At 48.9% G+C, this 71,235-nt stretch overlaps 1 protein-coding gene across 1 annotated transcript; it reads right to left on the bottom strand.

Annotated features, from left to right (window-relative positions):
- Positions 1–16,319: 16,319 nt before the first annotated feature.
- Positions 16,320–39,623, bottom strand: LOC144486427 (SWI/SNF-related matrix-associated actin-dependent regulator of chromatin subfamily A member 5-like). The gene is made up of 11 exons (XM_078204463.1): positions 39,564–39,623; positions 38,327–38,482; positions 36,114–36,245; positions 35,126–35,192; positions 30,882–30,993; positions 29,507–29,733; positions 27,612–27,765; positions 27,220–27,364; positions 25,996–26,131; positions 23,575–23,719; positions 16,320–16,452 (listed from the first exon to the last, which is right to left on the bottom strand). The coding sequence occupies exons 1-11, from the start codon at positions 39,621–39,623 to the stop codon at positions 16,320–16,322; spliced, it is 1,467 nt and encodes a 488-aa protein (XP_078060589.1).
- Between the last annotated feature and the right edge of the window lie 31,612 nt (positions 39,624–71,235).

Genomic DNA, 71,235 nt, shown 5'->3' with positions numbered 1-71,235 from the left:
CCAATGACCTAGAAATCTGAAAACCTGCCCCCTACACCAGTTCCTCAGCCACGTGTGCATCCGCCCGAGCATCCTACTCTTACCCTCACTGGCACGTGGCACAGGTAGCAATCATGTGGCTCTGTCCATGTGGCTATCTAGATAAGTCATAAATGATCCTAGCGTGTCTGCCTCAACCAGCTTGCTTGGTCGAACATTCCAGGCCCCCACCACCCTCTGTGCAAAATACATCCCCCGCATATCTGTCTTGAGCATTGCCCCCCTTACCTGAACTTGAGACCCCTTGTGTTTGTCATTTCTGACCTGGAAAATGCTTCCAACTGTTCACCCTATCTATGCCCTTCATAATTTTGAAAACTTCTATTAGGTCGCCCCTCAACCTCCGTCTTTCCAGTGAGAACAACCCAAGTTTACTCAATCTCTCCTCATAGCTAATACCCTCCATCCCAGGCAACATCCTGTTTAACCTCCTCTGTACTCTGTCCAAACCCTCCACGTCCTTCTGGTAGTGTGGCGACCAGAACTGGATGCAGTATTCCAAATGTGGCCGAGCCAACGTTCTATATAACCGCAACGTCAGACCCCAACGTTTATACGCTATGCCACGTCCAATAAAGGCAAGCATGCCATATGCCTTCTTCACCACCTTTTCCACCTGTGCTGCCACCTTTAAGGACCTGTGGACTTATGGACTCAGTCCCCAGCTCCCTGTCTCTGGAGAAAAGACTCAGTCACAGCCCTCTGGGATTCCTGATTTACAGAATTAAACAACTAAATAAACAAATAAATAAATATTGGGAGGCTGATTTTAAAAAGTCTCCCCAAGGAATGGACACAGCTTGTTCCCAGTTTAAAGAGGGGAGTTTATCTCTTTCTGTGACTGACATGTTATCCATTCAGACTCGGAATATACATGGCGTTCAGTGGCTGGGTGGGAGGATTACACCAGGCATGAGGCTGGGAAAATTAAATTTCTCCCCTTTGTCCCCTCCGGATGTTGTCAAATTGTTGCCCATGGGATCTGGCTGTGCATCAATAACCAGCTGCCTTTCCTGAACTCCAAATTGTAAACATGCCAATTTAAAATGGAACTGGCTCAGTGACTGTAAAACACTTGGGAAGGAGGAGGGAGGGATGCAATTAAAATTCCCCGGCCTTGGAAATGACTTATTCCCAATTACAGAGTCCGGATTGTGTTTTTAGAAGGGGTGGTGTGAATTGGAAAATTGCCAGGGGCAGGTGGTCGGGACAGGGGTTTAATATCACTGCCTCTGTCACTCCAGCTTTCAGGATTGTTGTGTTTCACTGGAGTGGAGCGATTCCTGCTCTTTGCCCCAAGGTTTAATGCAGCCTATATGACTAGTCCTCAATTCAAGCCCTAATCTCACAGGGCCCTCAGGAAGCCTCCTCCATTTGCTTCATCCCCAAACAGTGTCTGTGCTAAATTGGATGGGATGAATTATTCAATAAAAACTGTAGCAGCCTCTTCAATTCTTCTTTTGGGATGTTATTGAGGGTTTTACTCGCTCTCTCCCTCTCTCTGCGTCCCTTTATGTATCTTTGTGATTGAAGGAAATGAAGGAAAGGTGACAGAGAGAGAGAGTGTGAAAACAGTGGTGGAAATGTGGTTCCTTCACAGATTCCAACATGATATAAAATGCAGCAGAAACAGGTGGAGAGAGAGAGAGAGAGAAGAGAACGAGGCGGATGTGGAAACAGCTGGATGTGGTGGGTTAAACTGAGGCTGTTAGTGGGAGGGGGGCTTCAATGAGGGACACACCCTCCATTTTACTTCTGAGGGTCGTGTCGGGATCGTGTCTCAGTCTCTTTTTCCCACGCGCTCTCTCAGTCTGATTCTCTGTCAGTCTCAATCTCTCTCAGTCTGATTCTCTGTCAGTCTCAATCTCTCTCAGTCTGATTCTCTGTCAGTCTCAATCTCTCTCTCAGTCTGATTCTCTGTCAGTCTCAGTCTCTCTCTCAGTCTGATTCTCTGTCAGTCTCAGTCTCTCTCTCAGTCTGATTCTCTGTCAGTCTCAATCTCTCTCAGTCTGATTCTCTGTCAGTCTCAATCTCTCTCTCAGTCTGATTCTCTGTCAGTCTCAATCTCTCTCTCAGTCTGATTCTCTGTCAGTCTCAATCTCTCTCTCAGTCTGATTCTCTGTCAGTCTCAATCTCTCTCTCAGTCTGATTCTCTGTCAGTCTCAATCTCTCCCTCAGTCTGATTCTCTGTCAGTCTCAATCTCTCCCTCAGTCTGATTCTCTGTCAGTTTCAATCTCTCTCTCAGTCTTATTCGATCTCTGTCTATCGCATTCTCTTTCTCTCTGCCTCATTCTCTCTATGTGTCGATACCTGTAAACATTTCCTCAATTGTAAAATATTTGCAACCTATATGCCTGCTGTCAGTTTCGACATTACAGCAATCCTGCAGGAACTGAGAGAGAGAAAGATCCACTGTGAGAAAGCTGAATTTTAAAATGCCCACTATTTTGGTGATCTTTGTGTACACAGGGTGATTGCAGAATTCCAAAATTACAATGCTGAGGTCATATTATACGCTGCACCCGGAGGAAACCCCTGCAGACACGGAGAGAACGTGAAAACTCCACACAGACAGTGATCAAAGCCGATAATCGAACGCAATTCACTGGCGCTGTGAGGCAGCAGTGTTAACCCACTGTGCCACCGTGTCACTGTGAGACAGCAGTGTTAACCCACTGTGTCACCGTGTCGCTGTGAGGCAGCAGTGTTAACCCACTGTGTCACCGTGTCACTGTGAGGCAGCAGTGTTAACCCACTGTGTCACCGTGTCACTGTGAGGCAGCAGTGTTAACCCACTGTGTCACCGTGTCGCTGTGAGGCAGCAGTGTTAACCCACTGTGTCACCGTGTCGCTGTGAGGCAGCAGTGTTAACCCACTGCGTCACCGTGTCACTGTGAGACACCATTGTTAACCCACTGTGTCACCGTGTCACTGTGAGGCAGCAGTATTAACCCACTGCGTCACCGTGTCGCTGTGAGACAGCAGTGTTAACCCACTGTGCCACCGTGTCACTGTGAGGCAGCAGTGTTAACCACTGTGCCACCGTGTCACTGTGAGGCAGCAGTGTTAACCACTGCGTCACCGTGTCGCTGTGAGGCAGCAGTGTTAACCACTGTGTCACCGTGTCACTGTGAGGCAGCAGTGTTAACCCACTGTGTTACCGTGTCCCTGTGAGGCAGCAGTGTTAACCATTGTGTCACCGTGTCACTGTGAGGCAGCAGTGTTAACCCACTGTGTCACCGTGTCACTATTAGGGAGCAGTGTTAACCACTGTGCCACCGTGTCACTGTGAGACAGCAGTGTTAACCCACTGTGCCACCGTGTCACTGTGAGGCAGCAGTGTTAACCCACTGTGTCACCGTGTCACTGTGAGGCAGCAGTGTTAACCCACTGTGTCACCGTGTCGCTGTGAGGCAGCAGTGTTAACCCACTGTGTCACCGTGTCACTGTGAGGCAGCAGTGTTAACCCACTGTGCCACCGTGTCACTGTGAGGCAGCAGTGTTAACCCACTGTGCCCTTGAACAAAATGGCTTGCTATGCAATTTTGGAGGACAGTTAAGCGTCAGACATGTTGCTGTGGCTCTGGAATGGCATGTAGACCAGACCAGGTGAGGACGGCAGATTTCCGTCTCTGAAGGGCATGAGTGAAGCAGGGGGAGGATGAAGGTTTGGAGAGAGAAATTGAGAGTGCGAGGGAGTATAGTGAAGAGAGTGATGGGTACAGGAAAGAGTGCGAGGGAACACAAGAAATTGATAGCATCGAAAAGCAAAGGGCGTTGGGGGGGAGGGGGGGGGCGGGGGGCTGGGTGGTGCAGTGAAAAAAGACACAGAGTCTCCAGTGTGAGCTCTTTTCTCAGCTCCCACTCTTTGGAAAAAAGCCTCAGCCACAACCCACTGGGATTCCTGAATCAGAGAAACAAATAAACAAATGAATGGTGGGAGGCTGATTTCCAGACCAGACAGCATCCTGGTAAATCTTTTCTGTTCCCTCTCCAAAGCCTCCACATCCTTTTGGTAGTTTGGTGACCAGAATTGAACACTATATTCCAAGTGCGGTCAAAATAAGGTTCTGTAAAGCTGCAACACTACTTGCCAATTTTTAAACTCAATACCCCGGCCGATGAAGGCAAGCATGCCGTATGCCTTCTTGACTACCTTCTCCACCTGCATTGCCACTTTCAGTGACCTGTGTACCTGTACACCCAGATCGCTCTGCCTATCAATACTCCGAAGGGTTCTGCCATTTGGGTGCGGCACGGTAGCACAGTGGTTAGCACTGCTGCTTCACAGCTCCAGGGTCCCGGGTTCGATTCCCGGCTCGGGTCACTGTCTGTGTGGAGTTTGCACATTCTCCTCGTGTTTGCGTGGGTTTCCTCCGGGTGCTCCGGTTTCCTCCCACAGTCCAAAGATGTGCGGGTTAGGTTGATTGGCCAGGTTAAAAATTGCCCCTTAGAGTCCTGAGATGCGTAGGTAAGAGGGATTAGCGGGTAAATATGTGGGGGTAGGACCTGGGTGGGATTGTGGTCGGTGCAGACTCGATGGGCCGAATGGCCTCCTTCTGCACTGTAGGGTTTCTATGATTTCTATGATTTACTGTAATATTTCCTATCTGTATTAGACCTTCCAAAATGCATTACTTCACATTTGTCCTGATTAAACTCCATCTGCCATCTCTCTGCCCAAGTCTTGGACTGATCTCTATCCTGCTGTATCCTCTGACGGTCCTCATCGCTATCCGCAAATCCACCAACCTATGTGTCATCAGCAAACTTACCTTCCCCCGCCACCCCTCATCTCCTGCCCCCCCGCAACCCCTCACGCCATCCCTACAGCCTCTCGCACCCTTCAACACCCCCCACAACCCCTCACCCCTCCCCACAACCTCTCGCACCCTTCAACGCCCCCCCCCCACAACCTCTCACCCCCTCCCCACAACCTCTCGCCCCCGTTCAACCCCCCCCAACAACCCCTCACCCCCTCCCCACAACCTCTCGCACCCTTCAACCCCCCCCCCAACCCCTCACCACAGCCTCTCGCACCCTTCAACCCCTCCCCGCGACCCCTTGCCCCACTTCCCCCCACAACTCGTCCCCTCAATACCAATTGACTCTAATCGATGGACTTGGACTATCAGCGACTATACCTTGTGTATTGATGTGTTTGTCCAGAAGCTTCTTCAATCAGAGAGTTCCTGCCGCCAGCAGCCACTCAGCCAGCGAGTTCCAGATTTCCAACACAGTCTGCTCAACATTCTGTACCCACATCCCCTCTGAAACACTCTCACCTTTAACCTCTGCCCTTTGTTCAAACCCACACATCTATGGCACTGGGCATGCGCTCTCCCCACATTGCCGCTCACAAAGATGGCACTGGGCATGCGCTCACCTCACATTGCCCCTCACAAAGATGGCACTGCGCATGCGCTCATCTCACATTGCCCCTCACAAAGATGGCGGCGGCGCAGGCGCACAGCCCCGCTGTAAACATGGCGGCCGTGAACTCGGGCCCGAAACGGGGAACAATACTGGGCTCCTGTTGGGTACAAACGGGGAATAGGGGATTCCATTCTCTGTGTTTCCGCTTTACAGAAACCTGGTTATGAATCCGCTCCGCCCACCCACTGGATCCATCGCTCCCCCCGAACCGCCATTCCACTCACTGAGTGACTGGTCATCAGATCACACATCGCCATCAGCACACTGCGCATGCTCCACTCTCAGCCCCGCCCCTCATTCACTCCGATTGGTTGGAGGACCAGCCGCTCCCGCTCGGTCCGCCAGTCCCGCCCCCTTCTCCTCCTATTGGTCCGGAGCTGCCGTCAATCAGACGGGTATTGTGACGGTGTGTGATGGTGGGCGGGGCCACAGCACCAGGTTAAAGGCCAACAGGTCTCTTTGGCAGCACAAGACACGATATTCCGAGTCTGAATAGACAACATCTCGGTCACAGAAAGAGATAAACTCCCCTCTTTCAACTGGGAAAAAGCTGTGTCCTTTCCTTGGGGAGACTTTTTAAAATCAGCCTCCCAACATTTATTTATTTGTTTATTTAGTTGTTTATTTCTGTAAATCAGGAATCTCAGAGGGCTGTGACTGAGACTTTTCTCCAGAGACAGGGAGCTGGGCATTGAGTCCATAAGTCCACAGGTCCTTAAAGGTGGCAGCACAGGTGGAAAAGGTGGTGAAGAAGGCATATGGCATGCTTGCCTTTATTGGACGGAGCAGAGAGTATAAAAGTTGAGGTCTGATGTTGCGCTTATATAGAACGTTGGCGAGGGCACATTTGGAATACTGCGTCCAGTTCTGGTCGCCACACTGCCAGAAGGAGGTGGAGGCTTTGGAGAGAGTACAGAAAAGGTTTCACAGGATGTTGCCTGGGATGGAGTGTATTAGTTATGAGGAGAGATTGAGTAAACTTGGGTTGTTCTCACTGGAAAGACGGAGGTTGAGGGGCGACCTAATAGAAGTTTTCAAAACTATGAAGGGCATAGATAGGGTGAACAGTTGGAAGCATTTTCCCAGGTCAGTAATGACAAACACAAGGGGTCACAAGTTCAGGTAAGGGGGGCAATGTTCAAGACAGATATGCGGGGGATGTATTTTGCACAGAGGGTGGTGGGGGCCTGGAATGTTCTACCAAGCAAGGTGGTTGAGGCAGACACGCTAGGATCATTTAAGGCTTATCTCGATAGCCACATGAAGAGAGCCACATGATTGCTACCTGTGCCACGTGCCAGTGAGGGTAAGAGTAGGATGCTCGGGCGGATGAACACGTGGCTGACGGACTGGTGTAGGGGGCAGGGTTTCAGATTTCTATGTTATTGGGACCTCTTCTGAGGCAGGTGGGATGTGTTTCAGAGAGATGGGTTACACCTGAACTACAAGGGAACCAATATACTTGCAGGGAGATTTGCTCGTGTTATTGGGGAGCGTTTGAACTAGATTTGCAGGCGGATGGGAACCAGAGTGCCAGAGCAGATAGTGAGCAGTGGTCAAAAGACAGGTTAGTTCAAGCAAAATCACAAATGGAAGGGTAGAGTGTGGTGGAAATAACCTTTTGAGGTGTGTCTATTTCAATGCCAGGAGTATTGTGGGGAAGGCAGATAAGCTGAAGGCGTGGATCGACACATGGGGAAATATGACATTATAGCCATTAGTGAAAATTGGACACAGGAGGCGCAGGACTGGCAGGTCAATGTTCCAGGGTTCCAATGTTTCAGGCGGGATAGAGGCAGAGGGATAAAAGGTGAGGGGGGTGGCATTGTTGGTCAGGGAAAATGTTACAGCTGTACTCAGGCAGGATAGATTGAGGAGCTTGTCGACAGAGGCCCTATGGGTGGAGCTGAGAAACAGGAAAGGTAAGACCACATTAATGGTGTTGTGTCATAGACCACCCAATAGTCAGCGAGAATTGGAGGAGCAAATCAGCAGAGAGATAGCTGACAACTGCAAGAAACACAAAGTTGTGATAGGAGGGGATTTTAATTTTCCACATATAGATTGGGACTCATATACTGTTAAAGGTTTAGACGGGGTAGAATTTGTAAAATGTGTTCAGGAGAAGTTTCTGCATCAGTATACAGAGGAGCCAACGAGAGAGGGTGCGATTTTGGATCTCCTATTGGGAAATGAGTTAGGGCAGGTGATGGATGTGAGAGTGAAGGAACACTCTGGATCCAGTGATCATAATGCCATTAGTTTCAACCTGATCATGGATAAGGATAGATCAGGTCCTCGGGTTGAAGTTCTGAAGTGGAAAAAAGGCCAAATTTGATGAAATGAGAAGGGATCTGGGAAGTGTGGATTGGCACAGGCTGTTCTCTGGTAGGGATTTAAATGGAAAGTGGGAGGCCTTCAAAGGAGAAATTTTGAGAGTGCAGAGTTTGTATGTTCCTGTCAGGATTAAAGGCAAAGTAAATAGGAATAAGGAACCTTGGTTCTCGAGGGAGATTGTAACACTGATTAAGAGGAAGAGAGAGTTATATCAAATGTACAGGCAGCAAGGAACAGATCTGATGCTCGAGGAGTATAAAAAGGGCAAGAAGCTACTTAAGAGGGAAATCAGGAGTGCAAAACGAAGACATGAGGTTGCTTTGGCAGCCAGTGTGAAGGAAAATCCAAAGAGCTTCTATATGTTAGGAGCAAAAGGATAGTGAGGGACAAAATTGGTCCTCTTGAAGACCAGAGTGGTAGACTGTGTATGGAACCAAAAGAGATGGGGGAGATACTAAATGTTTTTTTGTCATCCGTATTTACTGAAGAAACGGGTATGGAGTCTCCGGAAATAGAGAAAACAGGTAGGGAGGTCATGGAACCTTTACAGATTAAAGGGGAGGAGGTGCTTGCTGTCTTGAGGCAAATCAGAGTGGGAAAATCCCCAGGACCGGACAGGGTATTCCCACTGACCTTGAGGGAAGCTAGTGTTGAACATGAAGGAGCTCTGACAGACATATTTAAAATGTCAGTATTCACGGGGGAGGTGCCGGATGATTGGAGGCTGGCTCGTGTTGTTCCTTTGTTTATAAAAGGTTCCAGAATAAATCCGGGAAATGAAAGGCCAGTAAGTTTGACGTCGATGGTGGGCAAGGTCTTGGAAGGTGTGATAAGGGATAGCATCTATACGTAATTTGCATAGACAGGGACTTATTAGGGAGAATCAACATGGCTTTGTGCGTGGTAGGTCATGTTTGACCAATCTATTAGAGTTTTTAGAGGAGGTTACCAGGAAAATGGATGAAGGGAAGGCGGCAGATGTTGTCTACCTGGATTTCAGCAAGGCCTTTGACAAGGTCCCTCTTGGGAGGTTAGTTAGGAAGGTTCAGTCGCTGGGTATACATGGGGAGGTAGTAAATTGGATTAGACACTGGCTCAATGGAAGAAGCCAGAGAGTGGTTATGGAGGATTGCTTCTCTGAGTGGAGGCCTGTGACTAGTGGTGTGCCGCAGGGATCGGTGTTGTGTCCATTGTTGTTTGTCATCTATATCAATGATCTGGATGATAATGTGGTAAATTGGATCAGCAAATTTGCTGATGATACAAAGATTGGAGGTGTAGTGGACAGTGAGGAAGGTTTTCAAAGCTTGCAGAGGGACCAACAAGAAAAATGGGCTGAAAAATGGCAAATGGAATTTAACGCAGACAAGTGCGAGATATTGCACTTTGGAAGGACAAACCAACGTAGAACGTACAGGGTAAATGGTAGGACTCTGAAGAGTGCAGTTGAACAGAGGGATCTGGGAATACAGGTACACAATTCCCTAAAAGAGACGTCACAGGTGGATAAGGTTGTAAAGAGTGCCTTGGATACATTGGCCTTTATAAATCGGAGTATCGAGTATAAAAGTTGGAGTGTTATGGTAATGTTATATTAGGCATTGCTGAGGCCGAATTTAGAGTATTGTGTACAGTTTTGGTCACCGTGTTACAGGAAGGATGTAAATAAGGTTGAAAGAGTGCAGAGAAGGTTTTTAAGGATGTTGCCGGGACTTGTGAAGCTGAGTTACTGAGAGAGATTGAATAGGTTGGGTCTTTATTCCCTGGAGTGTAAAAGAATGAGGGGAGATTTGAGAGAGGTGTATAAGATTTTGATGGGTATAGATAGAGTCAATGCAAGCAGGCTTTTTCCACTGAGGCGAGGGGAGAAAAAAACCAGAGGCCATGGGTTTAAGGGTGAAAGGAGAAAAGATTAAAGGGAATATTAGGGGCGGCTTCTTCACGCAGAGAGTGGTGGGTGTGTGGAATGAGCTGCCGGATGAAGTGGTAAATGCTTTTAACATTTCAGAAAAACTTGGACGGGTTGATGGATGAGAGGGTTGTGGAGGGATATGGTCCAAGTGCAGGTCAGTGGGACGAGGCAAAAAATGGTTCGGCACAGACAAGAAGAGCCAAAAGGCCTGTTTCTGAGCTGTAATTTTCTATGGTTTTCTATGCCAAATTTCCATTGTCTTCTGAGAAAGTAGAGGCATCTTAACCATCGCATCGGCATGGAAGGACCAGGACAGGTTGTTGGTGATCTGCACACCTGGAAACTTGAAGCTCTCGACCATCTTCACTTCATCCCCATTGATGTAGACAGGGGCATGTCCTCCACGACGTTCCCTGAAGTCGATGACTATCACCTTCATTTTGTTGACATTGAAAGATACATAATTGTCATCGCACCAGTTCACCAGATTCTCTATCTCTGGACCAGAGAGAGGAGGGGACAAGAGGGATGGGGATTTGGGGAATGAGGGGAATGGGGAATGGGGGATGTAGGGAATGAGGGGGTTCTGGGGGTGAGGGTGATATGGAAGTCAGGGGATCAAGGGGTCAGGGTGATATGGGATGGGGGATATGGAGAATGAAGGAAATGGGGATTTGAGGAATGAGGAGGTGGGGATATGGGGAATAAGGGAAATATGGGGGTGAGGGTGATATGGAGGCCGGGAAAAGGGGTGAGGGTGATGTGGGGGTGAGTGGGACATGGGAAATTAGGGGGATGTGGGAATCAGGGATATGTGAATGAAGGAGGTATGGGTATGAGAGGATTGGGGTTATGGGGAATGGGGGCATTATAGGGATGAGGGCGATGGGAATGTACGGGAGATATGGAGAAATGAAAATAATGGTTAGAGAGGGAGGTGGGGATATGAGGGGGTGGGGATATGGGGGTTGAGGGTATGGGAGTTATATGGGTGAAGGGATGGGAGGATGGGGTGGCGATATGCTGGGGATATAGGGTGAGGATATGTGGAATATGTAGTGAGGGGGATATGAGGATGAGGGGAATTGTGGAATATGGAGGCGGGATATGGGGGTGAAGCGCAGAGGGGATATGGGGAATAAAGGAATAGGATGAAATGGGGGTGAGAGTGATTGGGACACGGGGAATGAGAGGGCGGGGAGATATGGGACAACGGGAATGAGGATGAAGCGGGGATACGGGGTGAGCAGGATGGGGAATTAGATTAGAGGGACAATGTATAGAGAAAGGGAAATAGTGGCGATGGGGGTTAATGGAGGGAACAGTGAGGGGGAACAGAGAAGGGAATGGAGGGATCAGGATGGAATAGAGGGGATAGTTGTGGTGCAGAAGGGGTGAATAATGGTGACACAGTGCGGAGCAGAGCAAAAGAATAGAGGGGATGGGGAAATAGTGGGGATACTGGGTCGGGGGACTGGAGGGGACACAGGTCGGTGAAAGGAAGAGAGTGAGATGGAAAGAGTCGGAGACCGGGAAGAAACAAATAAAGGGAGAGTGAGCAATAAACGAAAATTAGATGAGCTTCAGTGTCAGCAACGAAATCCATTTGTCTGCCTCAGAGTGTTCCTCGACTCTCATCTTCTTTCTCAGAAGAAAGAATATGGTCCCCTGATATGATGGTGGTTCTTGCACTATCAGACTTGCCCTGCCATAGAATATGGTGTTAAACCCCTGGGCGCATAATTAATGAGTTGGGAGCTGGAAGAAATGGTGTGGTTTCCCGCCAGCTCGAGAGCGGGAAACACACCAAGTTCCTCTCCTCTCACCATGGGACATAGACCTGGGTGGGAGATTTCCGTCCAGGGAGTCACAGCCTACAGTTTCCTGCTGGTTCACTCCCTCCTTCATGGAGTAGAGCTGTTACATTTTGCAGTTTCCAGTCCACTTGGGCCTGTCATGAACCTCGGGAATGTTAGCAGATTACAACCAATGCAGTGCCATAGCAGAGGCCTGGGCATCCAGGTGTGTGATGGCGGGAATTGGATTGTGGGGCAGAGGAGTAGATTTGGCAGCAAGGACAGATGGGTGGCTCTCAGTTGGCTCCCCTTTCCTAATGTCTGGTTCTTTGATAAAACACTTCAGAGCCTTTAAATAAGCCACCTCCGCCCTCCCCCCTCCCCATCCAGGAACCCACAAGCAACCTGACAGTGTGAGAGTGATCAATGCTTACTTTTCAGGCTCCCCGCATGACAAGTTCCCCCATCCACCATTGGGTGAATACCGGCAGTGACAGGATGAGGCCCTTAGGTGATCATTAAATGCCCACCTAACGGCCTCAATTGTTGGCAGGCAGGAAGGCCATTCATGAGGCAGGAAAGTGGCAGGGTCCGCATCAATCACTCTCCCACCTGATTAAATGCCTTCCCCACCAGCTCCAAACTTACCACGGGAAAACGCATTGAGTTCCACCCAGTATTTTAGTGAGGGCATGGAAAGAAAGGACAATTCATTTTTTTAAAAGGATCAAAGAAATTAAAGGAAAACATCCACATTGTAAAATTGCCCCTCTTTTTTCTGAAATCACAAATGACCAGTTTCTTTTGTTGTTCGAACTTTGGAGTTGATAGGAACTGTAGGAGGAGGAATTTATTTGATTTGATTTATTCTTGTCACATATATTAGTGTACAGTGAAAAGTATTGCATCTTGCACGCTATACAGACAAAGCACATTGTACATAGAAAAGGAAAGGAGAAGTATGTAGTGTTACAGTCATAGCTAGGGTGTTGAGAAAGATCAGTGTGATGCGAGGGGGGCCATTCATAAGTCTGATGGCAGCAGGGAAGAAGCTGTTCTTGAGTCAGTTGGTAATTTCCACATGTGGCAAATACAATGGGACAGTCCTGGTTTCCATAATGCCTGTGCTTATGGTTTTATCAACTGGGAACAGCAGAAGTCTCTCTTTCTGCCTTCTATTAACCTGATCTGATAAATGAAACACATGGAACGAAATGTGTGCTTGGTTTTGGTCAACTTGCGGTTTGGACGCACTGAACGAGTAACTTAGCTGCGGAAATTATTACAATTCACAGGAGGTCGAAACTCCAGTGAATACAAAGGCATCACAAGCTTGATTTATGTGCGCAACTGAAATAAAAGCTGATCAGCAAAGACCTTGTCTGGAGAACACCAAATATTATGACATGCTGTCGTCTCTGCTTGTTAATTTTCTAATGGAGATTGTTGGTGCTACAAATCTTATTGCTTTTGCCAGCAGCATGGTTCACCGCGCAATGGGGAGTGTACAGAAGAAGGAATGGAAAATGTATAGTTTTATTCACCATAAAAGGATCAACAAAAGGACCTTGTGTATGTATAAGGAGACTGTCACTTTCCATCCCTGGAATACTCGCTGCGTGACTGGTGTGCAACCTAATTGTTTGTGAACAGAATTCCCACTCACCTGAAGAAGGATCTTGGAGCTCCGAAACCTTGTGTGGCTTTTGCTACCAAATAAACCTGTTGGACTTTAACCTGGTGTTGTTAAACTTCTTACTGTGTTTACCCCAGTCCAACGCCGGCATCTCCACATTATGACCTAATTGAGAAGCAGAGGTGAATGGCAAAAGTGCACAAAGCATTTATCACAGACATATTCATCTACTCTGGAAAAAGGGACACTTTGAAATGGATAATGTGGTCCACTTGATCAGAAGTGGGCAATGCTATCATCTACATCATTACATAGGGAATTTTTGGGGTTTGGAGGAGGTGTGACAGATTCACTCTTGCATTCAAAAACATACCAACGAAAGTCACATTGTACAGGATTTTGTAATGCAGCCATCGATTGTCATGTGGGTAATATTTATCTCTGTTGTTCAAAGCTGTTCTGCACACAAGTGATGAGGTTATTATTAACATCTGTTCTAAATGCCTGATGCAATCGTGATATCCATCTCTGTCCCTTGGTTAGGTTGCACACAGTTGGTATTCCAGTGATGCAGAGCCATGGTCTCCCTCAGACTCACACAAACTCCTTGCCGACTGCCTCATTTTCACCAAAACACATGAATTGGGAAATTGTGACTTTGTTTTTGTTTCACCTGTTTCAACTCCATTAAGGATGTTATATAAATGCAGTTGTTGTTTAATTCCTTCTTTTCACAAGCCCATGCTTGTTCTCTTCGGAGTGAGGTGAGCTGTGCCCAGCTTCTAATTTTATATTTTACTCTTGTTCTGTGCTTCTAAAACTTCATTCTAACTCTTTCAAACTCTCTAACAACGCTCTCATGCAATTTCTCATAGATTTGGCCACACCCTAGCTGTGACTGTAACATTACATTCTGCACTCTCTCCTTTCCTTCTCTATGACAGTATGTTTTGTCTGTATAGCGCGCAAGAAAAAATACTTTTCACTGCATGTTAATACATGTGACAATAATAAATCAAAACAAATCAAATCTTTTGTTTTACAATTCACTGCCTCCATTTTAATTATATTTTCTTTCTTCCCAACTCTGTCTCACATTTCGTAAAAAGTTTAATGTCATTTGGTCCCTTTGCCTTTTGCACGGTCTCTCGCTCTTTCTCTCTGCCTCTGTTTGTGTATTTTCCTGTGGATCTGACTTGCTCCCTCTTTCTGCTTGTCCCTGCTTGTCGGTACATCTGCCTTTTTTTCATAATCTCTATCTTCTATCATTGTTTCCCTTTCTCTATTAATTCCTTGGTCACCTTTGCTGTCAAAATGTATCTTTCTCTCTATCCACTCCCCTTTGTCATTCCACTTCTTTCCCTTTCTCCCTTACTTGTCCCCGACCTCAGCCTTTCCCACTGTAGGTGGTCTCTCACCTGCCTTGATGTGGATCTGGGTGACAGATCATCTGGTGCCATTCATGACAAACTGGGATATTTCCACTCATGAACGGGGCAAGGATATAGCCAGAAGATTCTTCCTTTTGCTTTTCAATTGGCAACTTTGCTCAGCATACAATCCCTACAGTGCAGAAGGAGGTCATTTGGTCCATCGAGTCTGCACTGACTCTCCAACCGAGCATGTTACCCAGACCCAGAAACTGCCCTATCCCCGTTGCCCCAAGCATTTACCTTGCGAATCCCCCTAACCTACAGATCTTGGGACACATCTCATTTTTTGCACATAAAACAACATTAGTCCTCTTTAACTCGATACAATCATAGAATCCCCACAGTGCGGAAGGGGGCCAATCGGCCAATTGAGCTTTAACCAACAACAATCCCAGCCAGGCCTTGTTCTCATGTATTTACCCTTCTCGTCCCCCTGACACCAAGGGGCAATTTAGCACGGCCAATCCATCTAACCCGCACATCTTTGGACTGTGGAAGGAAATCGGAGCACCTGGAGGAAACTCAGGCAGACCATGGGAGAACGTGCAAACTCCACACAGACTGCCACCCGAGGCCGGAATCAAACCCGGGCAGCAGTGTAAACCACTGTGCCACCCACTTCAGTGGAACCGTTCAGCCACTCCTGTAGGCAAGTGGTGAATGCCATCCATAGTATTCCAGAGTCCTTGATTCCTGTGAGGTTTCTGTTTAATCGCAGTCCCAGGCCTTTCAACAAAATCCCCAATGACAACAGATCCGGAAGGCCAGAAGCAGCAAACCTGAGGTCCAAAATACTGATACAACATTCCAAAGAAAGTGCTGCAATACTTCTCACATCATCATAGTTCACACCAAGTCTGTCACCACTGGCCAACATTCAACCAGACCTGAATTTGAAATGTTCAAATTCCTCCATTGTCTCAGCCCTCACAATCTGTGTGACCTCCTCAGCCTCGACAACCCTTTGATATTTCTGTGCCGTATCTTTTGTGCTTTCCTGATTTTGATTTCTCTGCCACACCTTTGGCTCTGATATGGAGATGCCGGCATTGGACTGGACCGGGCGCAGTAAGAAGTCTCACAACACCAGGTTAAAGTCCAACAAGTTTATTTGGTATCACTGAGCTTTGCGAGCGCTGCCCCTTCATCAGGTGAGACTCAGCTGATGAAACGGCAGCGTTCTGAGACCCTTTGGCCACCTCGGCCGTAAGGTCAGGATCTGGGAGAGAAATCCTGGGCCCTGATGAGTCTCCTTTGGATCAGTCCATGAAACCATATTTGCAAGACACTCTTTTTTCAGGAGGATGGTCCCTTTAAATGCCACAATGGTGTCCAAATCTTTTTCTTTTCAAAGAGACTCCCATACCCAACCAAAACGTCTGAGTGGTGTAAGGCCTGGAGTTCACTCCTTAAACTTCTCTGCCTCTCCAACTGTCTCCTTCAAGTCACGCCAAAAAAACCTATTTATTTGATCAAGATTATGGTCATCTGTCCTACTAGGTGACTCTGTCACGTCTTCCTTGCTAACCCTCCTTTGAAGCATTTTAAGATGTTTGACTATGTTGTAGATGCTATGTAAATGCAGCTCATTGTAACAGGCATTGTGATTGCGACAGCATTATGTAGCTGTTATTTCAGTAAAGGCCAGCGGAGGGTGTGCTTGGTCAGTGTAAAGATACAGTAAGAAGTCTCACCCCACCAGGTTGAAGGCCAACAGGTTTATTTGGAATCATGCGCTTTCGGACCGCTGTTCCTTCATCAGGTGAGTGTAAAGGTAGAGGGACAGGAGGGTTTTGAGGATCTTGGTTGAGAACACAGGTATCTCATGAGGTTTCATTGTGATAATGGAAGCTGGAAAATGCCTGTAAAACATTAACAATGTTGTATTTCAGAAATTGCAATGCAATGCCTCACATTCGCCAAATTTGTCACTGATGCAGAGCATTTACCTGTTCAACCACCTTATGCAGTGTGCAATGGCTCAATCTGACTGAAGGGGAAAAATGTGGCTTCTCCAGGAATAGCTTAGGGAGGGAATTCCAGAGCGTAAGGTCCAGGATCCTCAGTGCCTCTGAGGAAGGAACAACCCCAGTAAAATTTGGGAGGCCCTATGATGCGGAATATCTTTGGATAATGTTCTACATAGAAGCCTAGTCATTACGACGGCTTGGTGGCACAGTGGTTAGCACTGCTGCCTCACAGCGCCAGGGACCCGGGTTTGATTCCAGTCTTGGGTCACTGTCTCTGTGGAGTTTGCACATTCTCCCCGTGTCTGTGTGAGTTTCCTCCAGGTGCTCTGATTGCCTCCCACAGTCCAAAGATGTACGGGTTAGGTGGATTGGCCGTTCTAAATTGCTCCTAGTGCCAGGGGATTAACAGTGAATATATGGGGTTATGGGAACAGGGCCTGGGTGGGATTGTGGTTGGTGCAGACTAGATGGGCCGAACGGCCTTCTTCTGCACTTTAGGGATTCTATGATTAAACTCAAAACTGCAAGGATTCAAGGGCAACCCAGCAAATAGGTAAGAAACTGGTTGAAGGCCAGGAAACAAGGAGTAATGGTGAGAGGATATATGTCATGGTGGGGAGAAATGCTGAGTGCTGCACCTCAAGGGTCAGTGCGAGGACCTGGGGCAGAATTCTCCATTTTTGAATCCAAGGGTGGAATTCTCCCAAGTCGCCTGTGGCAGGATTGATGGTGGGCTGTGCGGAGAATGTGGCAAAAGCCAAAGGTCTGGATTCTCCAACCTCCACCGTGGCTCGGATTCTCCAGTCCTGCTGCTGTGAATGGAGAATTTGGCTGAGTGTCAAATTCCCCATTCTCACTGGCAGTGGGAGCGGGACGTGAACAGCCAGAGAAATTTGGCCAAAAGGTTGGAAACCCATTTGAAATATGGTGCCACCTATGGGATGGATGTTGGGACTGGTACCTAATGGAATTCCCATTTGACAGGCACTCCATGCACATTGGGCCTGGCACTTAGTAGCTACAGGACTGAAAGTAACACTGAATGTGAAAAGGGGCAGAGATGATGTTGAGTTGCCGGCGTTGGACTGGGGTAGGCACAGTAAGTTGTCTCACAACACCAGGTTAATGTCGAACAGGTTTATTTGGTAGCACGAGCTTTCGGAGCACTGCCCCTTCATCAGGTGAGTGCAGGATGTGTTTCACAAACAGGGCACATATCGACACAAACTCAGTTACAAGATAATAGTTGGAATGCGAGTCTTAACAGGTAATCAAGTCTTTACAGGTGCAGACAATGTGAGTGGAGAGAAGGTTAAGCAAAGGTTAAAGAGGTGTGAATTTTCTCCAGCTGGGACAGTAGTGAGATTTTGCAAACCCAGGCAAGTCGTGGGGGCAGAGACAGATACTCGAGTTGATTTCTTTTTAAGGTCGAATGGAAGTACCAATAACCAGGTGTATCACTGGAAAACAGTCAACTCCTCCACAGAGCAGTAAATTTAACAAGGTGTCAAAATCCCAGCTCTATCCAATGTTGCTCAATTGCCTCATCAATTGCTTATTCACTGACATTAACAACTGCAGACAGTCCACCGAGTACGGTCTAATGAGGTGTGAAATGGTCTTCAAACACTTTAGCTGCGAAACAGCTAAAAACGTTTGGCTCCTTTCTGTCCGGTTAACTCAGGTGGTGAGAGGGTGGCACTAATAACACCAAGGTCGCAGGTTCGATCCCCATGTGGGCCAAAGTGTTGATGTATGTATGGCTCCTGTTGCATCCAGGTCCAATACCTTTGCTCGGTAAGAAGTCTCACAACACCAGGTTAAAGTCCAACAGGTTTATTTGGAATCACCAGCTTTCGGAGCACTGCCACAGAGAGCCGATCCACGCCACAGTGAGCGACGGGCAGCCCTCCTCGAGGTCAGTGGCGATGACATTTTCTGCATAATCCGATCAGGTGTGGTGCTGGCATCAGATAATGACCATGAAAAGTTGTCATTTTGCTGTAAAAACCCAACCTAATGCCCTTCAGAGTAAGGAAGCAATGCCCTTACACAGTCCCGAATCCAAAGCGTTGGAGTTGACACCTAATGCTCGGGACACGCAATGCTGGGGCATAAATTCTGCCCTGTCACTGCTACCCACATCCCTGGCAAAGAAAAGGTGTTATCAGTACATGGTCATTAATGCACCCTGTCCAATAGCTTTAGGGTGGCACGGTGTGACACAGTGGTTCGCAGTGCTGCCTCACAGCGCCAAGGACTTGGATTTGATTCCCGGCTTGGGTGACTGTCTGTGCGGAGTCTGCGCATTCTCCCAATGTCTGCGGGTTTCCTTCCAGTTTCTTCCCACAGTCTGAAAGACACGCTGCTTTGGTGCATCGGTCATGCTAAATTCTCCCTCATTGTACCCGATCAGGCGCTGGAGTGTGGCCGCGAGGGCATTTTCACAGTAACTTCATTGCAGTGTTAATATAAGCTTAGTTGTGACACGAATTGAAAAACTTTAAATTCTTCACCTCGCCTCCTTGTTTACCTGAAGTTGAAGGCAAGCAAATCTATCCAAGGTTGCAATTTGTTCTGCTGGCGTCACCAATGTGAAGTCTATTAAAATATATCCCACAAAATGGAAGTGATGTTGACAGTAGTTTTCTCTTCATCTCAATTTGCTTTATTTATCTGATAATTTAATCTTTTAAACAGTTGATTCTATTCTTCGTTGATTTATTTTCTTTACTCAGTTCCAATTATTAGTTAATTTATCTGGGAATAATGTCGGGGGAGCTCTGCGACTGACTTGCTCTTCCACTTCAAAGAGTACAAAGAAGGTTGTTTGTATTTTGTATAGAGATAAATAACAAATAATACTGTAGATAATTTTCCAATTGGTCTGAATAGTGATGATGATGTAGAGAAAGTGAAAATAGAAACAAGGAAGAGATGCAGCAGTGTGACTCTTATTAGGCCTCAGTGTAAATGGGATCAAAGACAATGGCCCAGGTGATCGGAGGAAGGAAGTTAGGTAAATTATGTTTGCTTCAGTCATTGTTTTTATTCTGATGTTTGATGTAGGGATGATCTGTTTCCTCTCATTGAGGAGTGACTGATAAGGAGGTCTTCAATTGAAAGTTTGCATGATAGTGAAAAGAGAGAGGGGGCGGTGGTGAGAAAAAATATCTTTACTCAGATCCATTGGCCGGAGTTTCACCGGCACGCCCGTCCCAATTCGGGGGCGGGCGCCGCTGGAGAACGGCATTCTCTGTTGGCCTCGGGCAGGATCGTATGAACATTGTGCAGATAAAATTCCACCCAATGAATCTACAGTACAGAAAGAGGCCATTCGGCCCATTGAACCTGCACCGATAACAATCCCACCCAGGGCCCGTAACCCCACGTATTTACAGTCCTAATCCCCCTGACACTGAGGGACAACTTAGCACAGCCAATCAACCCAACACACACATTTTTGGACAAGCGCCCGGAGGAAACCCATGCAGACACGGGGAGAATGCGCAAACTCCACACAGACAGTGACCCGAGGCCGGAATTGAACCGAGGTCCCTTGCGCTATCAGGCAGCAGCGCTAACCACTGCGCCACCGTGATGCTCAAGGTTTTTGGAATGTTTTGATGCACAGAACCGTTCAGGTAGAGATCGCTGCATTGTTTGAAGGAAAATGAGATAAATATGTGAAGCAGAGGAAGGTGCAGGCTTAATGGAGAATGCAGGGGAAGTGGAATTAGCTTTAGCAAAGAGGTAGCATGGCTACAATTGGACGAATGGCCTCTCCCTGTGCTGTGAGTTATGGTCCTGGAATATAATTTGTTATCGGAGAGCCTGGAACTCATATTCATGGTCCTGAACATATACCTTCAATTTTTCATCATCTAGAAGTAAGTTGTTGAAAATGCTCTTTGATATTTCAGCTCAAGATTTCATTCTCTCATCAGATACTGCTCTGGTTTGGGAATGGGTGCAGTTAGAGAGGAAAGGAGATTGTGCGATCCCATTTGTTAATACATTGACCTTTAATTTCTGAAGCCCAGATTATGGGATGAAAATCTATCACCGTTGATGGGCGTTGAGAATCCTAAATTAACTGATTGAGTTTCCAATCAACTTTCAATGGATGCGACACCAAGAATACTGTCTCTAAATGCATTCATCAAATTGTAATCTTATTTGGGAAGTCCACAATAATAGATTATTTGAAAGTGGAAACTAATCACAACACTGAACATGGGATGAGAATGGAAGGATGATATTAATTTAAGGCAATTTGGAGAGAGCTTTGCTGTACATATGCCTTATTATAATATTGAAAAGGAAGTTCTGGACACAGCAACAACTGCCCAGCTTATTTCCCAAGTACTAACATCCCTCCTCTTGTACATATAAGTTTAAAATAAAAGAAAACTTGCTTATATATTATCCTTTTGTATGACTTTGGAATTGAGTCTATAGGAGCAGAACGGTGGCACAGTGGTTAGCAATGCTGTCTCACACTTCCAGTGATCCGGGTTTGATTCCCGGCTTGGGTGGCCGTCTGTGTGGAATTTGCACGTTCTCCCCGTATCTGCATGGGTTTCCTCCGGGTTCTCCGGTTTCCTCCCACACTCCAAAGATGTGGGGGTCAGGTTGATGGGCTATGCTAAATTGCCCAAAGTGTCCAGGGATGTGTAGGGTCGAGGGATTAGCGGGGTAAATGTGTGGGGTTGTGGGGATAGGGCCTGGGGTGGGATTGCTGTCAGTGCAGACTCGATGGGCTGAATGGCCTCCTTCTGCACTGTCGAGTTTCTATGATAATCATCGAACCTCGAGCCAAGAATGTTGCAGCTGACTGGAAGAAAATGCATTACTCAGAGTTGGCCATGATCTCCCATTCGAAAGAAATAAAATTAATCAGCAGTTTTAAAAAATAGTTAATCAGAGTTTGAGTAAAACGTTAGCGTTCACTTTTTGTCAAGTTTTAAAGTTTATTTATTAGTATCATCAGTAGGCTCACATTAACACTGCAATGAAGTTACTGTGAAAATCCCTCGTTGCCACACTCCGGCACCTGTTCGGGTTACACTGAGGGAGAATTTAGCACGGCCAATGCATCCTAACCAGCACATCTTTCAGACTGTAGGAGGAAACCAGAGCACCTGGAGGAAACTCACACAGACACAGGGAGACTCCGTACAGACAGTAACCCAAGCCGGGAATCGAACCTGGGTCCCTGGCGCTGTGAGGCAGCAGTGCTAACCACTGTGCCACCGTGTGGTGGCAGGTTATATTTTAGAACTGAACTTTCTGGTGCCACACACCTAGTGCCACTTTGGCAACTTCAAAATTCAACTAAAACGGCAACTGATTTCTTTAAGAGGTGACACTATACTATCCAGTAAGAAGTCTCACAGCACCAGGTTAAAGTCCAACAGGTTTATTTGGAATCATGAGCTTTCGGAGCACTGCTCCTTCATCACCTGATTAATATTAACCTGGCGTTGTGAGACTTCTTACCATTCCCGCCCCGGTCCAACGCCGGCATCTCCACATCATGGCTATCATGCTCCTTAATCAGGTGACTCACCTGAGGAAGGAGCAGCGCTCCGAAAGCTCGTGATACCAAATAAACCTGTTGGACTTTAACCTGGTGTTGTGGGACTTCTCACTGAGATCAAAGCTTAGTGCAGTGGGTAAAATGGACTGACGTATGAGGAGAGATTGACCAGGTTAGGATTGTTTTCACTGGAGGTCAGATGAATGAGGGGGGGATCTCATAGAGACTTATAAAATTCGAACAGGACTAGACAGGGCGGATGCAGGGAGGATGTTCCTGATGGTGGGAGTGTCCAGAACTAGGGGTCACAGTCTGAGGATTTGGGGTAGACCATTTAGGACGAAACCAGGAGACATTTCTTCAGCCAAAGCATGGTGAGCCCTGTGGAATTCATTACCGCGGGAAGGTGTTGATGCCAAAACATTGAATGCATTCAAGAGGTGACTCGATCTAGCACTTGGGACGAATGGGATAAAAAGGTTATGGGGAGAAAGCAGGATTAAGGCTATGGAGTTGGACAATCAGCCATAATCACAATGAATGGCGGAGCAGGCTCGAAGGGCCAAATGGACTCCTCCTGTCTTACCTTCCATGCTTCTATGACAAAGTTTTGTCTCGACTTGTGTTCCGCACAAATACTAGACAGTTCCATGGGTACGATGGGTTTAGAGGGATATGGGCCAAATGCGGGCAATTGGGATTAGCTTAGGGGTTTTAAAAAAGAAAGGGCAGCATGGACAAGTTGGGCCGAAGGGCCTGTTGCCATGCTGTAAACATCTATGACTCCAAGTAATTGTTCATATTCCACAGGCCTTCAGAAGTTGCAATAGCATCGTATTTAAAACCAAGGAGATTTCAAATAATGGGACTTTAGTTTAGCTTTTAGATAGTGTAATTCCTATTGCATCGAAAACTAGTTCCAGTGATGCAATGTATTTAAACACCAACATTATTTGTTTAGCACCAAAGATATTGATGTGTGAAGCCGATGACAACCATTTCAGAATATACATTTGTACTTGGGTATTAGCTGCCAGCTAAACACTTTACATGAGCATAGCAAGATTGAGTCAATGGCGCTAACTTCACCAAGACAGATGAACGCATTTCAATCGTTTTGTCAAAACCCACAATAAAGGCTTTAAACAAAAACATTTTGCTGGAAACACAAACAATTCCAAAGCTGAAATTAAGGGTTGAATCCAATTGTTTAATCATCTCCTCTTGGCACAATGACAATGGTATGAAGTAAAAGAGACTGAACAAAACCATGACAGTACAATGCATTTAATGCAATTATCTTTTGATACTCAGTTTGCAGAACTTTCTGAGATGCAGATTAAGTGAGGCTTATTGTGCCGATGAAAATATTGCAGCAGCATTGTAAGAAGAGTATTGAACAGGGGAGCCATGAAGTTGCAGGATTGGAATCGCAGAGCAAGGGGCACTCCCGTTCCTGATGTTAGTTTTACCTTTTTTCACCCCTCTCTAATATAGCATCAATATCTTCGTCTGTAATGTCACTCTCTTTAGAAGCAAAGACGTGGGAAGCACCGTGACGAATCATCTGCAGCATTTCATCTTTCCCCAGCTCATTGAGATTCTGATCGACTGAACCTTCCTGAAAGAATTCAGTCTCGATGTTAAGAAATTGTAAAGAACAAAGAAAATTACAGCACAGGAACAGGCCCTTCGGCCCCTCCAAGCCTGCACTGACCATGCTGCCCCGACTGAACTAAAACCCCCTACCCTTCCGGGGATCATATCCCTCTATTCCCATCCTATTCATGGATTTGTCTAGATGCCCCTTAAAACTCACGACCATATCTGCTTCCACTACCTTCCCTGGCAGCGAGTTCCAGGCACCCACCACCCTCTGTGTAAAAAACTTGCCTCATACATCTCCTTTAAACCTTGTCCCTCACACCTTAAACCTATGCCCCCTAATAATTGATTCTTCCACCCTGGGAAAAAGCTTCTGACTATCCCTTCTGTCCATGCCCCTCATAATATTGTAGACTTCTATCAGGTCGCTCTCAACCTCCGTCGTTCCAGTGAGAACAAACCAAGTTTCTCTAACCTTTCCTCATAGCTAATGCCCTCCATACCAGGCAAAATCCTGGTATGGAGGGCATTAAACTTGTAGTAATGCAAGAGACGGGTTCACATGTTAATAAATAGACACACAAGGGCGATAGTGGAAACTATTGAGCCCACTTTGTTGCACAGCATACTTTAACTGGCTGTTCACACTCTGTGGAAGATTGCAGAGGGTTTAATGTTCATTTTTTAGGAACATTTCATCAAAAGTCAGGAATACATATGCCAGATTGCATAGTTCCAGGTGGTAGGTCCTAATGTATTGTAATGATAATTCATTTTAAAATCATTGACGATTAGAGAAGTTACCTGTGAAAATATTGAAGTTTCATTTTAAAATGTTCTGCGGTATTTGAAAAAGAACAGGTTACTGAGGGAGGATCCAATGCATTCACAATCCCCAACACAAAGCTTTAACATCCGTGCCATAACTCAGTCAGAGAAAAGAATGCAAGATAAAATTCTCGAGTGAAGGCTGGGAATGATTGACACTGCTCATGGTACCCAAAGTTTCACCGATGCCATTTAAAGTTGATACCTCAAAGCACCGAAATATACTGAGGAAATATACTGGGAAAACTTTAAGAAACAACAAAGAACGACTAAGAAAGCGATAAAGAAAGGAAAGATAGGTTATGAAGCGAGGCTAGCTCTAAATATAAAAAATGATAGTAAAAGTTTTTACAAATATATAAAAAGGAATAGAGTGGCTAGAATGAATGTTGGACCCTTGGAGGACGAGAGGGGGGATTTAATAGTGGGAAATGAGGAAATAGCTGAAACTTTAAATAAGTTTTTTGTGTCGGTCTTCACAGTGGAAGACACAAATAGTTTACCGAATATGAACGATAGAGGGTTGGTAGGAGGAGAGTTACTCAACACAATTAATGTTACCAGGGAGGCAGTGCTTGGTAGACGAACGGGACTGAAGGTGGACAAATGCAAGGTTATTCACTTTGGATGAAATAATAGCAAATTGGATTATTATCCAGATGGAAAAAAATTACAACATGCTACTGTGCAAAGGGACCTCGGGGTCCTTGTGCATGAGACGCAAAAACCCAGTCTGCAGGTGCAACAGGTGATCAAGAAGGCAACTGGGATGGTGGCCTATATCGCAAGGGGGATAGAATATAAAAGCAGAGATGTCTTGCTGCAGCTGTACAGGGCATTGGTGAGGCCGGAGCTAGAATACTGTGTGCAGTATTGGTCCCCTTATTTGCAGAAGGATATATTGGCCTTGGAGGGAGTGCAGAGAAGGTTCACCAGGTTGATACCAGAGATGGGGGGTGTTGATTATGAGGAGAGACTGAGCAGTTTGGGTTTGTATTCGTTGCAATTTAGAAGGCTGTGGGGGGGATCTTATAGAGACCTATAAGATAATGAAGGGGCTGGATAGGGTAGAGGTGGAGAGATTCTTTCCACTTAGAAAGGAAGCTAAACTAGAGAGCACAGCCTCAAAATAAAGGGTGGTCAGTTTAGGACAGAGTTGAGGAGGAACCTCTTCTCTCAGAGGGTGGTGAATCTCTGGAATTCTCTGCCCACTGAAGTGGTGGAGGCTACGTCGTTGGATATGTTTAAATCACGGATGGATGGATTCCTGATCGGTAGGGGAATTAGGGGTTATAGGGATCAGGCGGGTAAGTGGAACTGATCCACTTCAGATCAGCCATGATCTTATTGAATGACAGGGCACACTCGAGGGGCTTGATGGCCTACTCCTGCTCCTATTTCTTATGTTCTTATGTTCTCCCCATGCAGTTCCCACCCAAAAAACAACCAACTTCAACAGCCACCTTGCTGAATTACAATAGAGTCCAGTCTAAGTTTCATTTCAGCATGTTCCACTATCCTTTCCTCCACAGCGTTGTCAGTTATAAATCGGAATACTCTGACTACTTTTGTTTGACCAATTCTGTGGGCGCGATCCTAAAAAAAGAACACAATTAAAGTTACATGGCACATCCACACAATCATGTAACAATTTCAATTAACATTCCTCTACATTCAGCTGTAAAAACACCACATTCATATATTTTCCAGCAAACATTGTTTCTATAATCAGAAATGCAAGAATTTCAAACAAAAACTCTGATGATCAAAACCTTAACATGGGGATCGGGAATAAATAAACTTCCGAGAAATCTCCAAGCTGATCATAAGCTCGCAAAGATATGATGTCAGGATGGCTATCTCCTGCATGTTTTAACCCTCTCTAATTACTCAGTCAACATCAACAATTGTTGCAGCAGGGGAAAACCAAGGAAGCACCTGGACCTATTTAATTATATCTCAGATGCATTGATTGCAATCCAGTAACTGGCTGGTGGATCAATGAAGCAATTGAGAAACTGACCACTTCACACTGGAGGGGAATTAGAATCTCCACTGTGTTTGTGGATTGGAGTCAAGTACTGACAGATGCTCTTCCCTGAAGCATATTAGTGAACCAGCTGAACAATTGGGGAGCCCTGCTCCCTTTTGCTGCTCACTATAAACTTTAATTCAAACTTCACAAATGAGTGAGATTTGAAGTCATAAGCCCTTGACACACGAGGCAATCACGAAGCACTTATTAAAATCCGTGCATCAGTTGTTTTGTGTAAAACTGAATCACGGAAGGCAGATCCTTATAGTGACACCTCAGCATTACTGAAACTTGAAATGGATTTCATTTCCAAACTCTCAATTGGATTTGGAAGTTAATTGGTGAGGAACAAGATGCCCAGTCAGCTGGAATCATACCACGCCAATTCTGAAAACAACCGCACGCTCCATTCACATTAAAGAGAAGCAAACTGAAGGCCTCTGCTGAAATATTTCCACCAGTTCATTCGAGCGGAGTTTTAAAGAAACCATGGGAGCAACACACGGAAGATTTGAGGGGTTATCAGTGGCAGTAAAATACCAAATGTCGCTTGATCAGTGCACTTGGATGTTAAAACCAGCAACAATAGTTATATATTCAACAGTACGTGGCTTTCAGAACACAAATAACTAATCGCTCAGTAACTTACCACAGCTTGGAGGTCTACCTGAGGGTTCCAGTCTGAGTCGTATAGGATTACTACATCTTCTGTGGTTAGATTTATACCAAGACCACCAGCGCATGTGCTTAACATGAAAATAAACGTTGAGCTCCCAGGACTATTGAAAGCAGAACTAGAATCGTGGAGGGATGAGAGAGAAAAGTTATGCCAGAATTGAACAAGCGATTGGGACCAATCTTTTTAATAATTGTTGGAAAGTTTCATTTTTAAAAATACAAATAGATGCTAGATTCAAATTGAATGTTCATATTTCTTGTTTGAAAACCTTGAGTCAGTTTTGTAACCTTAAGTCTAGAATTCTTACTTAGATAATAGAGCCTCAGATCAATTTAAGAGGTTGGAACTTTCCTCAAACAAACTCAGTTTTGAAAGCACAGGGCAAGAAACATACTTGTCTCTCCTCATGCGGTGTCTGTCCATCCAGTCTACAATCCTCGTAGTTTCTCCACATACAATAATCTTCCAAGATATCCAGCACCCTGGTCATTTGGCTGAAGATCAACACCGGAGAACCTGTGGAAAAGAAGATCATTCATCAGGGTGATCGGTTGATCGGTAGCCAAGAACACAGCGCAGATACGCAAATGCTTCAAAAACCTACATCTACTGATGTGGATAATGGAAACCAAATTCCAGTGGTAACATGCAGGATGTAGAGTAATCGAGTAAACTAGTTATAGTACAGGAGGCATAAATGAACACACATAACCAACTCCAATTTTATAATTCATACAATGTGAACTGTCCATGTGACCCAGCTGCCTTGATTGATGGGAATGATTTCAAAGGTTTTATATTCCAGGTGGATTCGAGACGGTGCTGCAGATTGGGCAGCAAAAATTAAACCCTAATCAAAAAATAGCTGCAATCCCAAACCATGTAATTATTCCATTCACCTTCTGCTAAAACACGTTAGCCCGTAATTTCAAAATATTTGGCTCCTGTAACTATTCCTTCGGAAGGAGGATGGGGCGCATCAAGCATTACAGAGGCCTGTGATCCAACTCTCTTCATGAAGAATATTTGATGGTAAATCGGCCAGTTTTTGGGAGCCCCCAGCCCCAGTGGATGGCGTGTGGCAGGCCAGAATGACTAAAACAGGATGCGATTTCAGATCAAGACACACTATTGTTTTAAACAGTCACTAAAACTTGTGAAATAAAAGCTAAATAGATGGAAGCAAAGTTCTGGAAATACTCAGCAGGTCAGGCAGCATCTGTGGAGAGGGGAGTTCTGAAGAGTCAGAGTTGACCCTTCGCTGATGCTACCAGATTAGTTGAGTATTTTCAGCAGTTTTTAACTCATTAAAACCTGTGCTGATTTGTAACCCAAAACATCACAGCATGCAATCTGCTGTACCTTGCTGCACAGGTCAAATGCTGCCATGGTGTCATCAGTCATCATTTTCAAATTCTTTTGCAGACATTTTCGTGGAAATCCTTGCATGCTTACGAAGGATAAACATCACAAACCCCTTTCATTTATTAAAAATCCTGTTCTACTTTTGATCAGTCTGCAGCACAGGTACAGTACTGCTCCAGAGCATGACAAAGTCTGACATCGGACTCGGAAATGCACAAATAACCATGCAGGCGGTTGTTTACAGCCAATCTATACACCAGGATGTTTGATTTTCCACTCCACCAGATGTCCTTATATATGGATCGGACTACACAGTAGTTTTTGTTCAATTCCTCCTGGTCTCCAGAGTCTCAACTAATTTGGTCATGGATTCGAGTTCGAGTGACTGGCGTGCTCTTTGAATTTCCAATCGAATCTGAATCCAAACCTACATCCTCCCAAAATAGGAACTTTAACATTAAGCTAATTCTTAATCCATTGAGACAATGTCATCTATTTCACAAAGCGTGAACTTTATTACTATATTTACTCTCTAATCACAGATTTGTTGAACATATTCTAAAAACCTAATTTACATTGTGTTTTAGTTTGGTTATCTCCTCAAGGATATCTCAGTAAGCTTATTTGCCTGTCCTACTATAACTAAAACCATTGCTGATTCCAGAGTTTATTGCATATTAATTTATAACACATTTTGGAATATTTTCAATTAATTTCCCTTTACGGCCTGGCAATCGTTAATTTGGGCCTTATGCCTTATGTTGGCCACCCCCCACCCCGTCCGAGCTACTCAAGTATCCACGAAACTATCAAATCACTCCATGTCTCCTTCCTATAGAAAGATTGAAAGACAGAAAGGGAAACAAAAGCCTTGACCAGGCCTGCGGCTGACCTTGCTCCTTCACTTTCGGCAGCAGTTTGTCCAGTACCACCATTTTGCCACTGTTAACTACCAGGTGAGTGTCAGTGGTGTAAGGTGGGCCAGGTTCAGCTCCGTCAAACAGATAGGGGTGGTTGCAGCACTTGCGCAGTTGCATCAGTCTATTCAATAGACGCATTTTGTCCATTTTCCCTGAGGAGTTCAGGATGTCAATATCCTTCATTAATATCCTGGTGTACCTGTCAGCAAGGCCAGAATTAAAGCTCATCACACCAACTTGGAGATAAATTCATTTTTTTAATGGAGCTCAACAGAAAGCAATTACAACCTAAAATGAATGCTTTGTTCTCTAGGTGCCTCGGACAAAGTCTAGGATCCACATTCCAACCCCTCTCACCTACCAGGGAACAGGGTGCTCCATCTAAGCCTCACATATAGAAACCCATATCATACGACAAATACACACTCAACATTTTGTTCTTTGATATAAAGCACAATTCATCCCAGGTGGCCAGGGTTTGAAGGGATGGGAATATTCCTTTCCATGTCATTTGGATGCGAGCAATATGAAGTACTCTGGGATTAAGTATTTGTAACGCAGAAACAGGCCACTTAGATCAACAATTCCAGATCAGTGTTCATGATAAGAGTCTCCTCACACCTTCGATTTCTTTTTCCATTCTATGTTTAACAAACTTCTCTAAAATGCATCAATGTCATGCCTCTCCTTGTGGTAGTGAGTTCCACACTAACCACTCTGCCACTTTCTTTTTTGAATCTTCTCCTAAATTCCTGTTTGATTTATGAGTGACTATTTTATATTTATGGCAGCGATCCTGGCATCACCGTGAGGCAATGACATTGTGTTACATCGGGTGCAGTCTCATTTTGAAGGGCTTTGCAGCGTTCTACTTGACCAACCATGATAGACATGGTTAATAAGTTTGGAGGGGACACCTCACTAGTACCTGATCAGGTGGGTATCAATAATGGGCTGCATTGGGGTTTGAAAGAAGAAAGCCCAAAGCTGAGAGCAAAGTAGTTTGAAAGCACTGTAATAATCAGACTTGAATGGCAATCGTCCAGTCTGAATTCAATGATGATCTTCTGTTTCGGGCAAAAATAATGGAAATGATTGAGGGAAGTTAGAATTCCAAACACAAAAATCTTACAGATCAGACGGAAGCAAGATGGTCAATAGTAGGGAGTCAGCCTATTATTGATGCATTGGGTAAAATCACACTCGCTTACACTGGTGAATCTATTCCCTTCGTTCTACAAATGCTCTAATTGTTGATTGAAGTGCAGCACAATTTCAATGAGTTGTTGCAAGATGATGCCGTACTTCACAATGCAACACATTAAGATTCACAAGTTGTGCACTCACCATTCCCGTTGCATTTTGCTCAGGCCCACATACATTTTGACTTCCTTTTTTGGCGGCAGGCTCTTTTCTACCTCAGCTTTAATATGTGGGAGGAGGAAGGGTCTCAATACCTAATTCAGGTGAGAATACATGCTTTTTACACACTGATGATGCCCAAGAAGGTCAAGCAAAATAATGCAATGTTACAAAAGCTGCACTGAACAGTTCTGTGGACTGAAGCACAGGTTCAACAAAAACAGCTGAACAAGCCATGGGTTGAAGCACATCTACAGGTGTGGGCTGAATGTTCACTTGATGAAAACACCTACAACTTCAGATTAGATTGTCAACAGCTTTATTCTGCAACATAACAGATCAGACCTTGGAATCCAGCCCTTTATGAGAAAGAAATACAGTAACCTTAAATTCACTTCCCTCATTCCCCAACAATGTACATTTCTACAATACCTTTAACATAGGTGGCATGGTGGCACAGTGGTTGGCACTCCTGTCTCACAGCACCAGGAACCCAGGTTCAATTCTGGCCTCGGGTCACTCTCTGTGTGGAGTTTGTGCATTCTCCTCGTGTCTGCTCCAGTTTCCTCCCACATTCCAAAGATGTGCGGGTTAGGTTGATTGGCTATGCTAAATAAACCTTTGGTGTCAGTGGGATTGGCAGGGTAAATATGTGGGGTTGGTGCAGACTTGATGGGCCAAATGGCCTCCTTCTGCACTGTCGGGATTCTATGATAATAAGATGTCTACAGGATCATCACAGGGACAATTATCAGACAAATTTGACACCGAGCTACCAAAAAACCATTGAGAGGTGACCAAGGAGTTTTTAAAGCAGTGTCTTAAATAAGGATGAGCTGGAGAGGCAGAGAGATTTAGGGAAAGAATTCCAGTGCTTTGGGCTAAACAGCTGGAGGTTGACCATCAGCGATGCACAAATGGAGCAGTGGACAGAACTTGGTTCATGTCAGCAGCAGTTCTGATGAATTGAATCTTCCACGTGGTGCAAGGTGGGAGGCTGTTTAGGAAAACCTCGTGCTAATTAAGGGATTGAACAAGGGCGGGCGATATTATGGTGCTGGTATTGGTAATATTGAGAATATGGGGTTGGAAATGTAGTTCAGGCTCAATTAGGAGATCACAATTGCAAAGAGTTTGGTGAAGCCTCAGACAGACAGGAAGCAGACAGAGGTTTGGAGTGAATGGTTATGAAATGGAGCTTGTAGTGTGAACAGAAGAGGAGATAAATCCGAGTAATTGTAACCTACCATTCCACCTCTCCCCCAACCCATTTCAGCTTCTCAAATAGTGGATAGACATTTCAGCAAATAAAAATTATTCTATTTCCCTTACCCTGCACCTCCCAAAATGTGATAAAAACACTTTAATTTAGCAAGTCTTCCTGATCAGGAAGCAGTTCGACTGGAGATCCAGCATCAATTGAAATGCTCTTATCAAGGTCGGGATCAGCAATTGGAACAGCCCGTGGGGATGCTTAATGGGCCTTGTTACCAAGGTCAACTGAGGAGTTCAATATATGGCCACAGAAAAAATAATTGAGAGGAAATGAAGCGGAAGAAATCTCTCCCCCTTCACCATATTATGTAATATCTGAAGCGATTCAAATTATTCAGATCTGGCTAAAATGTCCACCCTAATTAAAAACAGCTGTGGTAGTTGCCTACATCGAGTGAAAGGCAATAATTATCTATTCGTCTCATCAATTTCTAAGTTGCCTATTACAGCACCTTAAATGCCATGTTTACTTCAGGCACTATTTACTGAATGCAAGAACACCTGGTAAATGTTCATTTAGCTTTGTGCCCTTTAACAGTTCTAACCCATTCTAAGTGGGATGCAGCTGGACTGGGCAGAAACCATTCTCGTTACACGAATAGAGCCACCACTTAATTCCAGTGGATCGCAGGTAAGTCATGTCTGCAAGAAGTGGTGGAACTAGAAAATGCTGGAATCCATCATTAAAGAAGAAATAGCAGGCCATCTGGATAAGAATGGTTCGATTAAGCAGACGCAGCATGGATTCATGAGGGGAAAGTCGAGCTTGACGAACTTGTTGGATTTTTATGAAGATGTGACTGGTGCGGTTGACGGAGGGGAACCGGTGGATGCGGTGTTTTTGGATTTCCAAAAGGTGTCTAATAAGGTGCCTCACAAAAGGTTGCTGAAGAAGATTGGGTCACACGGAGTTGTGGGTAGGGTGTTCACGTGGATTGGGGATTGGATATCCGACAGGAAGCAGAGCGTCAGAATAAATGGGTACTTTTCTGGTTGGCGGATGGTAACTAGTGGCGTGCCGCAGGGATCGGTACTGGGGCCTCAACTATTTACCATTTATATAGACGATCTGGAGGAGGGGACTGAGTGTAGGGTAACAAAGTTTGCTGACGACACAAAGATAAGTGGAAAAGCGTATCGTGTGGAGGGCATAGAAGGTCTGCAGAGAGATTTGGACAGGCTGAGTTAGTGGGCGAGGATCTGGCAGATGGAGTATAACGTTGACAAATGCGAGGTTATTCACTTTGGAGGAAATAATAGCAAATTGGATTATTATCTAAATGGAAAAAAATTACAACATGCTACTGTGCAAAGGGACCTGGGGGTCCTTGTGCATGAGACGCAAAAACCCAGTCTGCAGGTGCAACAGGTGATCAAGAAGGCAAATGGGATGTTGGCCTATACCGCAAGGGGATAGAATATAAAAGCAGAGATCTCTTGCTGCATCTGTACAGGGCATTGGTGAGGCCGCAGCTGGAATACTGTGTGCAGTATTGGTCCCCTTATTTGCGGAAGGATATATTGGCCTTGGAGGGAGTGCAGAGAAGGTTCAGCAGGTTGATACCAAAGATGAGGGGTGTTGATGATGAGGTGAGACTGAGCAGATTGGGTTTGTACTCGTTGGAATTTAGAAGGCTGAGGGGGGATGTTACAGAGACCTACAAGATAATGAAGGGGCTGGATAGGGTAGAGGTGGAGAGATTCTTTCCACTTCGAAAGGAAGCTCGAACGAGAGGGCACAGCCTCAAAATAAAGGGGGGTCAGTTTCGGACAGAGTTGAGGAGGAACTTCTTCTCTCAGAGGGTGGTGAATCTCTGGAATTCTCTGCCCACTGAAGTGGTGGAGGCTACCTCGTTGAATATGTTTAAATCACGGATAGATGGATTCCTGATCGGTAAGGGAATTAGGGGTTATGGGGATCAGGTGGGTAAGTGGAACTGATCCACTTCAGATCAGCCATGATCTTATTGAATGGCAGGGCAGGCTCGAGGGTCTAGATGGCCTACTCCTGCTCCTATTTCTTATGTTCTTATGTTCTTTATCACTTCATAAAAGTCAAATTAATTTGTAATTCACACGCAGTAACTCAAAATTTAACACTGCTCGGGATAAACAGTTAGTAGAATATAGATCCTCAGTTTTTGCCATCACATTTTTAATCAATGAATTAACAGTTCTAAATCTACCAGGGCAAGTCAAAGGCCAGGAATCCTGCGGTGAGTAACTCGCCTCCTTACTCCCCAAAGCTTCTCCACCAGATACAAAGCATAAGTCAGGGGTGTGATGGATACTCTCCATTTGCCTGGATGAGTGCAGCTCCAACAACAGTCATGAAGTTCAACACCATCCAGGACAAAGCAGCCCACTTGATTGCTGCCCCTTCCACAAACTCCCTCCACCACCGATGAACAGTGAAAGCCGTGTGTACCATCTACAAGATGCACTGCAGGAATTCACCAGGGTTCCTTAGGCAGCACCTTCCAAACTCTCAGCCACTGCCACCTAGAAGGATAAGAGCAGCAGGTACCTGGGGGCACCACCACCTGGAGGTTTCCCTCCAAGTCACTCATCATCCTGACTTTGGAAACATATCGCTGCTTGTTCACCGTCATTGGGTCAAAAAAACTGGAACTCCTTCCCTAACAGCACTGTGGATGTACCTAGAACTTCAGGCACTGCAGTGGTTCAAGAAGGCAGCTCACCACCACCTTCTGAAGGGCAACATGGGATGGCCAATAAATGCTGGTCTAGTCAACGACATCCACACCCAGTAAATGAAGAAAAGAAACCTTGCTGTTTCTTCAAATTAGCCCCAAACACTCTCAAGGCACATCACTTCATCACACAAATATACAACTTTGTGAATAATATTTCTGAGGGCGATGGGCCCAAAATAGCTTTGCATTTTAATGACGTCCCAGCATCAGAATACAGATAAGATAAGAAGCTTCCCATGTGCAATCGCTCAGCCAGCTTCTGGTCCCCGAAGCAGTTGTTTGTGTCAAACCAAGAATCAAAGTCCTGCAAAGAACAACAAGTGGCTCTAGTCATGCCAACCCCAAACGTTTTAGCATATTGTGTTACTTCCATCAACGCCTCATCCAATGGTTTCAATGATTACATTGTTTATCACTAGAAGAACAAGAATGGCAATTTAAAAAGGTAGCATCCAAATTAGATCGTTCACAAATGATATCATAAAACAGATGCCCAGCTGCTCATAACAATTGCAAATCAGTTTCAGCTGTTCGGCAGGTGAGCAATTGAACATGGAAAAAAATCATTTTTTCCCTTGGACCACCTACTCCCATCTCTGTAACAAGCTACAGGACACCCACACAGGAAGAATGGGCAGTTAGGCATTCAGTTAGAAACATAGCTTTTCTTACTTTAACAAAAAAAAAGAAATACTAAAATACTTCTGATAGCTAATTTGTGGATTGAGATAGATATGGATAAAGTAAGCTCTCACCCCAGCAAGCTTTTAATGTAAGTTTAGAATTGTGACACAAGGTGACAGTTTTGCTGAAGGAAACATCAAGCATGTTAAATCCGCTTCGCAGTGTAAGGCAGATGTGACATTGAGCATCAGGAATGGTCAATAGCAGTTTGAAGGGTTAGAGGAGCAGACATCACCAATTGGACTCTGCATCGGCACACATATGGTGAATATAGTGCTCACAAAATGTGGGCAGGTGGACAAATTAATACACAGACTGCGGCCATTTAGCTACCTGGCTGCTCCCAATGCAAGGAACAATGGTGTCACACAACACCCTCCAGCAAGTTGGACAGCTTCCCCTGACACTAGCTTCAAAAATGAAAAAGACACAACTTTGCAGCATTCTCTCATGCCTTCCAAAAAGAAATAGGTTGAAACACTGTAATTGAACCTTAGACAAACGGTACAGTCTCTGTCAAGCTGCTTTTCTCATTACTTACTGCAGACGAATTGAAGACATCCAGGAGGAGGAAGTTGAGCAGAGCCCAGAGTTCGTGCAGGTTGTTCTGAAGTGGTGAATCCGTGAGCAATAATCCATTTGTTGTTTTAAATTCTCTCACTATTTCAGAGAGCTGTAAATTTAGCAGATTTAAAAACATGACTGTACAAACTGGGTACAAGTTCGAATCATACTCCTGGCACAACTGTAGATTCAGACTGCATTTAAAAGTTCGCTGATCTTTTAGGTGTTTATTCGTGTCTGTCATTTCTCCAATTAATTCAGATATAGTGGCACCAAATGCTTTGCATTAGGAAGCAAAAAGCAAGTGTAGTAATAGTACATCAAGATTACAAACGGTTATCGATAACTTGCAAGACGCGAATATGGAAACTTCCAGAGCCGTCCACAATTGAATGGCATTTCTTTCAAATCGAATCAATGGTTGTGGAAGGAGCAGCTGGTTAAAAAGCAATGGTTGTGGAAGGAGCAGCTGGTTAAAAAGCAATGGTTGTGGAAGGGACAGCTGGTTAAAAAGCAATGGTTGTGGAAGGAGCAGCTGGTTAAAAAGCAATGGTTGTGGAAGGGACAGCTGGTTAAAAAGCAATGGTTGTGGAAGGGACAGCTGGTTAAAAAGCAATGGTTGTGGAAGGGACAGCTGGTTAAAAAGCAATGGTTGTGGAAGGAGCAGCTGGTTAAAAAGCAATGGTTGTGGAAGGAGCAGCTGGTTAAAAAGCAATGGTTGTGGAAGGGACAGCTGGTTAAAAAGCAATGGTTGTGGAAGGAGCAGCTGGTTAAAAAGCTTTTAAAACAAGATCACACTACGGTCTGAATAAGCAGATCTGATCTTTGATTTTCAATTCAAATATTTCCACTCCACTCTTCCACTGGTGTTAAAACCCAGAGATTAACTATCGAGCCTCAATAATTGATGGTGCAATAACTTTCCCAGAAGTTTCTGAACCCCTGGAGTAATTTGATTGAATATGGCACAGCGGTTCGCACTGCTGCCTCACAGCAACAGGGACCAGTGTTTGATTTCCGGCTTGGGTAACTGTGTGGAGTCCGCATGTTCTCCCCATGTCTGTGTGGGTTTCCTCAGGGTGCTCCGGTTTCCTCCCACAGTCCGAAAGACATGCTGGTTAGGGTGCATTGGCTGTGCTAAATTCTCCCTCAGTGTTACCCGAACAGGCGCCAGAGTGTGGCGACCAGGGGATTTTCACAGTAGCTTCATTACAGTGTTAATGTAAGCCTACTTGTGACACTGATAAACTTTAACTTAAAAAATGATTTGTCTGCATTGGATTGTGAGATTAAAGCGCTCTTTTCCTCAAGATTCGCATTCCATCTGTGACAATAAATAACCCTTTTAATTTAGCTCTTAAAGCTTTGATGGAAGTGCGAAGGAACAGTGAAAGCAGCAAATAACAATTATATTAACCATTAGTACTCAAAATGTATCATTTTCCTTCATTTCAAAATCTCTATTCCTGGATTTCCCTCCAACCTTTTGTTCCAATCTGCCTGTCCTTCGTTATCTCATTCACCAGAGAACAGTCACTTCCATCCACACTGAATTCTTTTTTACTGTTCTTTGCCACTCCGTCTTACCCCGTCTTTGCATTCCCCTCTCCAGGGGAACAGTGTGCAGCAAACTTCTGTGCCTCATTTTCTGTCTGGTCCCACACATAACTGCACCTTGCTCAGAAATAACCTCACTCCATGATATATAACCGAGAATGTGACACATGGTTTACAAAGTTTTAAAGTTTATTTATTAGTGGCACAAGTAGGCTTACATTAACACTGCAATGAAGTTACTCTGAAAATCCCCTAGTCGCCACACTTCGGTCCACTGAGAATTTAGCACGGCCAACGCACGTAACCAGCATTTTTTTTGGACTGTGGTAGGAAACCGGAGCACCCGGAGGAAACCCACGCAAACACGGGGAGAACGTGTAAACTCCACACAGACGATGACCCAAGCTGGGAATCGAATCTGGGTCGCTGGCGCTGTGAGGCAGCAGTGCTAACCACCGAGCTACCATGTCGCCCCCTGCTCATGCCCCCATGCTCCAAATCAAGCCTGCGTTTCTCCCCAATTCACCTGAAGATGAGGCAGAAAATGTAGCATTCATTACAATGGTAGCCATTAACTCTGGTGGAAATGGACAGGATGGGGAAGAGAGCAGAGAAAATGAAGGGAAAACAAACCTTGGATTTCTCATTTTTGATCCTGTCGGCTTCATCTATAACCAGATATCGCCAATTAAATATTTTGAAAAGAGATTTCTCCCTGATGAGCATTTCATACGACGTCACACAGACATCCCACTCTCCAGGAAGGAGGACATCTCTGATGAAAGCTGCCTGATAAAGTAAGAAGTGGGTTACATTTCAGTTTTCCAAACACCAGAAATTTATTTTTCTAGAAGACAATTGGGATGCAGCAGAAACAGATCTGATCACAGGCATTAATCAGACAAATTTAGCTGAATAAAACACTGACGTTGGGGTTTTCCAGCCCCGCCAGCAGTGAGCAGCGTCAAGGGCAGGACAGGCAAAGGTGGAGAGCGGCCAAAGGGCAATTGGCTCTTGGCAACTCTCCAAACTATAGAATTCCTACAGTGCAGGAAGAGGCCATTCGGCCCATTGAGTCTGCACCGACCACAATCCCACCCAGGCCCGATTCTCCAAACCATAGAATCCCTCTGTGTCTGGAGCTCGCTCTGTCTGTCTCTCACCCCCTCTCTCCCTTTCTTTCTATTTCATGGCCTCCTCGATCTTTCTCCAGCTCTCCCTCTCTGTAGTCCAGAAGATGAAATCTCCTATCACTGGAACGGACTCAGTCCATCGGAATCTTGTGGCTTAAAGATGCAGAATTTTAACTACAGGATCTATGGGACTGTATTAGTTAGAATAGAATAGAATAGAATAGAATCCCTACAGTGCAGAAGGAGGCCATTCGGCCCATCGAGTCTGCACTGACCACAATCCCACCCAGGCCCTATTCCCGTAACTCCACATATTTATCCTGTTAACCCTCCCTGACACTAGGGTTAATTTAGCATGGCCAATCAACATAACCTGCACTTCTTTGGACTGTGAGACTTCTGATGAAGGAGCAGTGCTCCGAAAGCGAAAGGCATTTGCTACCAAATAAACCTGTTGGGCTTTAACCTGGTGTTGTTAAAACTCTTGCTGTGAGGCAGCAGTGCTAACCACTGTGCCACCACTTCAAGATGTTCCAGCCCAGCGCACGATTTTCCCTGCCACTGATGGGTCTGGAAAATCCCACCCAGAGTGTTGCAAAGCAAGGAGAGAGCAATAAATTACTATATAATTGAACATATTTGCAAATCTACTCTCAAACGTTGTATGCGTGGCAAATCTCGGATTTTAGTTACGCAGAGCAAAGAAAAGCTGATCTCCAAAGCCAGTCTGAAGGAACCTTGAGGGCTGCCGTTAACACTGGCGACAGATCCATTCTCCGCATGTATGTTGAAAACATGTTTTTGAGAGAGTCGACAAAAGTAAATTCAATCCAGTGAAGGGCAGGATTAATATTAAAGATTGAACAATGGCCAAATACAAAGACAGAGGAAGGGGCTGAATGGCCTCCTCCTGTTCCTGTGTAACAGGCCGGAGAAGGGGCTGAATAGCTTCCTCCTGCTCCTGTGTAACAGGCCGGAGAAGGGGCTGAATGGCCTCCTCCTGTTCCTGTGTAACAGACTGGAGAAGGGGCTGAATGGGGCCTCCTCCTGTTCCTGTGTAACAGGCTGGAGAAGGGGCTGAATGGCCTCCTCCTGTTCCTGTGTAACAGGCTGGAGAAGGGGCTGAATGGGGCCCCCTCCTGTTCCTGTGTAACAGGCTGGAGAAGGGGCTGAATGGCCTCCTCCTGTTCCTGTGTAACAGGCTGGAGAAGGGGCTGATTGGACTCCTCCTGTTCCCTGTGTAACAGGCTGGAGAAGGGGCTGAATGGGGCCTCCTCCTGTTCCTGTGTAACAGGCTGGATTAGGGGCTGAATGGGGCCTCCTCCTGTTCCTGTGTAACAGGCTGGAGAAGGGGCTGAATGGCCTCCTCCTGTTCCTGTGTAACAGGCCGGAGAAGGGGCTGAATGGCCTCCTCCTGCTCCTGTGTAACAGGCCGGAGAAGGGGCTGCATGGCCTCCTCCTGTTCCTGTTTAACAGGCTGGAGAAGGGGCTGAATGGGGCCTCCTCCTGTTCCTGTGTAACAGGCTGGAGAAGAATGGGGCCTCCTCCTGTTCCTGTGTAACAGGCTGGAGAAGGGACTGAATGGGGCCTCCTCCTGTTCCTGTGTAACAGGCTGGAGAAGGGGCTGAATGGCCTCCTCCTGTTCCTGTGTAACAGGCTGGAGAAGGGACGGAATGGGGCCTCCTCCTGTTCCTGTATAACAGACTGGAGAAGGGGCTGAATGGCCTCCTCCTGTTCCTGTGTAACAGGCTGGAGAATGGGCTGAATGGGGCCTCCTCCTGTTCCTGTGTAACCAGCTGGAGAGGGAGCTGAATGGGGCCTCCTCCTGTTCCTGTGTAACAGGCTGGAGAAGAGGCTGAATGGCCTCCACCTGTTCCTTTCTAACAGGCGAGAGAATGGGCTGAATGGCCTCCTCCTGTTCCTGTGTAACAGGCTGGAGAAGGGGCTGAATGGCCTCCTCCTGTTCCTGTGTAACAGGCTGGAGAAGTGGCTGAATGGGGCCTCCTCCTGTTCCTGTGTAACAGGCTGAAGAAGGGGCTGAATGGCCTCCTCCTGTTCCTGTGTAACAGGCTGGAGAAGGGACTGAATGGGGCCTCCTCCTGTTCCTGTGTAACAGGCTGGAGAAGGGGCTGAATGGCCTCCTCATTTTCCTGTGTAACAGGCTGGAGAAGGGACTGAATGGCCTCCTCCTGGTCCTGTGTAACAGGCTGGAGAAGGGACTGAATGGGGCCTCCTCCTGTTCCTGTGTAACAGGCTGGAGAAGGGGCTGAATGGCCTCCTCATTTTCCTGTGTAACAGGCTGGAGAAGGGACTGAATGGCCTCCTCCTGTTCCTGTGTAACAGACTGGAGAAGGGGCTGAATGGCCTGCTCCTGTTCCTGTATAACAGACTGGAGAAGGGGCTGAATGGCCTCCTCCTGTTACTGTGTAACAGACTGGAGAAGGGGCTGAATGGGGCCTCCTCCTGTTCCCTGTGTAACAGGCTGGAGAAGGGGCTGAATGGGGCCTCCTCCTGTTCCTGTGTAACAGGCTGGAGAAGGGGCTGAATGGGGCCTCCTCCTCTTCCCTGTGTAACAGGCTGGAAAAGGGGCTGAATGGGGCCTCCTTCTGTTCCTGTGTAACAGGCTGGAGAAGGGGCTGAATGGGTCCTCCTCCTGTTCCTGTCTAACAGGCTGGAGAAGGGGCTGAATGGGGCCTCCTCCTGTTCCTGTGTTAGAGGCTGGAGAAGGGGCTGAATGGGACCTCCTCCTGTTCCTGTGTAACAGGCTGGAGAAGGTGCTGAATGGCCTCCTCCTGTTCCTGTGTAACAGGCTGGAGAAGGGGCTGAATGGGGCCTCCTCCTGTTCCAGTGTAACAGGCTGGAGATGGGGCTGAATGGGGCCTCCTCCTGTTCCTGTGTAACAGGCTGGAGAAGGGGCTGAATGGGGCCTCCTCCTGTTCCTGTGTAACAGGCTGGAGAAGGGGCTGAATGGGGCCTCCTCCTGTTCCAGTGTAACAGGCTGGAGATGGGGCTGAATGGGGCCTCCTCCTGTTCCTGTGTAACAGGCTGGAGAAGGGGCTGAATGGGGCCTCCTCCTGTTCCTGTGTAACAGGCTGGAGCAGGGGCTGAATGGGACCTTATCCTGTTCCTGTGTAACAGGCTGGAGAAGGGACTGAATGGCCTCCTCCTGTTCCTGTGTAACAGGCTGGAGAAGGGGCTGAATGGGGCCTCCTCCTGTTCCTGTGTAACAGGCTGGAGAAGAGGCTGAATGGGGCCTCCTCCTGTTCCTGCGTAACAGGATGGAGAAGGGGCTGAATGGGGCCTCCACCTGTTCCTGTGTAACAGGCTGGAGAAGGGGCTGAATGGCCTCCTCCTGTTCCTGTGTAACAGGCTGGAGAAGGGGCTGAATGGGGACACCTCCAGTTCCTGTGTAACAGGCTGGAGAAGGGGCTGAATGGGGCCTCCTCCTGTTCCTGTGTAACAGGCTGGAGAAGGGGCTGAATGGGGCCTCCTCCTTTTCCTGTGTAACAGGCTGGAGAAGGGGCTGAATGGGGCCTCCTCCTGTTCCTGTGTAACAGGCTGGAGAAGTGTCTGAATGGCCTCCTCCTGTTCCTGTGTAACAGGCTGGAGAAGTGGCTGAATGGCCTCCTCCTGTTCCTGTGTAACCGGCTGAAGAAGGGGCTGAATGGCTTCCACCTGTTCCTGTGTAACAGGCTGGAGAAGGGGCTGCATGGGGCCTCCTCCTGTTCCTGTGTAACATGCTGGAGAAGGGGCTGAATGGCCTCCTCCTGTTCCTGTGTAACAGGCTGGAGAAGGGGCTGAATGGCCTCCTCCTGTTCCTGTGTAACAGGCTGGAGAAGGGGCTGAATGGTGCCTCCTCCTGTTCCTGTGTCACAGGCTGGAGAAGGGGCTGAATGGGGCCTCCTCCTGTTCCTGTGTAACAGGCTGGAGAAGGGACTGAATGGGGCCTCCTCCTGTTCCTGTGTAACAGGCTGGAGAAGGGGCTGAATGGCCTCCTCATTTTCCTGTGTAACAGGCTGGAGAAGGGACTGAATGGCCTCCTCCTGGTCCTGTGTAACAGGCTGGAGAAGGGACTGAATGGGGCCTCCTCCTGTTCCTGTGTAACAGGCTGGAGAAGGGGCTGAATGGCCTCCTCATTTTCCTGTGTAACAGGCTGGAGAAGGGACTGAATGGCCTCCTCCTGTTCCTGTGTAACAGACTGGAGAAGGGGCTGAATGGCCTGCTCCTGTTCCTGTATAACAGACTGGAGAAGGGGCTGAATGGCCTCCTCCTGTTCCTGTGTAACAGACTGGAGAAGGGGCTGAATGGGGCCTCCTCCTGTTCCCTGTGTAACAGGCTGGAGAAGGGGCTGAATGGGGCCTCCTCCTGTTCCTGTGTAACAGGCTGGAGAAGGGGCTGAATGGGTCCTCCTCCTGTTCCTGTCTAACAGGCTGGAGAAGGGGCTGAATGGGGCCTCCTCCTGTTCCTGTGTTAGAGGCTGGAGAACGGGCTGAATGGGGCCTCCTCCGGTTCCTGTGTAACAGGCTGGAGAAGGTGCTGAATGGCCTCCTCCTGTTCCTGTGTAACAGGGTGGAGAAGGGGCTGAATGGGGCCTCCTCCTGTTCCAGTGTAACAGGCTGGAGATGGGGCTGAATGGGGCCTCCTCCTGTTCCTGTGTAACAGGCTGGAGAAGGGGCTGAATGGGGCCTCCTCCTGTTCCTGTGTAACAGGCTGGAGAAGGGGCTGAATGGGACCTCCTCCTGTTCCTGTGTAACAGGCTGGAGCAGGGGCTGAATGGGACCTTATCCTGTTCCTGTGTAACAGGCTGGAGAAGGGACTGAATGGCCTCCTCCTGTACCTGTGTAACAGGCTGGAGAAGGGGCTGAATGGGGCCTCCTCCTGTTCCTGTGTAACAGGCTGGAGAAGAGGCTGAATGGGGCCTCCTCCTGTTCCTGCGTAACAGGATGGAGAAGGGGCTGAATGGGGCCTCCACCTGTTCCTGTGTAACAGGCTGGAGAAGGGGCTGAATGGCCTCCTCCTGTTCCTGTGTAACAGGCTGGAGAAGGGGCTGAATGGGGACACCTCCTGTTCCTGTGTAACAGGCTGGAGAAGGGGCTGAATGGGGCCTCCTCCTTTTCCTGTGTAACAGGCTGGAGAAGGGGCTGAATGGGGCCTCCTCCTTTTCCTGTGTAACAGGCTGGAGAAGGGGCTGAATGGGGCCTCCTCCTGTTCCTGTGTAACAGGCTGGAGAAGTGGCTGAATGGCCTCCTCCTGTTCCTGTGTAACCGGCTGAAGAAGGGGCTGAATGGCTTCCTCCTGTTCCTGTGTAACAGGCTGGAGAAGGGGCTGCATGGGGCCTCCTCCTGTTCCTGTGTAACATGCTGGAGAAGGGGCTGAATGGCCTCCTCCTGTTCCTGTGTAACAGGCTGGAGAAGGGGCTGAATGGCCTCCTCCTGTTCCTGTGTAACAGGCTGGAGAAGGGGCTGAATGGTGCCTCCTCCTGTTCCTGTGTCACAGGCTGGAGAAGGGGCTGAATGGGGCCTCCTCCTGTTCCTGTGTAACAGGCTGGAGAAGGGGCTGAATGGCGCCTCCTCCTGTTCCCTGTGTAACAAGCTGGAGAAGGGGCTGAATGGGGCCTCCTCCTGTTCCTGTGTAACAGTCTGGATAAGGGGCTGAATGGCCTCCACCTGTTCCTGTGTAACAGGCTGGAGAAGGGGCTGAATGGCCTCCTCCTGTTCCTGTGTAATAGGCTGGAGAAGGGGCTGAATGGCCTCCTCCTGTTCCTGTGTAACCGGCTGGAGAAGGGGCTGAATGGCCTCCTCCTGCTCCTATGTAACAGACTGGAGAAGGGGCTTAATGGGGCCTCCTCCTGTTCCTGTGTAACAGGCTGGAGAAGGGGCTGAATGGGGCCTCCTCCTGTTCCTGTGTAACAGGCTGGAGAAGGGGCTGAATGTCCTCCACCTGTTCCTGTGTAACAGGCTGGAGAAGGGGCTGAATGAGGTCTCCTCCTGTTCCTGTGTAACAGGCTGGAGAAGGGGCTGAATGGCCTCCTCCTTTTCCTGTGTTACAGGCTGGAGAAGGGGCTGAATGGGGCCTCCTCCTGTTCCTGTGTAACAGGCTGGAGAAGGGGCTGAATGGCCTCCTCCTGTTCCTGTGTAACAGGCTGGAGAAAGGGCTGAATGGGGCCTCCTCCTGTTCCTGTGTAACAGGCTGGAGAAGGGGCTGAATGGGGCCTCCTCCTGCTCCTGTGTAACAGGCTGGAGAAAGGGCTGAATGGGGCCTCCTCCTGTTCCTGTGTAACAGGCTGGAGAAGGGGCTGAATGGGTCCTCCTCCTGTTCCTGTGTAACAGGCTGGAGAAGGGGCTGAATGGGACCTCCTCCTGTTCCTGTGTAACAGGCTGGAGCAGGGGCTGAATGGGACCTTATCCTGTTCCTGTGTAACAGGCTGGAGAAGGGACTGAATGGGGCCTCCTCCTGTTCCTGTGTAACAGGCTGGAGAAGAGGCTGAATGGGGCCTCCTCCTGTTCCTGTGTAACAGGCTGGAGAAGGGGCTGAATGGCCTCCTCCTGTTCCTGTGTAACAGGCTGGAGAAGGGGCTGAATGGTGCCTCCTCCTGTTCCTGTGTCACAGGCTGGAGAAGGGGCTGAATGGGGCCTCCTCCTGTTCCTGTGTAACAGGCTGGAGAAGGGGCTGAATGGCGCCTCCTCCTGTTCCCTGTGTAACAAGCTGGAGAAGGGGCTGAATGGGGCCTCCTCCTGTTCCTGTGTAACAGTCTGGATAAGGGGCTGAATGGCCTCCACCTGTTCCTGTGTAACAGGCTGGAGAAGGGGCTGAATGGCCTCCTCCTGTTCCTGTGTAATAGGCTGGAGAAGGGGCTGAATGGCCTCCTCCTGTTCCTGTGTAACCGGCTGGAGAAGGGGCTGAATGGCCTCCTCCTGCTCCTATGTAACAGACTGGAGAAGGGGCTTAATGGGGCCTCCTCCTGTTCCTGTGTAACAGGCTGGAGAAGGGGCTGAATGTCCTCCTCCTGTTCCTGTGTAACAGGCTGGAGAAGGGGCTGAATGGGGTCTCCTCCTGTTCCTGTGTAACAGGCTGGAGAAGGGGCTGAATGGCCTCCTCCTTTTCCTGTGTTACAGGCTGGAGAAGGGGCTGAATGGGGCCTCCTCCTGTTCCTGTGTAACAGGCTGGAGAAAGGGCTGAATGGGGCCTCCTCCTCTTCCCTGTGTAACAGGCTGGAAAAGGGGCTGAATGGGGCCTCCTCCTGTTCCTGTGTAACAGGCTGGAGAAGGGGCTGAATGGGGCCTCCTCCTGTTCCTGTGTAACAGGCTGGAGAAGGGGCTGAATGGGTCCTCCTCCTGTTCCTGTCTAACAGGCTGGAGAAGGGGCTGAATGGGGCCTCCTCCTCTTCCTGTGTTAGAGGCTGGAGAAGGGGCTGAATGGGGCCTCCTCCGGTTCCTGTGTAACAGGCTGGAGAAGGTGCTGAATGGCCTCCTCCTGTTCCTGTGTAACAGGCTGGAGAAGGGGCTGAATGGGGCCTCCTCCTGTTCCGGTGTAACAGGCTGGAGAAGGGGCTGAATGGGACCTCCTCCTGTTCCTGTGTAACAGGCTGGAGCAGGGGCTGAATGGGACCTTATCCTGTTCCTGTGTAACAGGCTGGAGAAGGGACTGAATGGGGCCTCCTCCTGTTCCTGTGTAACAGGCTGGAGAAGAGGCTGAATGGGGCCTCCTCCTGTTCCTGTGTAACAGTCTGGAGAAGGGGCTGAATGGGGCCTCCACCTGTTCCTGTGTAACAGGCTGGAGAAGGGGCTGAATGGCCTCCTCCTGTTCCTGTGTAACAGGCTGGAGAAGGGGCTGAATGGGGACACCTCCTGTTCCTGTGTAACAGGCTGGAGAAGGGGCTGAATGGGGCCTCCTCCTGTTCCTGTGTAACAGGCTGGAGAAGGGGCTGAATGGGGCCTCCTCCTTTTCCTGTGTAACAGGCTGGAGAAGGGGCTGAATGGGGCCTCCTCCTGTTCCTGTGTAACAGGCTGGAGAAGTGGCTGAATGGCCTCCTCCTGTTCCTGTGTAACAGGCTGGAGAAGTGGCTGAATGGCCTCCTCCTGTTCCTGTGTAACCGGCTGAAGAAGGGGCTGAATGGCTTCCTCCTGTTCCTGTGTAACAGGCTGGAGAAGGGGCTGCATGGGGCCTCCACCTGTTCCTGTGTAACAGGCTGGAGAAGGGACTGAATGGGGCCTCCTCCTGTTCCTGTATAACAGACTGGAGAAGGGGCTGAATGGCCTGCTCCTGTTCCTGTATAACAGACTGGAGAAGGGGCTGAATGGCCTCCTCCTGTTCCTGTGTAACAGGCTGGAGAAGGGGCTGAATGGGGCCCTCTCCTGTTCCTGTGTAACAGTCTGGAGAAGGGGCTGAATGGGAGCTCCTCCTGTTCCCTGTGTAACAGGCTGGAGAAGGGGCTGAATGGGGCCTCCTCCTGTTCCTGTGTAACAGGCTGGAGAAGGGGCTTTATGACCTCCTCCTGTTCCTGTGTAACAGGCTGGAGAATGGGCTGAATGGCCTCCTCCTGTTCCTTTCTAACAGGCTAGAGAATGGGCTGAATGGCCTCCTCCTGTTCCTGTGTAACAGGCTGGAGAAGGGGCTGAATGGCCTCCTCCTGTTCCTGTGTAACAGGCTGGAGAAGGGGCTGAATGGGGCCTCCTCCTGTTCCTGTGTAACAGGCTGGAGAAGTGGCTGAATGGCGCCCTCCTGTTCCTGTGTAACCGGCAGAAGAAGGGGCTGAATGGCCTCCTCCTGTTCCTGTGTAACAGCTGGAGAAGGGACTGAATGGGGCCTCCTCCTGTTCCTGTGTAACAGGCTGGAGAAGGGGCTGAATGGGGCCTCCTCCTGTTCCTGTGGAACAGGCTGGAGAATGGGCTGAATGGGGCCTACTCCTGTTCCTGTGTAACAGACTGGAGAAGGGGCTGAATGTCCTGCTCCTGTTCCTGTATCACGGACTGGAGAATGGGCTGAATGGCCTCCTCCTGTTCCTGTGTAACAGGCTGGAGAAGGGGCTGAATGGGGCCTCCTCCTGTTCCTGTGCAACAGGCTGGAGAAGGGGCTGAATGGGACCTCCTCCTGTTCCTGTGTAACAGGCTGGAGAAGGGGCTGAATGGCCTCCTCCTGTTCCTGTGTAACAGGATGGAGAAGGGGCTGAATGGCCTCCTCCTGTTCCTGTGTAACCGGCAGGAGAAGGGGCTGAATGGCCTCCTCCTGCTCCTATGTAACAGACTGGAGAAAGGGCTGAATGGGGCCTCCTCCTGTTCCTGTATAACAGACTGGAGAAGGGGCTGAATGGCCTGCTCCTGTTCCTGTGTAACAGGCTGGAGAAGGGGCTTTATGTCCTCCTCCTGTTCCTCTGTAACAGGCTGGAGAATGGGCTGAATGGCCTCCTCCTGTTCCTTTCTAACAGGCTAGAGAATGGGCTGAATGGCCTCCTCCTGTTCCTGTGTAACATGCTGGAGAAGGGGCTGAATGGCCTCCTCCTGTTCCTGTGTAACAGGCTGGAGAAGGGGCTGAATGGCCTCCTCCTGTTCCTGTGTAACAGGCTGGAGAAGGGGCTGAATGGTGCCTCCTCCTGTTCCTGTGTAACAGGCTGGAGAAGGGGCTGAATGGGGCCTCCTCCTGTTCCTGTGTAACAGTCTGGAGAAGTGGCTGAATGGCCTCCTCCTGGTCCTGTGTAACCGGCTGAAGAAGGGGCTGAATGGCCTCCTCCTGTTCCTGTGTAACAGCTGGAGAAGGGACTGAATGGGGCCTCCTCCTGTTCCTGTGTAACAGGCTGGAGAAGGGGCTGAATGGGGCCTCCTCCTGTTCCTGTGTAACAGGCTGGAGAAGGGGCTGAATGGGGCCTCCTCCTGTTCCTGTGTAACAGACTGGAGAAGGGGCTGAATGTCCTGCTCCTGTTCCTGTATAACAGACTGGAGAAAGGTCTGAATGGCCTCCTCCTGTTCCTGTGTAACAGACTGGAGAAGGGGCTGAATGGGGCCTCCTCCTGTTCCCTGTGTAACAGGCTGGAGAAGGGGCTGAATGGGGCCTCCTCCTGTTCCTGTGTAACAGGCTGGAGAAGGGGCTGAATGGCGCCTCCTCCTGTTCCCTGTGTAACAAGCTGGAGAAGGGGCTGAATGGGGCCTCCTCCTGTTCCTGTGTAACAGTCTGGATAAGGGGCTGAATGGCCTCCACCTGTTCCTGTGTAACAGGCTGGAGAAGGGGCTGAATGGCCTCCTCCTGTTCCTGTGTAATAGGCTGGAGAAGGGGCTGAATGGCCTCCTCCTGTTCCTGTGTAACCGGCTGGAGAAGGGGCTGAATGGCCTCCTCCTGCTCCTATGTAACAGACTGGAGAAGGTGCTGAATGGGTCCTCCTCCTGTTCCTGTCTAACAGGCTGGAGAAGGGGCTGAATGGGTCCTCCTCCTGTTCCTGTCTAACAGGCTGGAGAAGGGGCTGAATGGGGCCTCCTCCTGTTCCTGTGTTAGAGGCTGGAGAAGGGGCTGAATGGGGCCTCCTCCGGTTCCTGTGTAACAGGCTGGAGAAGGTGCTGAATGGCCTCCTCCTGTTCCTGTGTAACAGGCTGGAGAAGGGGCTGAATGGGGCCTCCTCCTGTTCCGGTGTAACAGGCTGGAGATGGGGCTGAATGGGGCCTCCTCCTGTTCCTGTGTAACAGGCTGGAGAAGGGGCTGAATGGGGCCTCCTCCTGTTCCTGTGTAACAGGCTGGAGAAGGGGCTGAATGGGACCTCCTCCTGTTCCTGTGTAACAGGCTGGAGCAGGGGCTGAATGGGACCTTATCCTGTTCCTGTGTAACAGGCTGGAGAAGGGACTGAATGGGGCCTCCTCCTGTTCCTGTGTAACAGGCTGGAGAAGAGGCTGAATGGGGCCTCCTCCTGTTCCTGTGTAACAGGATGGAGAAGGGGCTGAATGGGGCCTCCTCCTGTTCCTGTGTAACAGGCTGGAGAAGGGGCTGAATGGGGCCTCCACCTGTTCCTGTGTAACAGGCTGGAGAAGGGGCTGAATGGCCTCCTCCTGTTCCTGTGTAACAGGCTGGAGAAGGGGCTGAATGGGGACACCTCCTGTTCCTGTGTAACAGGCTGGAGAAGGGGCTGAATGGGGCCTCCTCCTGTTCCTGTGTAACAGGCTGGAGAAGGGGCTGAATGGGGCCTCCTCCTGTTCCTGTGTAACAGGCTGGAGAAGGTGCTGAATGGCCTCCTCCTTTTCCTGTATAACAGACTGGAGAAGGGGCTGAATAGCCTGCTCCTGTTCCTGTATATCAGACTGGAGAAGGGGCTGAATGGCCTCCTCCTGTTCCTGTATAACAGACTGGAGAAGGGGCTGAATGGCCTGCTCCTGTTCCTTTGTAACAGGCTGGAGAAGGGGCTGAATAGCCTCCTCCTGTTCCTGTGTAACAGGCTGGAGAAGGGGCTGAATGGCCTCCTCCTGTTCCTGTGTAACAGGCTGGAGAAGGGGCTGAATGGCCTCCTCCTGTTCCTGTGTAACAGGCTGGAGAAGGGGCTGAATGGCCTCCTCCTGTTCCTGTGTAACAGGCTGGAGAAGGGGCTGAATGGCCTGCTCCTGTTCCTGTGTAACAGGCTGGAGAAGGGGCTGAATGGGGACACCTCCTGTTCCTGTGTAACAGGCTGGAGAAGGGGCTGAATGGGGCCTCCTCCTGTTCCTGTGTAACAGGATGGAGAAGGGGCTGAATGGGGCCTCCACCTGTTCCTGTGTAACAGGCTGGAGAAGGGGCTGAATGGCCTCCTCCTGTTCCTGTGTAACAGGCTGGAGAAGGGGCTGAATGGGGACACCTCCTGTTCCTGTGTAACAGGCTGGAGAAGGGGCTGAATGGGGCCTCCTCCTGTTCCTGTGTAACAGACTGGAGAAGGGGCTGAATGGCTTCCTCCTGTTCCTGTGTAACAGGCTGGAGAAGGGGCTGCATGGGGCCTCCTCCTGTTCCTGTGTAACATGCTGGAGAAGGGGCTGAATGGCCTCCTCCTGTTCCTGTGTAACCGGCTGGAGAAGGGGCTGAATGGCCTCCTCCTGCTCCTATGTAACAGACTGGAGAAGGGGCTTAATGGGGCCTCCTCCTGTTCCTGTGTAACAGGCTGGAGAAGGGGCTGAATGTCCTCCTCCTGTTCCTGTGTAACAGGCTGGAGAAGGGGCTGAATGGGGTCTCCTCCTGTTCCTGTGTAACAGGCGGGAGAAGGGGCTGAATGGCCTCCTCCTTTTCCTGTGTTACAGGCTGGAGAAGGGGCTGAATGGGGCCTCCTCCTGTTCCTGTGTAACAGGCTGGAGAAAGGGCTGAATGGGGCCTCCTCCTCTTCCCTGTGTAACAGGCTGGAAAAGGGGCTGAATGGGGCCTCCTCCTGTTCCTGTGTAACAGGCTGGAGAAGGGGCTGAATGGGGCCTCCTCCTGTTCCTGTGTAACAGGCTGGAGAAGGGGCTGAATGGGTCCTCCTCCTGTTCCTGTCTAACAGGCTGGAGAAGGGGCTGAATGGGGCCTCCTCCTCTTCCTGTGTTAGAGGCTGGAGAAGGGGCTGAATGGGGCCTCCTCCGGTTCCTGTGTAACAGGCTGGAGAAGGTGCTGAATGGCCTCCTCCTGTTCCTGTGTAACAGGCTGGAGAAGGGGCTGAATGGGGCCTCCTCCTGTTCCGGTGTAACAGGCTGGAGAAGAGGCTGAATGGGACCTTATCCTGTTCCTGTGCAACAGGCTGGAGAAGGGACTGAATGGGGCCTCCTCCTGTTCCTGTGTAACAGGCTGGAGAAGAGGCTGAATGGGGCCTCCTCCTGTTCCTGTGTAACAGTCTGGAGAAGGGGCTGAATGGGGCCTCCACCTGTTCCTGTGTAACAGGCTGGAGAAGGGGCTGAATGGCCTCCTCCTGTTCCTGTGTAACAGGCTGGAGAAGGGGCTGAATGGGGACACCTCCTGTTCCTGTGTAACAGGCTGGAGAAGGGGCTGAATGGGGCCTCCTCCTGTTCCTGTGTAACAGGCTGGAGAAGGGGCTGAATGGGGCCTCCTCCTTTTCCTGTGTAACAGGCTGGAGAAGGGGCTGAATGGGGCCTCCTCCTGTTCCTGTGTAACAGGCTGGAGAAGTGGCTGAATGGCCTCCTCCTGTTCCTGTGTAACAGGCTGGAGAAGTGGCTGAATGGCCTCCTCCTGTTCCTGTGTAACCGGCTGAAGAAGGGGCTGAATGGCTTCCTCCTGTTCCTGTGTAACAGGCTGGAGAAGGGGCTGCATGGGGCCTCCACCTGTTCCTGTGTAACAGGCTGGAGAAGGGACTGAATGGGGCCTCCTCCTGTTCCTGTATAACAGACTGGAGAAGGGGCTGAATGGCCTGCTCCTGTTCCTGTATAACAGACTGGAGAAGGGGCTGAATGGCCTCCTCCTGTTCCTGTGTAACAGGCTGGAGAAGGGGCTGAATGGGGCCCTCTCCTGTTCCTGTGTAACAGTCTGGAGAAGGGGCTGAATGGGACCTCCTCCTGTTCCCTGTGTAACAGGCTGGAGAAGGGGCTGAATGGGGCCTCCTCCTGTTCCTGTGTAACAGGCTGGAGAAGGGGCTTTATGACCTCCTCCTGTTCCTGTGTAACAGGCTGGAGAATGGGCTGAATGGCCTCCTCCTGTTCCTTTCTAACAGGCTAGAGAATGGGCTGAATGGCCTCCTCCTGTTCCTGTGTAACAGGCTGGAGAAGGGGCTGAATGGCCTCCTCCTGTTCCTGTGTAACAGGCTGGAGAAGGGGCTGAATGGGGCCTCCTCCTGTTCCTGTGTAACAGGCTGGAGAAGTGGCTGAATGGCGCCCTCCTGTTCCTGTGTAACCGGCAGAAGAAGGGGCTGAATGGCCTCCTCCTGTTCCTGTGTAACAGCTGGAGAAGGGACTGAATGGGGCCTCCTCCTGTTCCTGTGTAACAGGCTGGAGAAGGGGCTGAATGGGGCCTCCTCCTGTTCCTGTGGAACAGGCTGGAGAAGGGGCTGAATGGGGCCTACTCCTGTTCCTGTGTAACAGACTGGAGAAGGGGCTGAATGTCCTGCTCCTGTTCCTGTATCACGGACTGGAGAATGGGCTGAATGGCCTCCTCCTGTTCCTGTGTAACAGACTGGAGAAGGGGCTGAATGGGGCCTCCTCCTGTTCCCTGTGTAACAGGCTGGAGATGGGGCTGAATGGGGCCTCCTCCTGTTCCTGTGTAACAGGCTGGAGAAGGGGCTGAATGGCGCCTCCTCCTGTTCCCTGTGTAACAGGCTGGAGAAGGGGCTGAATGGGGCCTCCTCCTGTTCCTGTGTAACAGTCTGGAGAAGGGGCTGAATGGCCTCCTCCTGTTCCTGTGTAACAGGCTGGAGAACGGGCTGAATGGCCTCCTCCTGTCCCTGTGTAATAGGCTGGAGAAGGGGCTGAATGGCCTCCTCCTGCACCTATGTAACAGACTGGAGAAAGGGCTGAATGGGGCCTCCTCCTGTTCCTGTGTAAAAGGCTGGAGAAGGGGCTGAATGGCCTCCTCCTGTTCCTGTGTAACAGGCTGGAGAAGGGGCTGAATGGGGTCTCCTCCTGTTCCTGTGTAACAGGCTAGAGAAGGGGCTGAATGGCCTCCTCCTGTTCCTGTGTAACAGGCTGGAGAAGGGGCTGAATGGCCTCCTCCTGTTCCTGTGTTACAGGCTGGAGAAGGGGCTGAATGGGGCCTCCTCCTGTTCCTGTGTTACAGGCTGGAGAAGGGGCTGAATGGGGCCTCCTCCTGTTCCTGTGTAACAGGCTGGAGAAGGGGCTGAATGGGACCTCCTCCTGTTCCTGTGTAACAGGCTGGAGAAGGGGCTGAGTGGCCTCCTCCTGTTCCTGTGTAACAGGCTGGAGAAGGGGCTGAATGGGGCCTCGTCCTGTTCCTGTGTAACAGTCTGGAGAAGGGGCTGAATGGGGCCTCCTCCTGTTCCTGTGTAACAGGCTGGAGAAAGGGCTGAATGGGGCCTCCTCCTGTTCCCTGTGTAACAGGCTGGAAAAGGGGCTGAATGGGGCCTCATCCTGTTCCTGTGTAACAGGCTGGAAAAGGGGCTGAGTGGCCTCCTCCTGTTCCTGTGTAACAGGCTGGAGAAGGGGCAGAATGGGGCCTCGTCCTGTTCCTGTGTAACAGTCTGGAGAAGGGGCTGAATGGGGCCTCCTTCTGTTCCTGTGTAACAGGCTGGAGAAGGGGCTGAATGGCCTCCTCCTGTTCCTGTGTAACAGGCTGGAGAAGGGGCTGAATGGGGCCTCCTCCTGTTCCTGTGCAACAGGCTGGAGAAGGGGCTGAATGGGACCTCCTCCTGTTCCTGTGTAACAGGCTGGAGAAGGGGCTGAATGGCCTCCTCCTGTTCCTGTGTAACAGGATGGAGAAGGGGCTGAATGGCCTCCTCCTGTTCCTGTGTAACCGGCAGAAGAAGGGGCTGAATGGCCTCCTCCTGCTCCTATGTAACAGACTGGAGAAAGGGCTGAATGGGGCCTCCTCCTGTTCCTGTATAACAGACTGGAGAAGGGGCTGAATGGCCTGCTCCTGTTCCTGTGTAACAGGCTGGAGAAGGGGCTTTATGTCCTCCTCCTGTTCCTCTGTAACAGGCTGGAGAATGGGCTGAATGGCCTCCTCCTGTTCCTTTCTAACAGGCTAGAGAATGGGCTGAATGGCCTCCTCCTGTTCCTGTGTAACATGCTGGAGAAGGGGCTGAATGGCCTCCTCCTGTTCCTGTGTAACAGGCTGGAGAAGGGGCTGAATGGCCTCCTCCTGTTCCTGTGTAACAGGCTGGAGAAGGGGCTGAATGGTGCCTCCTCCTGTTCCTGTGTAACAGGCTGGAGAAGGGGCTGAATGGGGCCTCCTCCTGTTCCTGTGTAACAGTCTGGAGAAGTGGCTGAATGGCCTCCTCCTGGTCCTGTGTTACCGGCTGAAGAAGGAGCTGAATGGCCTCCTCCTGTTCCTGTGTAACAGCTGGAGAAGGGACTGAATGGGGCCTCCTCCTGTTCCTGTGTAACAGGCTGGATAAGGGGCTGAATGGGGCCTCCTCCTGTTCCTGTGTAACAGGCTGGAGAAGGGGCTGAATGGGGCCTCCTCCTGTTCCTGTGTAACAGACTGGAGAAGGGGCTGAATGTCCTGCTCCTGTTCCTGTATAACAGACTGGAGAAAGGTCTGAATGGCCTCCTCCTGTTCCTGTGTAACAGACTGGAGAAGGGGCTGAATGGGGCCTCCTCCTGTTCCCTGTGTAACAGGCTGGAGAAGGGGCTGAATGGGGCCTCCTCCTGTTCCTGTGTAACAGGCTGGAGAAGGGGCTGAATGGCGCCTCCTCCTGTTCCCTGTGTAACAAGCTGGAGAAGGGGCTGAATGGGGCCTCCTCCTGTTCCTGTGTAACAGTCTGGATAAGGGGCTGAATGGCCTCCACCTGTTCCTGTGTAACAGGCTGGAGAAGGGGCTGAATGGCCTCCTCCTGTTCCTGTGTAATAGGCTGGAGAAGGGGCTGAATGGCCTCCTCCTGTTCCTGTGTAACCGGCTGGAGAAGGGGCTGAATGGCCTCCTCCTGCTCCTATGTAACAGACTGGAGAAGGGGCTGAATGGGTCCTCCTCCTGTTCCTGTCTAACAGGCTGGAGAAGGGGCTGAATGGGTCCTCCTCCTGTTCCTGTCTAACAGGCTGGAGAAGGGGCTGAATGGGGCCTCCTCCTGTTCCTGTGTTAGAGGCTGGAGAAGGGGCTGAATGGGGCCTCCTCCGGTTCCTGTGTAACAGGCTGGAGAAGGTGCTGAATGGCCTCCTCCTGTTCCTGTGTAACAGGCTGGAGAAGGGGCTGAATGGGGCCTCCTCCTGTTCCGGTGTAACAGGCTGGAGATGGGGCTGAATGGGGCCTCCTCCTGTTCCTGTGTAACAGGCTGGAGAAGGGGCTGAATGGGGCCTCCTCCTGTTCCTGTGCAACAGGCTGGAGAAGGGGCTGAATGGGACCTCTTCCTGTTCCTGTGTAACAGGCTGGAGAAGGGGCTGTATGGCCTCCTCCTGTTCCTGTGTAACAGGATGGAGAAGGGGCTGAATGGCCTCCTCCTGTTCCTGTGTAACCGGCAGAAGAAGGGGCTGAATGGCCTCCTCCTGCTCCTATGTAACAGACTGGAGAAAGGGCTGAATGGGGCCTCCTCCTGTTCCTGTATAACAGACTGGAGAAGGGGCTGAATGGCCTGCTCCTGTTCCTGTGTAACAGGCTGGAGAAGGGGCTTTATGTCCTCCTCCTGTTCCTCTGTAACAGGCTGGAGAATGGGCTGAATGGCCTCCTCCTGTTCCTTTCTAACAGGCTAGAGAATGGGCTGAATGGCCTCCTCCTGTTCCTGTGTAACATGCTGGAGAAGGGGCTGAATGGCCTCCTCCTGTTCCTGTGTAACAGGCTGGAGAAGGGGCTGAATGGCCTCCTCCTGTTCCTGTGTAACAGGCTGGAGAAGGGGCTGAATGGTGCCTCCTCCTGTTCCTGTGTAACAGGCTGGAGAAGGGGCTGAATGGGGCCTCCTCCTGTTCCTGTGTAACAGTCTGGAGAAGTGGCTGAATGGCCTCCTCCTGGTCCTGTGTTACCGGCTGAAGAAGGAGCTGAATGGCCTCCTCCTGTTCCTGTGTAACAGCTGGAGAAGGGACTGAATGGGGCCTCCTCCTGTTCCTGTGTAACAGGCTGGATAAGGGGCTGAATGGGGCCTCCTCCTGTTCCTGTGTAACAGGCTGGAGAAGGGGCTGAATGGGGCCTCCTCCTGTTCCTGTGTAACAGACTGGAGAAGGGGCTGAATGTCCTGCTCCTGTTCCTGTATAACAGACTGGAGAAAGGTCTGAATGGCCTCCTCCTGTTCCTGTGTAACAGACTGGAGAAGGGGCTGAATGGGGCCTCCTCCTGTTCCCTGTGTAACAGGCTGGAGAAGGGGCTGAATGGGGCCTCCTCCTGTTCCTGTGTAACAGGCTGGAGAAGGGGCTGAATGGCGCCTCCTCCTGTTCCCTGTGTAACAAGCTGGAGAAGGGGCTGAATGGGGCCTCCTCCTGTTCCTGTGTAACAGTCTGGATAAGGGGCTGAATGGCCTCCACCTGTTCCTGTGTAACAGGCTGGAGAAGGGGCTGAATGGCCTCCTCCTGTTCCTGTGTAATAGGCTGGAGAAGGGGCTGAATGGCCTCCTCCTGTTCCTGTGTAACCGGCTGGAGAAGGGGCTGAATGGCCTCCTCCTGCTCCTATGTAACAGACTGGAGAAGGGGCTGAATGGGTCCTCCTCCTGTTCCTGTCTAACAGGCTGGAGAAGGGGCTGAATGGGTCCTCCTCCTGTTCCTGTCTAACAGGCTGGAGAAGGGGCTGAATGGGGCCTCCTCCTGTTCCTGTGTTAGAGGCTGGAGAAGGGGCTGAATGGGGCCTCCTCCGGTTCCTGTGTAACAGGCTGGAGAAGGTGCTGAATGGCCTCCTCCTGTTCCTGTGTAACAGGCTGGAGAAAGGGCTGAATGGGGCCTCCTCCTGTTCCTGTATAACAGACTGGAGAAGGGGCTGAATGGCCTGCTCCTGTTCCTGTGTAACAGGCTGGAGAAGGGGCTTTATGTCCTCCTCCTGTTCCTCTGTAACAGGCTGGAGAATGGGCTGAATGGCCTCCTCCTGTTCCTTTCTAACAGGCTAGAGAATGGGCTGAATGGCCTCCTCCTGTTCCTGTGTAACATGCTGGAGAAGGGGCTGAATGGCCTCCTCCTGTTCCTGTGTAACAGGCTGGAGAAGGGGCTGAATGGCCTCCTCCTGTTCCTGTGTAACAGGCTGGAGAAGGGGCTGAATGGTGCCTCCTCCTGTTCCTGTGTAACAGGCTGGAGAAGGGGCTGAATGGGGCCTCCTCCTGTTCCTGTGTAACAGTCTGGAGAAGTGGCTGAATGGCCTCCTCCTGGTCCTGTGTTACCGGCTGAAGAAGGAGCTGAATGGCCTCCTCCTGTTCCTGTGTAACAGCTGGAGAAGGGACTGAATGGGGCCTCCTCCTGTTCCTGTGTAACAGGCTGGATAAGGGGCTGAATGGGGCCTCCTCCTGTTCCTGTGTAACAGGCTGGAGAAGGGGCTGAATGGGGCCTCCTCCTGTTCCTGTGTAACAGACTGGAGAAGGGGCTGAATGTCCTGCTCCTGTTCCTGTATAACAGACTGGAGAAAGGTCTGAATGGCCTCCTCCTGTTCCTGTGTAACAGACTGGAGAAGGGGCTGAATGGGGCCTCCTCCTGTTCCCTGTGTAACAGGCTGGAGAAGGGGCTGAATGGGGCCTCCTCCTGTTCCTGTGTAACAGGCTGGAGAAGGGGCTGAATGGCGCCTCCTCCTGTTCCCTGTGTAACAAGCTGGAGAAGGGGCTGAATGGGGCCTCCTCCTGTTCCTGTGTAACAGTCTGGATAAGGGGCTGAATGGCCTCCACCTGTTCCTGTGTAACAGGCTGGAGAAGGGGCTGAATGGCCTCCTCCTGTTCCTGTGTAATAGGCTGGAGAAGGGGCTGAATGGCCTCCTCCTGTTCCTGTGTAACCGGCTGGAGAAGGGGCTGAATGGCCTCCTCCTGCTCCTATGTAACAGACTGGAGAAGGGGCTGAATGGGTCCTCCTCCTGTTCCTGTCTAACAGGCTGGAGAAGGGGCTGAATGGGTCCTCCTCCTGTTCCTGTCTAACAGGCTGGAGAAGGGGCTGAATGGGGCCTCCTCCTGTTCCTGTGTTAGAGGCTGGAGAAGGGGCTGAATGGGGCCTCCTCCGGTTCCTGTGTAACAGGCTGGAGAAGGTGCTGAATGGCCTCCTCCTGTTCCTGTGTAACAGGCTGGAGAAGGGGCTGAATGGGGCCTCCTCCTGTTCCGGTGTAACAGGCTGGAGATGGGGCTGAATGGGGCCTCCTCCTGTTCCTGTGTAACAGGCTGGAGAAGGGGCTGAATGGGGCCTCCTCCTGTTCCTGTGTAACAGGCTGGAGAAGGGGCTGAATGGGACCTCCTCCTGTTCCTGTGTAACAGGCTGGAGAAGGGGCTGAATGGGGCCTCCTCCTGTTCCTGTGTAACAGGCTGGAGAAGGGGCTGAATGGGGCCTCCTCCTGTTCCTGTGTAACAGGCTGGAGAAGGTGCTGAATGGCCTCCTCCTTTTCCTGTATAACAGACTGGAGAAGGGGCTGAATAGCCTGCTCCTGTTCCTGTATATCAGACTGGAGAAGGGGCTGAATGGCCTCCTCCTGTTCCTGTATAACAGACTGGAGAAGGGGCTGAATGGCCTGCTCCTGTTCCTGTGTTACAGGCTGGAGAAGGGGCTGAATAGCCTCCTCCTGTTCCTGTGTAACAGGCTGGAGAAGGGGCTGAATGGCCTCCTCCTGTTCCTGTGTAACAGGCTGGAGAAGGGGCTGAATGGCCTCCTCCTGTTCCTGTGTAACAGGCTGGAGAAGGGGCTGAATGGCCTCCTCCTGTTCCTGTGTAACAGGCTGGAGAAGGGGCTGAATGGCCTCCTCCTGTTCCTGTGTAACAGGCTGGAGAAGGGGCTGAATGGGGCCTCCTCCTGTTCCTGTGTAACAGGCTGGAGAAGGGGCTGAATGGGGCCTCCTCCTGTTCCTGTGTAACAGCCTGGAGAAGGGGATGAACATAGAACATAGAACATTACAGCGCAGTGCAGGCCCTTTGCCCCTCAATGTTGCGCCGACCAGTGAAACCAATCTAAAGCCCCTCTAATCTACACTATTCCAATATCATCCATATGTTTATCCAATAACCACTTGAACGCTCTCAACGTTGACGAGTCCACCACTGCTGCAGGCAGGGCATTCCACGCCCTTACTACTCTCTGAGTAAAGAACCTACCTCTAACATCTGTCCTATATCTCTCACCCCTCAATTTAAAGCTCTGTCCCCTCGTGTTAGCCATCACCATCCAAGGAAAAAGGCTCTCACTATCCACCCTATCTAATCCTCTGATCATCTTGTATGCCTGTATTAAGTCACCTCTTAACCTTCTTCTCTCTGACGAAAACAGCCTCAAGTCCCTCAGCCTTTCCTCATAAGACCTTCCCACCAAACCAGGCAACATCCTAGTAAATCTCCTCTGCACCCTTTCCAACGCTTCCACATCTTTCTTATAATGCTGGGGGAGAGGTGTTTCTGAATGACAGTGTGAGGGAGCTGGATTAACATCAGTACAGATGCAGTCAGTAACACAGGGTGCTGGGGAGAGGGGTTACTGAGTGACAGTGTGAGGGAGCTGAATTAACATCAGTACAGATACAGTCAGTAACACAGGGTGCTGGGGGGAGAGGGGTTCCTGAGTGACAGTGTGAGGGAGCTGGATTAACATCAGTACAGATACAGTCAGTAACACAGGGTGCTGGGGGAGAGGGGTTACTGAGTGACAGTGTGAGGGAGCTGGATTAACATCAGTACAGATGCAGTCAGTAACACAGGGTGCTGGGGGAGAGGGGTTACTGAGTGACAGTGTGAGGGAGCTGGATTAACATCAGTACAGATGCAGTCAGTAACACAGGGTGCTGGGGGAGAGGGGTTACTGAGTGACAGTGTGATGGAGCTGGATTAACATCAGTACAGATACAGTCACTAACACAGGGTGCTGGGGGAGAGGGGTTACTGAGTGACAGTGTGAGGGAGCTGGATTAACATCAGCAGAGATAGATTCAGTAACACAGGGTTCCGGGGGAGAGAGGTGTTACTGAGTGACAGTATGAGGGAGCTCATTGTTCCACAGGAGCAGGCTGAGGGTGAGGAGCTTGTTTGTGCATTATATTTATTTATTTATTTTGCAGTTAAACTTGTGAAAAAATTCAGCGTGTTTTTTCAAAACAGGAAGTAGGCCCAGCAGCATCCTGGGAAGGTTTTGGAGGGTTTAAAAGTAGGGCGCACTTTTGAGCGGGCAGCGTTGTTAGCGGGCAGCGGACTGAGCAGGGGGCAGAGTGAGAGCTGAAGGGCTTTGGCTCAAAACGGGCTTCCACCAGAACAGGCAGAGGCGAGAGGCGTTTTTTTCTTTTTTAGAAAGTTTATTCCTGTTTTTCCGCAGAGTTAAAAAAAATGCCAGGCAAGATGTTGGAATGCTCCTCCTGCAGGATGTGGGAGATCAGGGAGACCTCCGGTGTCCCTGACGACAGCACCTGCAAAAGATGGATACAGCTGCAGCTGCTAGCAAAGCGTGTTAGGGAACTGGAGCAGGAGCTTGATGACCTCCATCTAATTCGGGAGAATGAGGAGTTTATAGACAGTAGCTTTAGGGAGATAGTTACACCTAAGCAGCAGCGCACAGGAAATTGGGTTACTGTAAGGAGAGGAAATGGAAATGTGAAAGGATAGACAGAGCAGGGTTCCCCTGTGGCCAGACCCCTCCACAACAGGTATACTGAATTGGATACTGTTGTGGGAGATGCTTTACCTGGGACAAGCTGCGACAGCCGGAACTCTGATACTGAGTCTGGTTCTACAGCGCAAAAGGGTGGGAGGAAGAAGAGGAGAGCAGTTGTGATAGGGGACTCGATGGTCAGAGGTACGGACAGGAGGTTCTGTGGTCGGGACAGAGACTCCCGCATGGTTTGTTACCTCCCAGGTGCAAAGGTCAGCGATGTCTCCGATCGCGTGCACAGCGTTCTAAAGTGGGAAGGTGATCAGCCAGATGGCGTGATACACGTCGGTACCAATGACGTGGGAAGGAAGAGTGAGGAGGTCCTAATGAGTGAGTACAAAGACCTTGGAAGGAAGTTAAAAAGCAGGACCCCGAGGGTAGTAATCTCAGGATTGCTACCTGAGCCACATGCCAGTGAGGGCAGGAGTAGGATGCTCGGGCGGATGAACACGTGGCTGAGGAACTGGTGCAAGGGGCAGGGTTTCCAATTCTTGGATCAGTGGGACCTCTTCTGGGGCAGGTGGGACCTGTACAAGAGAGACGGGTTACACCTAAACTACAAGGGGACCAATATACTTGCAGGGAGATTTGCTAGTGTTATTGGGGAGCGTTTAAACTAGATTTGCAGGAGGATGGGTACCAGAGTGCCAGAGCAGATAGTGGAGCAGGGGTCAAAAGACAGGTTAGTTCATGCAAAATCACAAATGGAAGGGTTGAGTGTGGTGGAAATAACCTTTTGAGATGTGTCTATTTCAATGCCAGGAGTATTGTGGGGAAGGCAGATGAGCTGAAGGCGTGGATAGACACGTGGAAATATGACATTATAGCCATTAGTGAAACTTGGCTACAGGAGGGGCAGGACTGGCAGCTGAATGTTCCAGGGTTCCAATGTTTCAGGCGGGATAGAGGCAGAGGGATAAAAGGTGGGGGGGGGGGGGGGAGGGGGTGGCATTGTTGGTCAGGGAAAATGTTACAGCGGTACTCAGGCAGGATAGATTAGGGAGCTTGTCTACAGAGGCCCTCTGGGTGGAGCTGAGAAACAGGAAAGGTATAACCACATTAATGAGGTTGTATTATAGACCACCCAATAGTCAACGAGAATTGGAGGAGCAAATTAGCAGAGAGATAGCTGACAACTGCAAGAAACACAAAGTAGTGATAGTAGGGGATTTTAATTTTCCACATATAGATTGGGACTCACATACTGTTAAAGGTTTAGACGGGGAAGAGTTTGTAAAATGTGTTCAGGAGAATTTTGCTAACTAGAGAGGATGCGATATTGGATCTCCTATTGGGAAATGAGTGAGGCCAGGTGATGGATGTGAGTGTGAGGGAACACTCTGGATCCAGTGATCATAATGCCATTAGTTTCAACCTGATCGTGGATAAGGATAGATCTGGTGCTCGGGTTGAAGTTCTGAACTGGAGAAAGGCCAAATTTGATGACATGAGAAGGGATCTGGGAAGTGTGAATTGGCACAGGCTGTTCTCTGGTAAGGATGTAAATGGAAAGTGGGAGGCCTTCAAAGGAGAAATTTTGAGAGTGCAGAGTTTGTATGTTCCTGTCAGGATTAAAGGCAAAGTAAATAGGAATAAGGAACCTTGGTTCTCGAGGGAGATTGTAACACTGATTAAGAGGAAGAGAGAGTTGTATGAAATGTACAGGCAGCAAGGAACAGATCAGATGCTCGAGGAGTATAAAAAGGGCAAGAAGCTACTTAAGAGGGAAATCAGGAGGGCTAAAAGAAGACATGACGTTGCTTTGGCAGACAGAGTGAAGGAAAATCCAAAGAGCTTCTATATGTTAGGAGCAAAAGGATAGTGAGGGACAAAATTCGTCCTCTTGAAGACCAGAGTGGTAGACTGTGTATGGAACCAAAAGAGATGGGGTAGATACTAAATGTTTTTTTGGCATCCGTATTTACTGAGGAAACGGGCATGGAGTCTTCGGAAATAGGGAAAACAGGTAGGGAGGTCATGGAACCTTTACAGATTAAAGGGGAGGAGGTGCTCGCTGTCTTGAGGCAAATCAGAGTGGATAAATCCCCAGGACCGGACAGGGTATTCCCACTGACCTTGAGAGAAGCTAGTGTTGAACATGTAGGGGCTCTGACAGACATATTTAAAATGTCAGTATTCACGGGGGAGGTGCCGGATGATTGGAGGGTGGCTCATGTTGTTCCGTTGTTTAAAAAAGGTTCCAAAAGAAATCCGGGAAATTATAGGCCAGTAAGTTTGACGTCGGTGGTGGGCAAGTTATTGGAAGGTGTGATAAGGGATAGGATCTACAAATAATTTGCATAGACAGGGACATATTAGGGAGAGTCAACATGGCTTTGTGCATGGTAGGTCATGTTTGACCAATCTATTAGAGTTTTTCGAGGACGTTACCAGGAAAATGGATGAAGGGAAGGCGGTAGATGTTGTCTACCTGGATTTCAGCAATGCCTTTGACTAGGTCCCTCATGGGAGGTTAGTTAGGAAGGTTCAGTCGCTGGGTATACATGGGGAGGTAGTAAATTGGATAAGACACTGGCTCAATGGAAGAAGCCAGAGAGTGGTTGTGGAGGATTGCTTCTCTGAGTGGAGGCCTGTGACTAGTGGTGTGCCGCAGGGATCGGTGTTGGGTCCATTGTTGTTTGTCATCTATATCAATGATCTGGATGATAATGTTGTAAATTGGATCCGCAAATTTGCTGATGATACAAAGATTGGAGGTGTAGTGGACAGTCAGGAAGGTTTTCAAAGCTTGCAGAGGGACCAACTAGAAAAATGGGCTGAAAAATGGCAAATGGAATTTAACGCAGACAAGTGTCAGATATTGCACACTGGAAGGACAAACCAAAGTAGAACGTACAGGGTAAATGGTCGGACTCTGAAGAGTGCAGTTGAACAGAGGGATCTGGGAATACAGGTCCAGAATTCCCTAAAAGTGACGTCACAGGTGGATAGGGTCGGAAAGAGTGCCTTTGATACATTGGCATTTATAAATCGGAGTATCGAGGATAAAAGTTGGCGTGTTATGGTAAGGTTATATAAGGCATTGGTGAGGCCGAATTTAGAGTATTGTGTACAGTTTTGTTCACCTAGTTACAGGAAGGATGTAAATAAGGTTGAAAAAGTGCAGAGAAGGTTCATAAGGATGTTGCCGGGACTTGAGAAGCTGAGATACAGGGAGAGATTGAATAGGTTGAGACTTTATTCATTGGAGCGTAGAAGAATGAGGGGAGATTTGATAGAGGTGTATAAGATTTTGATGGGTATAGATAGAGTGAATGCAAGCAGGCTTTTTCCACTGAGGCGAGGGGAGAAAAAAACCAGAGGGCATGGGTTAAGGGTGAAAGGAGAAAAGATTAAAGGGAATATTAGGGGGGGCTTCTTTACGCAGAGAGTGGTGGGAGTGTGGAATGAGCTGCCGGATAAAGTGGTAAATGCGGGGTCACTTTTAACATTTAAGAAAAACTTGGACGGGTTGATGGATGAGAGGGGTGTGGAGGGATATGGTCCAAGTGCAGGTCAGTGGGACGAGGCAAAAAATGGTTCGGCACAGAAGGGCCAAAAGGCCTGTTTCTGAGCTGTAATTTTCTATGGTTTTCTATGCCAAATTTCCTTAGTCTTCTGAGAAAGTAGAGGCATCTTAACCATCGCATCGGCATGGAAGGACCAGGACAGGTTGTTGGTGATCTGGACACCTGGAAACCTGAAGCTCTCGACCATCTTCACTTCATCCCCATTGATGCAGACAGGGGCATGTCCTCCACGACGTTCCCTGAAGTCGATGACTATCGCCTTCATTTTGTTGACCTTGAAAGAGACATTATTGTCATCGCACCAGTTCACCAGATTCTCTATCTCTGGACCAGAGAGAGGAGGGGACAAGAGGGATGGGGATTTGGGGAATGAGGGGAATGGGGGATGTAGGGAATGAGGGGGTTCTATGGGTGAGGATGATATGGAAGTCAGGGGATCAAGGGGTCAGGGTGATATGGGATGGGGGATCTGGGGAATGAAGGAAATGGGGATTTGGGGAATGAGGAGGTGGGGATATGGGGAATAAGGGAAATCTGGGGGTGAGGGTGATATGGAGGTCGGGAGAAGGGGGTGGGGTGAGTGGGACTTGGGAAATGAGGGGGATGTGGGAATCAGGGATATGCGAATGAAGGAGGTATGGGTATGAGAGGATTGGGGTTTTGGGGAATGGGGGAATTATAGGGATGAGGGCGATGGGAATGTACGGGAGACATGGAGAAATGAGAAGAATGGTTATAGAGGGAGATGGGGATATGAGGGGGTGGGGATATGGGGGTTGAGGGTATGGGAGTTATATGGGCGAGGGGATGGGAGGATGGGTTGGCGATATGGTGGGAATATAGGGTGAGGATATGTGGAATATGTAGTGAGGGTGATATGGGGATGAGGGGAATTGTGGGATATGGAGGCGGGATATGGGGGTGAAGTGCAGAGGCGATCTGGGGAATAAAGGGATAGGATGAAATGGGGGTGAGAGTGATTGGGACACGGGGAATGAGAGGGCGGGGAGATATGGGACAACGGGAATGAGGATGAAGGGGGGATACGGGGTGAGCGGGATGGGGAATTAGATGAGAGGGACAATGTATAGAGATGGGGAAATAGTGGAGATGGGGGTTAATGGAGGGAACAGTGAGGGGGAACAGAGAAGGGAATGGAGGGGTCAGGATAGAATAGAGGGGATAGTTGTGGTGCAGAAGGGGTGAATAATATTGACAGAGTGCGGAGCAGAGCAGAAGAATAGAGGGGATGGGGAAATAGTGGGGATACTGGGTAGGGGGAGTGGAGGGGACACAGGTCGGTGAAAGGAAGAGAGTGAGATGGAAAGAGTAGGAGACCGGGAAGAAACAAATAAAGGGAGAGTGAGCGATAAAAGAAAATTAGATGAGCTTCAGTGTCAGCAACGAAATCCATTTGTCTGCCTCAGAGTGTTCCTGGACATCCATCTTCTTTCTCAGAAGAAAGAATATGGTACCCAGATATGATGGTGGTTCTTGCACTATCAGACTTGCCCTGCCATAGAATATGGTGTTAAACCCCTGGGTGTATAATTAATGAGTTGGGGGCTGGAAGATATGGCGTGGTTTCCCGCCAGCTCGAGAGCGGGAAACACACATAGAACATAGAACATTACAGCGCAGAACAGGCCCTTCGGCCCACGATGTTGCACCGACCAGTTAAAAAAAAAACTGTGACCCTCCAACCTAAACCAATTTCTTTTCGTCCATGAACCTATCTACGGATCTCTTAAACGCCCCCAAACTAGGCGCATTTACTACTGATGCTGGCAGGGCATTCCAATCCCTCACCACCCTCTGGGTAAAGAACCTACCCCTGACATCGGTTCTATAACTACCCCCCCTCAATTTAAAGCCATGCCCCCTCGTGCTGGATTTCTCCATCAGAGGAAAAAGGCTATCACTATCCACCCTATCTAAACCTCTAATCATCTTATATGTTTCAATAAGATCCCCTCTTAGCCGCCGCCTTTCCAGCGAAAACAATCCCAAATCCCTCAGCCTCTCCTCATAGGATCTCCCCTCCATACCAGGCAACATCCTGGTAAACCTCCTCTGCACCCTCTCCAAAGCCTCCACATCCTTCCTGTAATGTGGGGACCAGAACTGCACACAGTACTCCAAGTGCGGCCGCACCAGAGTTGTGTACAGTTGCAACATAACGCTACGACTCCTAAATTCAATCCCCCTACCAATAAACGCCAAGACACCATATGCCTTCTTAACAACCTTATCTACTTGATTCCCAACTTTCAGGGATCTATGCACACATACACCTAGATCCCTCTGCTCCTCCATACTATTCAAAGTCCTCCCGTTAGCCCTATACTCAACACATCTGTTATTCCTACCAAAGTGAATTACCTCACACTTCTCCGCATTAAACTCCATCCGCCACCTCTCGGCCCAACTTTGCAACCTGTCTAAGTCTTCCTGCAAACTACGACACCCTTCCTCACTGTCTACCACACCACCGACTTTGGTGTCATCAGCAAATTTGCTAATCCACCCAACTATACCCTCATCCAGATCATTAATAAATATTACAAACAGCAGTGGCCCCAAAACAGATCCCTGAGGTACACCACTTGTAACCGCACTCCATGATGAATATTTACTATCAACCACCACCCTCTGTTTCCTATCCGCTAGCCAATTCCTGATCCAATTTCCTAGATCACCCCCAATCCCATACATCTGCATTTTCTGCAGAAGCCTACCATGGTGAACCTTATCAAACGCCTTACTAAAATCCATATATACCACGTCCACTGCCTTGCCCCCATCCACCTCCTTGGTCACTTTCTCAAAAAACTCAATAAGGTTAGTAAGGCACGACCTACCTGCCACAAAACCATGCTGACTATCACCTATCAATTCATTACTCTCCAAATAACTATAAATCCTATCCCTTATAATTTTTTCCAACATCTTGCCGACAACAGAAGTGAGACTCACCGGTCTATAATTCCCGGGGAAGTCTCTGTTCCCCTTCTTAAACAATGGGACAACATTCGCTAACCTCCAATCTTCTGGTACTATACCAGAGGCCAACGACGACCTGAAGATCAGAGCCAGAGGCTCTGCAATCACTTCTCTTGCCTCCCAGAGAATCCTTGGATAAATCCCATCCGGACCAGGGGATTTATCTATTTTCAGACCCTCCAGAATATCCTGCACATCCTCCTTATCAACTGTAATACTGTCTATTCTACTCCCCTGCAACCCAGTGTCCTCCTCAGCTATATTCATGTCCCCTTGCGTGAACACCGAAGAGAAATATTGGTTCAATGCTTCACCAATCTCCTCCGGTTCCACACATAACTTCCCTCTGCCATCTATAACTGGCCCTAAACTTGCCCTAACCAACCTTCTGTTCTTGACATACCTATAGAACGCCTTAGGATTCTCTTTAACCCTATCCGCCAAAGTCTTCTCATGTCCCCTTTTAGCCCTTCTAAGCTCGCTCTTCAACTCCCTCTTAGCCAATCTAAAGCTTTCTAGTGCACTACCCGAGTGCTCACGTCTCATCCGAACATAAGCCTCCTTTTTCTTTTTAACCAACAAAGAAACTTTTTTGGTGCACCACGGTTCCCTAGCCCTACCAATTCCTCCTTGCCTGACAGGGACATACCTATCACAGACTCGCAGTAGCTGCTCCTTGAAAAAACTCCACATGTCGGACGTTCCCAGTCCCTGTAATCTCCTAGTCCAACCTATGTTTCCTAATTCTCTCCTAATAGCCTCATAATTACCCTTCCCCCAGCTAAAACCACTGGCCCGAGGTTCATGCCTATCCCTTTCCATCACTAAGGTGAACGTAACCGAATTGTGGTCACTATCACCAAAATGCACACCAACTTCCAAGTCTAGCACCTGGTCTGGCTCATTTCCCAGCACCAGATCCAATATAGCCTCACCTCTAGTTGGCCTGTCTACATACTGAGTCAAAAAACCTTCCTGCACGCTTTGAACAAAAACTGACCCCTCTAACGAGCTAGAGCTATAACAATTCCAGTCAATATTAGTCAAGTTAAAATCCCCCATAACAATTGCCCTATTACTTTCACTCCTAAGCAGGATTGACTCCGCAATCCTTTCCTCAACCTCTCTAGAACTTTTAGGAGGTCTATAAAAGACTCCCAACAGGGTGACCTCTCCTCTCCTATTTCTAATCTCCGCCCATACTACCTCAACAGATAAGTCCTCATCAAACCTCCTCTCTGACACTGTGATACAATCTCTGACCAATAATGCTACCCCTCCCCCTCTTCTACCTCCTTCCCTACTTCGACTAAAACATTTGAACCCCGGGACCATGTTCCTCTCCTCTCACCATGGGACACAGACCTGGGTGGGAGATTTCCGCCCAGGGAGTCTCAGACTACAGTTTCCTGCTGCTTCACTCCCTCCTTCCTGGAGTAGAGCTGTTACATTTTGCAGTTTCCAGTCCACTGGGGCCTTTCCTGAAGCTAGGGAATGTTAGCAGATTACAACCAATGCGGTGCCATAGCAGAGGCCTGGGCATCCAGGTGAGTGATGGCGGGATTTGGATTGTGGGGCAGAGGAGTGGATTTGGAGCAAGGACAGATGGGTGGCTCTCAGTCGGCTCCCCTTTCCTAATGTCTGGTTCTTTGATAAGACACTTCAGAGCCTTTAAATAAGCCACCTCCGCCCTCCCCCCTCCCGATCCAGGAACCCACAAACAACCTGACAGTGTGAGAGTGATCAATGCTTACTTTTCAAGCTCCCCGCATGACAAGTTTCCCCCATCCAGCATTGGGTGAATACCAGCAGTGACAGGATGAGGCCCTTCGGTTGTCATTAAATGCCCACCTAACGGCCTCAATTGTTGGCCGGCAGGAAGGCCATTCATGAGGCAGGAAAGTGACAGGTTCCGCATCAATCACTCTCCCACCTGATTAAATACCTTCCCCACCCGCTCCAAACTTACCGCGGGAAAACACATTCAGTTCCACCCAGTATTTTAGTGAGGGCATGGAAAGAAAGGACAATTCATTTCAAAAAAAGGATCAAAGAAATTAAAGGAAAACATCCACATTGTAAAATTGCGCAGACCTTTTTTCTGAAATCACAAATGACCAGTTTCTTTTGTTGTTGGAACTTTGGAGTTGATAGGAACTGTCGGAGGGGGAATTTATTTGATTTGATTTTGATTTGATTTATTATTGTCACATATATTAGTGTACAGTGAAAAGTATTGCATCTTGCACGCTATACAGACAAAGCACACTGTACATAGAAAAGGAAAGGAGAAGTATGTAGTGTTAGTCATAGCTGGGGTGTTGAGAAAGATCAGTGTGATGCGAGGGAGGGCCATTCAAAAGTCTGATGGCAGCAGGGAAGAAGCTGTTCTTGAGTCAGTTGGTAATTTCCACTTGTGGCAAATACAGTGGGACAGTCCTGGTTTCCATAACGCCTGTGCTTATGGTTTTATCAACTGGGAACAGCAGAGGTCTCTCTTTCTGCCTTCTATTGACCTGATCTGATAAATGAAACACATGGAACGAAATTTGTGCTTGGTTTTGGTCAACTTGCGGTTTGCACGCACTGAACGAGTAACTTAGCTGCGGAAATTATTACAATTCACAAGAGGTCGAAACTCCAGTGAATACAAAGGCATCACAAGCTTGATTTATGTGCGCAACTGAAATAAAAGCAGATTAGCAAAGACCTTGTCTGGAGAACACCAGATATGATGACATGCTGTCGTCTCTGCTTGTTAATTTTCTAATGGAGATTGTTGGTGCTACAAATCTTATTGCTTTTGCCAGTAGCATAGAACATAGAACATTACAGCGCAGTACAGGCCCTTCGGCCCTCGATATTGCGCCGACCAGTGGTACCAATCTAAAGCCCCTCAAATCTACACTATTCCAATATCATCCAAATGTTTATCCAATAACCACTTGAACGCTCTCAACGTTGACGAGTCCACCACTGCTGCAGGCAGGGCATTCCACGCCCTTACTACTCTCTGAGTAAATAACCTACCTCTAACGTCTGTCCTATGTCTCTCACCCCTCAATTTAAAGCTATGTCCCCTCGTGCTAGCCAACACCATCCGAGGAAAAAGGCTCTCACTATCCACCCTATCTAATCCTCTCATCATCTTGTATGCCTCTATTAAGTCACCTCTTAACCTTCTTCTCTCGAATGAAAATAACCTCAAGCCCCTCAGCCTTTCCTCATACGATTTTCCCACCATACCAGGCAACATCCTGGTAAATCTCCTCTGCATCCTTTCCAACACTTCCACATCTTTCCTATAATACGGCGACCAGAACTGTACGCAATACTCCGAATGCGGCCGCACCAGAGTTTTGTACAGTTGCAGCATGACCTCCTGGCTCCGAAACTCAATCCCTCTACCAATAAAAGCGAACACACCTTACGCCTTCTTAACAACCCTATCAACCTGGGTGCCAACTTTCAGGGATCTATGCACATGGACACTCAGATCCCTCTGTTCATCCACACTACCAAGTATCTTACCATTAGCCCAATATCTCTGTATTCCTGTTACTCCTTCC

This window comes from Mustelus asterias, unplaced genomic scaffold (assembly GCF_964213995.1).
Source record: "Mustelus asterias unplaced genomic scaffold, sMusAst1.hap1.1 HAP1_SCAFFOLD_338, whole genome shotgun sequence".
Taxonomy (NCBI): Eukaryota; Metazoa; Chordata; class Chondrichthyes; order Carcharhiniformes; family Triakidae; genus Mustelus; species Mustelus asterias.
Note: the sequence above shows the minus strand (reverse complement) of the source record. Positions and strands in the feature narration are given on the sequence as shown.

Bases quoted from the DNA above. Each gene is read 5' to 3' on its own strand.
- LOC144486427 (XM_078204463.1), bottom strand. From the start codon at position 39,623: ATGTTTTCAACATACATGCGGAGAATGGATCTGTCGCCAGTGTTAACG. The intron at 35,193-36,113 runs GTAAGTAATGAG...TGTTCTTTGCAG, and splicing joins ATGTCTTCAATTCGTCTGCA to GACTTTGATTCTTGGTTTGA. The intron at 29,734-30,881 runs GTGAGTGCACAA...CCTTGCTGACAG, and splicing joins AGCAAAATGCAACGGGAATG to GTACACCAGGATATTAATGA.